Raw genomic sequence first — 72089 nt, 5'->3', positions numbered from 1 at the left:
CTATTTATTGAATCTAGCCAATAGAGAAGATTAATTGGAAAGATTAAAAATCACTTTGGACCTGAATTATCTACCATGGCACCAATTCAACAATTATTTGCCTACATTTCTTACTTAGGCATTTGGACATAGCCCAGGATCTGAAAGGGCTGGATTTTTGTTCTGTACGGTGCCCAACTCATTGTCACCACACACTGGGGTTTATAAATAGGAATTTTGATATGATGACACAATGTAATGTAAAGTGCACTTGGCTTGCACCAACCAAGTGACATCTGTTGCCTATTATCAGGAGTGGAAGTCTGAGCGCTTCTCCCCACCGTATCTTGGCATTGGAGTTGCCAAAAACAAAAAACAAAAAGCAAAACAAAAAAAAACCCCACATAAACACCGTCAAGCCCTGGAGGGAACATGCTTCTGTAATAGAGGAGCAACATAACAAGATGGGCTTCAGTAGTGGGAGTTGGCCTCCCATGGTCGGTAGGGACCTCCAGGATAACTGGCCTGCGCTCACCCCTCTTGTGTTGCAGACCCTGTGGCTCTCTTGCAGAAGACAGATAGAGCGGTGGGGTTGACCAGGTGTCTTACAACACATACTTCAGGAGAGTGAGAGTGTACTGTACTGAAACAGATAAAGATATTCCCATACAAGGTGACAAGTCCAGCACCAGTAGTGAGGACTCTTTGTTGGTAAGAAAGTGTTTCCAGCCCAGCTCCCATTCTTACAGCCAAGAGGGGGTTGAAGGCAGTGTGCCTGAGACTGCCGTTCCTAATAGTTTAAACACGAAGTCTGTTGAACCAGAGCTCAGCCCCAACAGACCTGTGACAAACAGTATCCTTGATTCTCTCCTCAGGGGAGTAGGACAAAAAACTACTGAACCATCCAGACTATCTTGAGGATTAGGTAAGGTCATAAAAGCACCTAACAAAAGGCTTTATTGAGATGAGTGAATGTTGAATACATGAACTGGTCATGAAGCCTAATTGCTCATGCATCCTCTTACACAGAAAGTGAATACAGCTGTGTAAAAGGGAAGTGGGGGTGAGAGATGGGTCTGCTGTGAGAGTTAACGTGATTTGAGGCTGCATTCAGAGGACTGTGATGGTACACAACTGTTCCATTCTGCTCTGTGCAGACCATTCCTCTGGGCTTGTGTGTGGTCTGGGTGGAGGAAACTGAGGCTATTTGGGTCTGGGAGAGAGAATAGCTGGGACATATGACCACCTGCACACCCTCAGAATACCTGAAGGCCTGCTGTGTAGCTCAAGACTGGGGGTCAGACTCCTTGGGGGCAGAATTTGGGAGACATGGATCAAACCACTGGCACAGCTTCTTCATAGGCAAAAATGGCCATAGAAGGAAAGGATCCCAACATGTGCCCTGACACGTGGGTATGTGAGCAGAGCCTGGTGGCCACGGGTCTTAAATGTTATGGGGGAGATTTAAGCCACAGATAGGTGGTGGGGACAGAGGATCTCTGAGGCACCCCAGGACCCTGATATCCACCAACACCATGGTTGGTCCCCAAAAGCAGAAGCAACTGCGTGTTTACTGGCAAGGACACAAATGCATATGTCATGCATGGGTCATGACCTCAGGGTCCTGGGATTGAGTCCAGCATCGGGCTCTCTGCTCAGCAGGGAGCCTGCTTCCTCCCGCCTGCCCCCTGCCTACCTCTCTGCCTACTTGTGATCTTTCTCTGTCAAATTAAAAAAAAAAAATCTTAAAAAAATTAATTTAAAAAAAAGTTGGACAGGGCAGTTTGGACAGAGACAGAAATGACTCTTCTCTTTGGAAGATGATGTAAAGATACAGGGAGGAGGCCAGGTGCAGATGGAGGAGAGCAGCAATGTAGCTACAAGCAAAGGAACACCTGAGGCTTTTAGAAACTGCAGTAGAGACCGGGACTAGTTCTTGCCAAGCACTGTCAGAGGGAACGTGGCCCTGCCGACAACTTGACTTTACTGCTGGCCTCCAGGATTGAAAGGCAATAAATTTCTATTGGTGTAAACCATTTAGTTTGCGGTACATTTTTATGGAAGCCCTGGGAAGCTAATATGACACAGTCATAAATAAGCATTATTGTGCTGGGTGTTGTGGCAAAGAGAAAAAAACATGTTTATGAGGTATATGTAGAAAAAAAAAGAATAAACCAACTCTCGGCAGTGTGAAACTGGTAGAGCTTTCTGAGGAAGGTATGAAGATTTGAAATAAGGTGCACAATTGACCATAATGAAGTGACAAAATACACAGATAAATAAGCTTATGCATGATAAAGAAATAAAACCAAACCACCACAATAAACACATTGAGCATTTTTTTTCCCTGAGGACATTTGAAAGTTCTTTAGCCTTAAATTAGCTTATAGCTACAATTCTGAATTTCTCTTTGGAGGGCAGATCTGGCTTTAAGATAAGAAAAAGGAGGTCATGGTTGTTGTTGTCAAAATGTTCCCATAGGTGATGTAATTGGTTGGAGATGGAGCCTTGCCTGTTTCTGGGTTTGGGGGCAGAGGCAGGATGTGGGTTGGGCTCCAGCCTCACCTACTTTGTTCTCAAGTTCACGTGCCCTTTGGGCAGCACCAAAATAGCTCTGCAGAAGTTCAAGCTCCTTTCACACCTCCCACAGTCAGGGAGGGTGTTGCAGTGCTAGGCTGGTACACAGCATGAGGATAGGGCAAGGAATATTTTGGAAGAGGAAGAAACAACTATCCTCTCCTCTCAGTTGATCCCAAGGCTTATTATATCTTATGCAATTATAATTCTTGAATCCTAGAAGAGGAGGAAGCGCTGGGTGTCTAGGAGAACTCTTCTACTTTGCAAAGAGAAATGGAGGCCTGTTAGGAGTAAGAATGGGGTTCTGATGGAATTGTGGGCAGGGATTCAGGACCTAGTGAATTCTCCAATCATCTTTCCTCCAGTTGGTATCGGTTGGTATGGACAGAGAAACACTCAAGAAATAGTAACCATGTGGGGTACAGAGTGTCACAAGATAGTGAGACTCACGATAAATCTTTCCCACAAATTTGAAGAATTTCAAATGGAGAATGTGGCTCTTGCTTCAAGAGAACAGCCAGTATCCTCTTAAAGTCTGAATACAAAGCCTTAGGATATTCTCACCCTCTGGCCACCTCTTAAAAGAAAGGAACATCAGAGGAAGGAAAGAAAAGGCGGGGTTGGGGGCAGAGAGAGAGGAGAACTTGGCTAACCCAAAGGTGCCAGAGCTTGCTGCAAAATATTCTCCCATATGCATAGTAGAGAGACAAGCAAAAGATGAGTGAGTGATGCCTTTAAACATACAGTGATTCTGCCTATGGGGAAATGTATTCCAATCAACATTTTCAACATTTTAGGCTCTCATCACCAATAACTATAGCCTTCCCCCATTTTAGGTAGAAACACAGAGTAGGAGTGAACTGAAAGGTGGGTAGATTAACAGTGAATGACAAAGAAGATCACACACACACACACACACACACAGGACTATTATTCAGCCACAAAAAGAGTGAGATCTTGCTATTTGCAACAACATGAATGGATCTTGATGGCATTATGCTGAGTGAAATGTTTGATAGAAAAAGGCAAATATCATTAGCTCTCTTATATGTGGAATATAAAAACAAAAACAAAACAAAACAAAAAACAAAAAAGCCAAGTTCTTAGGTACAGAAAACAGATTAGTGGTTACCAGAGGTGGGGTCGGGATTAGAGGTGCCAGGGGATTGAAAAGAAATGGGGAAAGAGGGCCAAAGGCACAAACTTCCAGTTTTAAAGTAGTTAAGCCCTGGGGATATAAGGTACAGCATGGAAAGTACAGTTAATAATACTGTTTTACATATTTGAAAGTTGCTAAGAGAGGAGTGCCTGGGTAGCTCAGTCAGTTAAGTGTCCAACTCTTGATTTCAGCTCAGATCATGACCTCAGGGTCATGAGATTGAGACCCATGTTGGGCTCCCCAGTCAGAGGGGAGTCTGGTTGAGATTCTCCCCCTCTGCCCCTTCCCCTGCTCACATTATCTTTCTCCAAAATAAATAAATACATCAATCAATCACTCTTAAAAATAAGAATATTTTGCTAAGATAATAATTTGTTAATTATTTATTTGCTAACTTATTTGCTATTTATTTGCTAATAAATTGCTATTTGCTAAGAATATTTTGCTAAGAGAATAAATCTTAAAAGTTCTAATCACAAGAAAAAAAATTTATGACCATTTACTGTGATAGATATTTATTAGTCTTATGGTGATGATTGTTTAACAATACATACAAATACTGAATCATTACATTGTCCACCTGAAACTAATATAATGTATATGTCAACTATACCTCAATTTAAAAAAAAAAGGTTAAATAGAAAGAACAAATCACTGCCTTTATAGAAATCTGGAAGACTTGCTACTTATCTGACAAACTAGTAAGTATAATACCAATTATGATCACAGACTTTAAGAAAAAGAAAATGTATTAGTCTCTAACACTGTATAAAAAAATTACTCCGGGGGACGCCTGGGTGGCTCAGTTGGTTAAGCAGCTGCCTTCGGCTCAGGTCATGATCCCGGTGTCCTGGGATAGAGTCCCACATTGGGCCCCTTGCTCCGCAGGGAGCCTGCTTCTCCCTCTGACTCTGCCTGCCACTCTGCCTGTGCTCGCTCTTGCTCTCTCTCTCTCTCTCTGACAAATAAATAAATAAAATCTTTAAAAAAAAAAAATTACTCCGGACTAGTGACTTAAAACAATCATATCATAAACATGTATTATCTTGAAAAAAAGCAAGAAAATAAAGGAGGGCTGAGAGATGGGTGTGGGGGGAAAGGGCCAAGACTTCTCTGCTACGAGGACAAAAGGAGCTCCTAGCACAGAGCCCCTAAAACCCTCGTGATTTCCTAAGTGATAGGAATATCCTTGGTTATTCTTAACAAGCCCTTTCAATCACACTTGAGTTTATGCAAATGAGGTGAGTTAGGATGACTCTCTACATAGGCTCAGAATAGAGCTGCTCACAAGAGAGAACACATGATCAGAGGACTGAAACTTGCAGCCTTCCCCGCTGACCTCCAGGCAGGGAAAGAGGGTTGCAGATTAAAGCTCTGTACATACTCCTGAATGACACGATTTGGGGAACTTCCAGGTTGATAAACATGCCAGGAGGGTCCTGTTCTCCACTTCCACAGGGACAGGAGCTCCTGCCCTTGAGATTCTCCCAGATCTTGCCCTATGGAACTCTTCACCTGGCTGCTTAACTGTGTTCTTGATCACATCCTTTAAAGGAAACCAGTAAACCTAAGTGTTTCTCCAGGTCCTGTGAGCCTCTACAGTAAATTAACTGAACCCAAGGATGAGGTCATGGAAACCTCTAATTCAAAGCCAAGTGACAGCCTGGACTTGCGCTTGGCTTCTGAAGTGGGGGTGATCTTGTGGGTCCAAGCCCTAAACCTGTGGGATCTGACACCATCTCCAAGTACACAGGGTCAGAGCTGAGTCCAGTTTATGGGACACCCAGTCAGTGTCCACTGAAAATTGGAGAATAGCTTGGTGGTGTTAGAGAAAGTGATTTGCCCATGTCTAGAGCTGATTGCACAACTGGGTCCAGTGCTTAATTATTTTGATTTCCGTGGTGATCAGTTCAACCCAGTACAGTTCAATTCACTAGTTACTGAGCACTTACTCTGGGTAAGGCATTGTTCTAAAATCAGAAAATGAGTGCACAGTCTCTGCCACCAACTAATTTAGGATTTGGTGTCAAATACTATAGGAGAAAACAAAGCTGCAGGAAGGAGGTAAAGCCCTCAGCCCTGGCTGCATCTCAGAATCACCTGGGAAGCTTCAGTTCTGTACTGACTCTACCATCACACATAGAGGTTTATTTGTTTTGGGGTGAGGTCCAGGCATTGGTGTTTTATAATCTCCCCATGTGGTCTTAATGGGCAGTCAGGATTGAGAATCACTGTGTATGGGGAGTGGAGGAAAGCAGGGAGTTAAGGGCCACGGTGAGAGCAAGGAAAATTCAAGACTTTATTCAATAAGCTTGGAAGAATGCTTGGGTTCCCATAGGTGGAACTTGGGATGGGGAAGCCATCCCTAGTGATGAGGAACCACATGAGCAACACATAAAGGCAAGAAAACACGAGACATGATCAGACAATACCTGCTTGGTTTATGTGGTTCTCAGAGCACCTACTGGATAATGGCAGATAAACAGGATAGATGGAGTGAAGACTGCTTTGTCCAAGGTCACACAGAAAGCACTGGCAAAGCCAGAACTGAAATATAAATCTCTTGGCTCCTAGCTCACATCAAGGAGCAAGGTCAAGGAACGAGACTCCTGAAATCAGAACAGCAGTTCTGGGGACAGGATGAGGAAACCAAGCCACAGACTCTTTTCTGTCTGGTCAAATCCCAGTGACCCAGGGAAGGAATAGGCCGAGAACCAGAAAAAACTTTGCAGTTGTATTAGTTTGGAGGAAATGAAGCTCTCTGATTCTTAGAATAGTAGAATCAGGAATGATTTGCCTTCTTTGAACCAACATCTTATATATAATGAAGTTGAGCCCAGAAGTTCATTAACTTTCTCCAGGTCACATGGGTGGGAATTTTACATGGTTTCCAAGTGACTGCTTTTCCCATTTATTTGAATTCTCCCTTGCCTCATACTCCCATTCTAGGTTGTGTATTGATATTCCTCCATACATCCTGCACATAGCCTTGTATTTTATATCTTGTTTTATACTTGCATGCTTATGATTCTGTTTACCTTGGTTAGACTGTGAGCTCCTTGAAGGTAGGGTCATATCTTATTCAAGTGAAATCAAAATTATATGGGTTTCTGAGACACACATTACAACTATTCTTTTATTTTACAGTCACTTAATAAATGATTACCATGAGCCAGTTACTCAAAACAGAGGGGTAAAAAGATTTAGTTCCTGTCCTCAAGAAGCTCATGGTCTATTTAAAAACCTCACATGAAGAGTGGTCACTGAGCCTGTGTCCTCGCTCATCTTGCTCTGTTGACCTTACTGATTAATCCTCACCTAGTCGGTCCACCTATAATCCAGGTATCTAATCTCTTCTTTAGCCTCAGGGATAAATTAAATTCTACTGTGTTGATAGAATTCGTCTGGATTTAGCCCCCTGGAAATGTGATTTGTAAAGTAGAACAGAAATAATAAACCATGGCATGGAAAGGCAATTTTTGAGAAAGGCAGATGGATTTTAAACAGTAGGCATAGGGCCAGGAGCTAGGCTGTAGGTGAGCAAGAATGTCAGTCCTAACATGGTCACTAAGCACATAGTTTCTTCATTTCAGGGTCCAAGTCAGTAGGCTACACAATATCAGAGTTATTCCGTGCTTCGGGTATGGGACTATTCAGCCTAGTGATGAAAGAACACCAGTACAGCAAGTTTTAGGTTAAACTGATGAGTGCAATCTTAAATTCAGTCTTCAAATCATGGTCCCCTTCTGAAGCTGGAGAAGCTTGGGCAGTGTGCCTCTGTCCTTGGTGCTGAAACAAAACCCGTAAACTGGGGGCCTTAGTTATCCCTGAGACTTGCTGGTGGATGGGGGGAGGTAGAAAAGTGAGGAGAAAGTGACACATGGCTCTCCACACCTCTTTTATTGGGAATGGGATAGTGTGGTCAATACTAAAATGCCACAGATATGTGCCTACCTGGCATAGGTCTTGGGAGAAGCTTGGAAAGTCAGCCTTTAGCTCCTCCAGGTTCCTTTTTGCCTCTGACAAAGTATATCTTTGTATATCATATCTCAGTATACTGAGACTACAAAACTCAAGCCTGACTCTAAAACCATGTTCTGTTTTCTCTTCCTTGCTCCTTGCCATTATGCTTTGACTGTGATTTACATTTGGAGGAATCAAGTTGACATGTTAATGGATCTTTCCTATCACACAATAAATCCTATTAGGGTTAATTCATCTTATCTCAATACCTAGTATATTACTGGCTCTGGCGGATGACCAGTAAATTCCTTTGGAAATAAAAATGAATGGTTAACACTTGATTATCTGTGGAAAAGTTCTAGAGAGAACTAGTGACTAGGGAGGATTCCATTTTTCTCCACACTATCTCCTCAGTAAGAAAATAATTTACAATCTTAAATACAATTAAAACTTTACCAAACCAGGGAGCCTGGGTGGCTCAGTGGGTTAAAGCCTCTGCCTTCGGCTCAGGTCATGATCCCAGGGTCCTGGGATCGAGCCCCACATCGGGCTCTCTGCTCGGCGGGGAGCCTACTTCCTCCTCTCTCTCTCTGCCTGCCTTTCTGCTGACTTGTAATCTCTGTCAAATAAATAAATAAAAATCTTAAAAAAAAAAAAAACCACTGAGCCACCCAGGCACCCCTATTTTTTAAAAATTTAAAATTATTTAAAATTAAAGACACAAAAAGATGGAAGACCATTCCATGCTCTTGGATCAGAAGAATAAACAGTGTTAAAATGTCTATACTTCCTAGAACAATCTATACTTTTAATGCTAAAATAATGCAAAAATAATGAATACTGTTATGCTGAAAATAAAAAATAAATTAAAAACAAACAAACAAACAAACAAAAAAACTTTACCAACCCTCAACCCCATCACTGCTTTATTGCCTAATTGAGGGCGTGGGTGGGATGGGAAACCAAAGCCCAAGAGAATTAGCCAATGGGTCCAAGATAATATTAGTATTTCACATTTGTGTTTTTCTTTAAACTCTTCTAAAGTGTCATGACATCCAACTCCAGCTGATCTTCACAATATGCGTACAAGGTAGACAGCCTAAGCACCATAATTCCCATAAATATGTAAGACAGAGGCTCAGGGAGATTAAATGTCTTGGTCGGCAGAACAATGTTTAACTTCAGCCAATCTTGAAAAGAGGTATGATGTCTCTTGACCTCCGATCAGAGTTCTTTCCATTGCTTGATAGAAGAATAAGACAAAATTAAGACCAAAATGTCAGAACCTTAGCTGTTTCACTTGGCAGCTCTTATAGGGTCAGTGGAGATTTGGGGACCTTTAGGCGATGTCTCCTGATAGGAATCATTCCCTTTCAGTTGCAGAGATACTCTTCCTCTCATGAGCGCTAACAGAAAATGCAGAATTATCTTGTGTGCATTTATTCTATCTGGTAGGCTTAATTTATTCTAGATAAGTCCTGCCTCCTATCTTAAAGCCAGGACATTTTACAATTTTGAAGTATTAGTTATCTGTCATGGTCATTCTTAAATTCAAGTCAATTGCTGGCTTTCAATACTGGGCAAAAAATAAACAGATCTAATCTGTATTGAGTTCCTAACACTCATTTATTTGTTCAACATTTAATGATATTTTTCCCTGTTAGGTGCACTTGATTTCTTGTAGGGCAGCTATAAGGGTACCCAGAAATGATTAAGTCCTAAAGGGACTTACAGAACTGTTGGGAGATGTGCTATAAAGCTGTGAAATGTTGAATAATAACATGAACAATTTAAGACAGGAGTAGAAGAGCTACCACAAGGCAGCACCTGATTGATTGCCAAATAAGTGGTGCAGACAAGAATGCTATGGTTTTGAGATATTATACATTGATTTCAGGAGATTGAATTGGACTGGGTGTAGCTCAAGGGGTAAACTGCTAGAGAGAAGGCACTAACAAAAAATTTCCACCCAAATGCAATATGGGAGATTCCCTTGACAGGAAGGCTTTGGAGAAAAGAGGGAAGAGAGAGGAAAAGATGCTAGTCTACTCTGAATCCCAGGAAGCAAGAGGAAGAATTTTATGATTATGAGACATAAGTATACTTGCAGTCTTCCAGCATTAAGTGGGAAAAATTAAGAGATAGATATTTATTTAATAAAAAAATCTTTATCAAGTCTATTTTGTTCTTTTCTCCAGGGCCAAGATATAGTGGCGACCCTGATGGCCATGCTCCCTACTCTCTTGGAGATTACAGAATGGAAGCAGGGATCCATAAAGTGCTGTGGGATCACGAAGGAGAGACTGCCCAGCTGCCCTGAATGCCGGCTTCTTAGAGGAAATGACATTTTAGTTGAGACCTAAAGTTCAGGCAGTAAATAGCTAATTAAGGGAGCTTAGGAGCATAGAAAGGATTGTTCCAAGCAGAGAAAACAGCATGCATGATGACCCAAAAGCAAAAGAGCATATGGTCTATTTCACTAAAAAAGAAGCATCGTTTGCGGGAGCCCAGGGTTTGAGGCAAGAAGTCTTAAGAGCGGAGGCTAGAGAAATAGGCAGGAGCTGGACCATGAAGGATCTTGGGCTTTGGAGATAAAAGCCAGGTGTGGGGAAGAGAGGAGAAAAATACCTTCTCAAAGCGTTCTATCTGGAGAATGGCATGAGATTTGCACTCATGAAAGGTCTCTCTGGATGTGATGAAGTGTAGATTGTAAGAGGCAGGAAGCCCAATCAGGAGGCTGTGAGACAGTCATTCAGGCAAGAGATGATGGTGTTGACCTAGAGCGTAGCCATGAGAATGAAGAGAAATGGGTGGGTCTGACAGATATTTACGAGTCAGACTCTGCAAGATGGATGATGAGCTGAATGTGGAGGGTGGTGGAGGGTGCCTAGATTTCTGGCTTTTACTGTATTTTGCAATTGCATTCTGCATGTCACTGATTCCTATGTGGTTTATTTGGCAGGCTGACTTAAAGTGAGTGCACACCCTTCCACCTCTCCTCTCATCTCTGTATGCCGTATCTCATTTGTCTCATGAGATCCTACTTAAATCCCAGGAAAACTCAAATACTGGGTGTGTAATGTGGCAAAGGCAGGGGAAGAATAACTATAGGATTAAAGATGGTCATTTTATTCAACTTGGTTTTTTTGGTTTGTTTCCAGAGGACACTTTTTTTTTTTCCTCCCCCTGCCTTTGGTCTGATCCACAGTATGAATTCCCTTTTCTAGATGGGTTTGCTGCTCACAATGACAAACCAGTGCCAGTTGGAGGAAATAAACAAGTAATTCTCTGTTTTGTGGATGGCAGGGAGGACCTGATCTTCATTCAATAGCTAATAAAACACTGACTCTTCCTTTTCTAAGTGCATGCAGGATCATTTTCCTAACAGATTGGAGGAGGGAACCATGCAACACGAGAGCTGGCTCTGGTTGGGGGAATCCCTTCCTTGCTACTTAGCTGAAAAACCTGTCAGAGGCAAAACAAATATCAGAGCAGAACTGTCAGTCCCCAAGCTAACAGTGTTGCATACGTGAGAGGGAAGCCAGAGGAGGCTGGAGAGAGGTGTCTGACAGATGGCTCAACTTCCAGGGAACAGAGAGGGCACCTGGACCCCAGCACAGGAGCCAGGGAAATTATGTAGGTAATTAGGCAGTGCTCAGCCCAGGCTCAGGTGGATAAGAGTAGGAGGGAGTTTTGGCAGACATCTTTTTAGACAGCGCCTTCCACTGATTATTTTAGAAAAAGCCTGGTTGGTTCCTCCAACCCTTTCCTTTCTGCATTAGAAACCAGAGGATATAGCTTTAGTCTGCAGTGAAAATTGCAGTATTCCTGGACACTTCAATTTTGTGTGTTTCTGAGACGGATTAAAGATCCGTTCCAAGAGAACTTTCCCCATTCACTGAGGTGAGGTGTGACAGGAGCATGACAAAGACCCTTGTTTCTATCAGCTGTTCAGCATATGCCCAAGAAGCTTGATCCTGCTTGGCAAGAGCTACTTGCCGGCTGTGGGGGCAGAAATCAGGAGGACTCCTCATTCGTGAGCTGCTTTTCATCTTGGTGGCACTGTCTGAAGCTCAGCATCATTAGCCAGGCTGAAAATGGCTTTCAAGGATTCCTTGGCTCAAGCAGGAGATGCACAGAGACTGCTGTAGGTGAGCCGAGGACAGCCTTTGGAGGCGTTGTGTCTTACAGAAAGACTCAGACCATCCTCTTGCGGCTACAGCATTCTCAGAATGGGCAAGGGGTGGGGCAGAGGCTCTAGGTATCTTCCGTGTCATTTAGTATGTCACAAAAGTGATGGAACTAGAGTGTGTCACAGCCTAGACTCTGGAGTTCTGCCCGGAAGTAAAGCTTCAGGAAGAATAACAAAGATCATTCTCTCTTCCACTTTTGAGGCCTGTTGTGGGCTGGGAACTTGATAATGTTTAGAACATTATTACCTTTTTTCTCCCGTCAGAGACTGAGCCCAGGTTTGCGTGAGGGGAAACGCGTTATGTGGGCAGAGGGAGTCTGGAGGCTCTCCTTACAAAGATTTCCAAACCCTCACACCAATATTCTCAAACTTGGGTTTCTATCCTGCTCATCAGGAACATTTGCTTTTAAAAGGTAAGATTTTCAGGTCGGCTTCAGAGTCTCCGAATCTAAATCTCCAGGTCCAGAAGAGACCACCTGTACCCTTAACAAGCCCTCTGGGGGAATGAAATCCACAAAGAACCATTGTATTTAAACAGGTGTTCCTGAGAATTCTTCATTTCTGAGGCATACCAGAGGCCTGCGTGAGTATGAGTCAGCTCTGAGGCACAGTGGAGGTGCACTGGGAGCCTCAGGTCTGAAAAAAAGGGTACTGCCAGGCTCAGCCAGTTCTGGGCTGGAGGTGCAGAGGAACTGTCAGGCCATCTCAGCCAGCCTGGAGTGTGGGCTCTGTTTCGGAAATGTCAGAGCTGCTCAGGAAGCCTCTCTGGAGAGCCGCTCGCTCCCAAAGAATAAGATAATAATTGCATTGAATCTTCCAGAGAAGCTGAGGCTTGCAGAACACATTGGAAATTTTAATCACTTTCTCCGAATGGCTTTGATTAACATTCTCTCTAGCCCTGCCTAGGTGCCCCCTAAGCTTCCCTCATTCTAGCTGACAGGTAATTAGTGCTCTGGCTAGGGACAGAGACACAGGCTGCCCAGATCGATGAAGATAACACATGTGAAGACACTGCAAAGACTGCACACAAAAGAACTGCTCCCATTCCCCAAGCGGTTTACACTCCTGGTACCCAGGAGCACCCAGAGGCCTGAGCACACCGCATCCCTCTCACCCGTGTTCCTGCTGTCTTCCCCCTGCCCAGAATGTCCTTCCATGCCTTCTCTGCCTATGAACTTCCACTCTCTTCTCAAGGCTGAGTGCAAATGAAACTGCTCTAGTCTCTCTATTTCCCCTGGCAGAATTAAGCACCCTGTACCCACCTCTACTGAGGCCACTTGAAAAAGCTGCATCGTCTCTGGCAGGTGGTAGCTGCTTGATAATTGTTCTGTTTATCGCATTTTTAAAATTTGTGTGTCTGTCTCCCCTTCAGGATAAGGAAGGAGCTTGTTCTTGTTATTTTTAATAATTATGCAAAGCCTGGACTTGTAGGTGTTTAGTGAATGTTTATGAACAAAAACAGTTTAAGTATTGGGCAGAGACTGGAAGATATGAGGTGGAAAGATATGACTTGCCATGCCATCCAGAGCATTCCTAGAATGCTGGATTTATCTCGGATGTAATCTAGGAATCTAGGAAGGGGCTGTTTCCATTTTGATACATAAGCCACTAAGAAAATCCTGGCTAACATACCTAGGTCTGATGTTGTCTGGTCTTAGTTGTGAGTGGTAGTGCTTTATGTTGTAGTAGTTTATAGTTCAGACAACTCGCCTTTTCGTGCCTCAGTTTTTCCATCTGCAATGTGGGACAGAGAAAATCATGACTATGAGTAACCTGCCACCCCTCCTTCTCTGATACATCTTTAGAAGAAGACAGCTGTCACTGGGGGCGGGTGTGTATAGCTCTTAGGAAAACAGAGCCATTTGTTACATGTAGCAAGAAGCATGAAGGGCAGGCTTTGAGATGCAGGAAATGAGAGCTAAAGAGAATCAGAATCGCTTTTTTCCTCCTCATCTTTCTCTGACACCACACTCTGCATTAACTTACCCTCCTTGCAAACAGGAGAGAACAGGATCCATTGCACTGCTAGCATATTACATACAGACAGCCTTCTACTTAAAGTGGGATCCTCAGACCAACACATCTGCACCACCTGAACTTTCTTAAAAATGCAGATTCTCTTAAATTCCACATATGAGTGAAATCATATGCTGGAGAGGAGGTGGGTGGAGGGATGGGTTAACTGGGTGATGGGCATTAAGGAGGGCACTTGCTGGAATGAGCACTGGGTATTATATGCAACTGATGAATTATTAAATTCTTCCCCTGAAACCAATAATACACTATATATTAATTAAATGGAATTTAAACAAAAACTAAGAAGTCAAAAAAAAAAAAATAACCCTCTCCCCCCATTGTAGAGTCTTGGGCCCCACCTAGATCTACTGACTCAGAATTGGAATTTTAATAAGATCCATAAGTGACTCATATGCATTTCAATTTGAGAAGCACAGGCATAGAATGGTCTTAAAAAAAACATTTGTGAACATGAAATGAGAAACAGGGAAGAATAGATGCGGAAGACATTTAAAAAGATATTTTGTCTGTCAAGCTATGGTGAAACGGAATGAATTTTCTCATGAAATTAACTAGAAAAGCACTGTGATGAGGTGATGGGAGAAAAGGAGAAAAGCTTTTCTTTAGCTCCAGGATTACTGCGGGAGGTGACAGAGAAGAGGAAAACATCAGTGTGGGAGCCCAGACCAATGCAGTGCACGTGGCCTCGACAATGAGAAGAGCCTTAATAGACCCTGGAGGAGAGCTGACAGCTCTGCTGGCCCTGCCCTGTCAGATCTCGTGTGGTGTCTGTCCCCAGACCTGCCCACTCACCCACCCCAGCAAGAAAGCCGTGAGCCAGGAGTGAGGGCGGTGGGGGAGTGGGATCAGGGCATTCTGGTTCTGTTTTACAATGAATTCTCCTGCTTTCATTTGGCTGGAGTGTCAGATTGAATCCTCTCCCTCAGCTCCACGGCTAGGGAATCCCTCTGGGATACAAAATGCGTGCGTGCGTGCGTGCGTGCGTGCCTATGCACGCGCAGGGAGACGCGCGCTCTGGTGTGCCTGCACGCGGATGCGTATCTTCGGTTGAGGTACCATTTGCATCTAACACAAGGCCCAGACCTCAAGTATGATGAGTTCTGACAACTGTTTACAGACACCTACCTATTTACTAAACCAGATATATTACTCCAGAGAGTTTCCACATGTCCTTTCCAGTCAATCCCCCTCTCCCCACCCACCAGAGGCAGTTTCTGATCATCATACCCACAGATGCCTTGTGCCTGTTCTTGAACTTCATGAATGAAATCATAGAGTATAATCAGGAAGTATGTATTCTTTTGTGCTTCACTCCTTTCACTCGCATGGTCTGGAGAGCTGCCCATGCTGCTGCGTATGCCAGTAGTACATTCCTTTTTACTGTTAAATAGTAGTCCACTAGATGAAGCTAATTCAGTTGGCTTATCCATTCCCCTGTTACATTATGGCTGCTTATAATTTGGCTCTTATAAGTAAGACTGCTCTGAACATTCTTGTAGAAAACATTTGTGGGCATTTTTTGTATTTTTGTTTCTTGGGGACAAATATCTAGGAGTATAACATTTGGGTAACAGGTAGGTTTATGTTTAAATTTATAAGGACAGGTGGTGCCTGGGTGGCTCAGGGGGTTAAGCCTCTGCCTTCGGCTCAGGTCATGATCCCAGGGTCCTGGGATAGAGCTCCGCATTGGGCTTTCTGCTTATGGGGGAGCCTGCTTCCTGCTCTCTCTCTCTCTCTCTCTGCCTGACTCTTTGCCTACTTGTGATCTCTGTCAGATAAATAAATACAATCCTTAAAAAAATTTTATAAGGACAGCCAGTTATCCAAAGGGATTGTAACATTTTAGCTTCTCTTCGTAAGCAATGCATGACAATTCTAGCTGTTTCATGTCTTCACCTCTTGAGTTGATGTTAGTTAGCAGTCTTTATGATTTTTAGCCATTCTAGTAGACGTGAAATGGTATCTCACTGGGTTTAATTTATATTTCTCTGATGACTCACGATGTTGAGCACATTTTTATGTGCTTATTGGACACTTATATATCTTCTTCTGTGAAGGGTCTGTTCAAATCTGTTGCTTGTTTAAAAAATTATTATCTTCTACTCTTGATTTGTAAGAATTTTTTACATATTTTGGATATAAGTCCTTTTTACATGCATGGATTTCAAGTATTTTTTCCCAGTCTCTAGACTGCTTATTCATTTTCTTAGTAGTGATTTTTGATGAGCAGAAATTTTAATATTTATTATATCACAAACTAATGAGGTACTACACCTTGGCTAATATAAATAAAAATACTTATGAAGTACATTGATTTTTTTAACATTTATGAAATATTTTTTTCTTATGCTCCTCATGCTTTTTGGGTCCACAGTAATCTATGCCTTTCTCAAGGTATTTTCCTGCGCTTTCTTCTTAAAGTTTTATGGTTCTATATTTTGTATTTAGGTCTATGACCCATCCCAAATTATGTTTGTGTAAAGTGTGAAACAGAGGTTCAGGTTTGTTTTAGTCCATGTAGACATCATTGATTCAGTACTGCTTGCTGAAAAGAATTTTCTTCCTCACAGAATCAACTTTGGGCTTTGGTCAAAAGTCAATTGACTCATTTGTGTCAAACCATTTTTGGACTCTACATTCTGTTCCTTTGGGTCTATTTGTCTATCCTTATTTCAGCCACCATACAACTTGCTTACTACATTTTTACTGTAGTTCTTGAAATCAAGTAGTCTAAGTCTTCCAGTTTTTCACTTCTATTTAAAGATTGTTTTAACCATTCTAGGTCCTTCATATTTCCATAAAACTCTTAGAATCAGCCAACACATTTCTTTTAAAAAGTCTGGGGAAAAAATTGGAAAAAAAAGTCTGTGACATTTTGATTGTCATTTCATTGCGTGTATCGATTAATTTGGAATGAAAGTCTATGTTAACATTGAGTCCTGCAATCATGGATATGGCATATATCTCCACTCATTTATTTCTCAGCTTCTCTTGACTATGTCCTGTAATTTTCAGTGAATGCATCTTGCACTTTTCCTAGATAGTTTACTCTTTTTGATACTGTTGTGAATGATATCTATATCAGCTGATATATGAATAGCTATTGTATCAATTGGTTTTTATATATTGAACTTAATTTATATTTCAATATTGAACCAACTTTGTGTTTCTGGGGTAAACTCACTTAGGGAGTATGATCTTTTCATCAATTTCTAGATATTATGTGCTAACATTTTGTTAATAATATTTGCATCTAAAAAATAAAGTGAAAAAAGTAATATTTGGATCTAAGTTGATGAAGGTCTAATGGTCTGAAGTTTTTTATTTTAATAATATCTTTATTTTTTAAAATTTTTTAAAAGACTTTATTCATTTGACAGAGAGAGATTACAAATAGGCAGAGGGGCAAGCAGAGCGAGAGAGAGAGAGAGGAGGAAGCAAGCTCCCTGCCCAGCAGAGAGCCCAATGCAGGACTCGATCCCAGGACCCTGAGATCATGACCTGAGCTGAAGGCAGAGGCTTAACCCACTGAGCCACCCAGGCAGCCCAATAATATCTTTATTTTTGATATCAAGATTGTGCTAGCCTCTTAAGGTGAGTTAGAAAGTGTACCTATTTAGCATCTATATTTTTTGAGTTTTTGTAAATATTAGTTTTATTTCTCCCTTAAGTATTTGATTGAATTTATTGTTGAACTGTCCGGGACTGGAATTTCCTTTATGGGAAGACTTGAATTTCATTTCATTATCATAGAGGTGTATGGCTTTAAATTTTCTGTTTTGTATCAGTTTTGGTAATTTGTGTCATTCAAGAAATGTAGTCACTTAATCTAAATTGGCAAATATATTGGCATGGAGTTTTCCATTATGTTGCTATATATTTCTTTTAATGTGTGTAATATCTTTAGTGTTGTCCTCTCCTTCATTCCCAATATTGGAAATTTATATTTTCTCTTTTTGCTTCTTAATCAATATGTGGGTTACTATTGCTGCACAATAACTTGTCCCTGCATTAACAGTTTAAAAACACCAACTCAATTTACTGATGATTTTATGGGTCAGAAATCTGAGAAGAGCTTAACTGAATAGTTCTTGTTTGGAGTCTTCAAGGCAGTTGAGTTGAGTCATCAACTGGGCTTCAGTCACTAAGATTCCACTGGGCTGGATGTCCAAGATGGCTTCCTCACAGGCAGGCAGAGGGACTATTTATGAAGTGCCTCCATGTGGTCCCTCCAGCATAGCAACCTTCCTTCAGAGCAATGACCCCAAGAAAATCAGGTGGAAGTTGCTTGACATTTTTTTGATGTACCTTGGAAGTAAAGCCGTGCTACTTCTATCAACTTCTACTGGTTACAAGCAAAGTCACCAAGGCCAACTCAGATAAAGGGAAAATGAGATGCTTAGGAAATAAAATTATGACCATTACCGCTATTTCTGCTTCTGTACCTTCACTTGCTAACCCATGAGGAGATGGAAAAATACCAGCAGACTTTCTATGGACACTCTGTAACCACACATCCCCTGCCCAGAATTGAACCTGACAGAATGGCCACTCCCAGACCCCCCACCCGGCTCTGGGTCAAGAGATAACAGCCATCAGGCGCCAGAGAAACCCCCACCCAGAATTGGACATGACAGATGACTGCTCCTGGACCCCCACCCAGCTCTGGGTGCAAGAGATAATAACCATCTGGTGCCCCGCAGCTTGACAGGGAGACCCCGGCCAATCCTGAAGTGACACATACCCTAGCGGCGCCAACTAAGCAGTTTGAAGAATGACAGCCCTTTGACCTAACCAATAATCTGTTCCCAGCCTTTTCCCGCTCTGTAGCGCTCCAGTCATAGTATAGACTAGCTTTTTGATTTTCCCGTGGTACGTGGTGATTTGTTACAAGATACTATAATGTATGCTAAGTCCCTGCCTCCCCAAAAATAGTGTATAAAAGGTGTTGTGATCCCAAGCTCGGGACCTCTTAGCGTCACTGGCAATGAGTGCGCGGAGGTCTGGGTTTGAACTAGTAATAAACGACCTTTGCTGTTTGGCTTTGACTCTGGACTCTGGTGGTATTCTTTGGGGGGGTCTCGGAATTTGGGCATTAAAAAAAGAATACAGATTACAGCTCTTGATGGGAGGGTATAAGATTTCAGCCACATTTTATAACCTTCACAATCAGTGTATGTGGATTTTTATCAATTTTGTTAATCTCTTCAAATAATATTTGATTCTGTTAATTTTATTTGCTGTTTGTCCATTTAAATAATAATTTTTGTTCTTATTTTTATTATTTATTTTCTTCTACTTATTTTGGATTTCATTTGTTCTTCTTTCTCCAGCTTATTAAGAGGGAAGTAAGTTTCGATCACTGATTTTTAGGACTTTCTTCTTTTTCTAATAAAGGATTTAAAACAATGAATTTCTCTATATGCACAGCTTTGCTCACATCCCACAGCTTTTGATATGTTGTGAAATTATTGTCATTCAGTTAGAAATATTTTCTTATTTCCCTCATGAATGCTTCATTGGCCCGTGGTTATTATTGCTTAATTTCTAAATATTTGGAAATTTTCTAGATTATCCATGATTAAACTAAATTTAGCCATGGATAAAGAACATATCATGTATAATTTTGATCCTTTGAAATTTATTTTCAATAAAAATGGTCTATATTAATAAACATTCCATGGGGATTTCAAAATGATGTATATTATGTGGCTTTTGAATATGGGATAGCATTCTGTAAATGTCAGTTAGGTCCAGTTGTTAGTGATCAAACCTCTTTTATCTTTACTTTTTTGTCTAATTGATTCTATCAATTACTGTGTGATGAGCTTTAAAATATCCAACTAGGATTGTGGATTTATCTATTTCTTCCTTTACTTCTCTCAACTTTTGTTTCATTTATTTTGAGGTTTTGATATTGGGAGCTACTTATATGTTTTTCAAGGAATTGGAAGATGTCAGCAGGATGATGGAGGAGTGCTTGTAATAAGATATGTTTGCCTATGATCCTAAATAGACTTTGTCACTATTTCAATAAGGAAAGGAAAGATGCTATGTGCAAAAGTTGACCGCACTTTAGTGAAGTGACTGGTTGGTTTTTGTATTGATTTGTTTGTTTTAATTAGGCATTTATCTTCCAAAAAAATAAACTCTAAAGGCCTCAGCAAGGAACTAAGATAATATCCAGAACCTGTAGCATAAACATGCTTCTAGGAAGCTGATGGACAGCAACCAATTCTTTCTCATCCTATTAGACAGTATAGCCTTGGGGTTTCATTTAAATATAATCAAACAGACAGGTGGGAGGGACATTAATCAAAACTCCTGAGGCTCCTCCTTACACCACACAGAAAGATAGACTCAAAATGGATGAAAGACATCAATGTGAGACAGGAATCCATCAAAATCCTTGAGAACACAGATAGCAACCTCTTCGACCTCAGCCGCAGTAACTTCTTCCTAGACACATTGCCAAAGGCAAGGGAAACAAAGGCGAAAATGAACTGTTGGGACTTTATCAAAATAAAAAGCTTTTGCACAGTAAAGAAAACAGTCAACAAAACCAAAGACAAATGACAGAATGGGAGAAGATATTTGCAAATGTCCTATCAGATAAAGGGCTAGCATCCAAAATCTATTAAGAACTTATCAAACTTAACACCCAAAGAACAAAGAATCCAATTGAGAAATGGGCAGAAGACATGAACAGACATTTCTGCAAAGAAGACATCCAAATGGCCAGAAGACACATGAAAAAGTGCTCAACATCACTCAGAATCAGGGAAATACAAATCAAAACCAGTGAGATACCACCTCACACCAGTCAGAATGGCTAAAATTAACAAGCCAGGAAGCAGCAGATGTTGGTGAGGATGTGGAGAAAGAAATCCTCCTGCACTGTTGGTGGGAATGTTTTCCAGAGTGGTACAGCCACTCTGGAAAACAGTATGGAGGATCCTCAGAAAGTTGAAAATAGAGCTACCCTATGACCCAGCAGTTGCGCTAGTGGATATTCATCTCAAAAGATACAAATGTAGTGATCCGAAGGGGCACATGCACCCAAATGTTTATAGCAGCAATGTCCATAATAGCCAAACTATGGAAAGAACCTAGATGTTCATCGACGGATGAATAGATAAAGAAGATGTGGTATATATATAATGCAGCCATCAAAAATAGAAATCTTGCCATTTGCAATGACCTGGATGGAACTAGAAGGTATTATGCTAAGTGAAATGAGTCAATCAGAGAAAGGCAATTATCATCTGATCTCACTCATATGTGGAATTTGAAAAACAAGGCAGAGGATCATAGAGGAATAGAGAAAAAATGAAACAAGATGAAACCAGATGGGGAGACAAACCGTGAGACTCTTAATCTCAGGAAACAAACTGAGGGTTGTTAGAGTGGAGAGGGATGAGAGGGATGAGGTGGCTGGGTGATGGATACTGGGGAGGGTATGTGCTATGGTGAATGCTGTAAATTGTGTAAGACTGGTGATTCACAGACCTGTATCCCCAAAACAAATAATATATGTTAATAATAAATAATAATAATAATAATAATAATAATAATAAAAACCTAAAAAAACCCTGCGGAGGCTCCAGGTATTCTTCCAAAAAAGCCATATGAGGGATAGCTGATGAACACTTATGGGGATTTCCTGGGAGTGCAGAAACCTGTGCTTGCCCCTGAGAGAGACTGAAAAAGAAACAGGAATTCAGATACTGCCCTTAAAGAGTTTATACTCAGGCTGAGTCATCTAAAACCACAAGGAGAAAAATTTTAAAGGAGGATAATGGAAAAGAGTTTTCAACTTGTTCATGGCACTTTAAAGTCAATATGTATATATAAAGTAGACACACACACACACACTGGAATATTACTCAGTCATAAAAAAGAATGAAATCTTGCTATTTGCAATAACATGGATGGATCTAGAAGGTATCATGCTAAGTGAAATAATTAAGTCAGAGAAAGACAAACACCATACGATTTCATTTATATGTGGAATTTAAGAAACGAAACAAACAGAAAAAGAGCCAGACAAAAAGACAGCCTCTTAAAGACAGAGAACAAATGGATGATTGCCAAAGGGGACGTGGGTGGGGTTTGGGTAAAACAGATAAAGCACTTATCTTGATGAGGACTGAGAAATATATAGCATTCCTGAATATATTGCATACCTGAAACTGATATGATACTCTGTTGATTATATTTGAAATAAATAAATAAAAATAAATAAAATTTACTATAGACTTCTGTATATATTGATGTCCTATACCGCTCTTAACTACGCTGAGTAATAGGTAGTACAGGTATTGTTACTCCAGATGTGCAAAAAGGCTTAAGGTGAGCCCATGAGCCCACCTTGGCTCCATTAGGAGCATTACAAATCTATGCTCTATTGTCTAGTTGTCTCTACCCTAAAGCTAGAGAGAAAGCCAGTTCTGGGACCCAGGCAGTGTAGGAATGAGGCCTGAGCACACTCCTATTTTGGCTGGAGCATACAGGTTAAGAGCACAGGCTGGAAGCCAGACTGTCTGGGTTTCCATCCTACCTCTGCACCAACCAGCTGTGGGATCTTGGCAAGTTACTTAACATTTCTGTTTCCATTACCTCTCAAATCATAGATTAACCAATTCCAAATAGACTGAAATCAAATCTAGGGAATCATCTGTGATGATAATCTCTATATCTCAAAGGTTTTTTCCAAGGGGTGAGCTTGGATTTGTAAAGTGCTTAGAAGAGAATTTTCAAAATACATTTCCCAATATCCTTGTTATATTAAAATAGGAAGGAAAAGACATTCAGTCTTTCAAATGATTGTTTATTGTGTGAGTCAGATAACCATGTCAGGTATTGGTTTTACCATTTGAAGCTCAACCATCACTTGGTTTCAAAATTGTAGAAGCACCTAGGATGTTCTACAACATTTATAGTCACCTTGTTAGTTCCTGCAACAATGTATTTAGTGCTTACTATGTCTCAAATACAGACCAAGCCCATGACATATAGGATATTCTTTAACATTTACAACATATCTTCAAAAACTCCAACTTTGATGGAATCGAAGAGTGAATTAGCCATCACTATCCTTGCTTCTGGGTCCCCTCAAAACAGGGACTGCTCCCTCCACTCCCTAAATCTAGCTTCTTGGCCAGACTAACTGGGTCAGCCTGCCAATTGGTGCCTCTGGAAATACTGGATACTCTGATCTTTCATCTGTCTGGATTGAAAAAGCAGTTTCAAGCCATGTAGGTGCAATAAGGTACAGGAAATAGAAACAGAGGATTTGCAATCAAAGAACAGACCTGAAATCCTGAGTCGACCCTTTACTATCTATGTGACCTTGAGAAAATTCTTTACCATTTAGTCATCCTTCCTTTCATTCATTTAACAAGTATATATGAGCAGCTGTGTAATCCTAAGCTCTGTTGTAGGCACTGGGGACAAAGCAAAGAATAAAACAAACAAATGACATCTGCCCACATGGGCCTCACACTCCGGTGGCTTTGTGACTCCATTTATTATTATTATTTTTTCCATTTTAATAAGGAAAGACAGTAAAACATTTATAGCATTATTATGAGATGAACTAGGATAATGTAGGGAATGTGCTTAGCATAGTGCCCTGGAACATATTTAAAAAATAGAAGTGTCAAGGAAAATGTGAAAACCTTCCCGAATTTGATATTTTTCAGACATCTCTTGATTGACACAACAGTATAGGAGGGGTGCCTGTCAGAATAGTAGTGATTTCTAGAATATCTGGTATGAAGGTTGCTCTTCCCTGGTCTCTTTTCCAAAGACAACTCCCTGACCAAAAGATGAAAATAGTCCTAAGAGCACTTTCTCCCCCAGGTAAGACATTTTATTATAGCAATATAAAAATATTTATGATAGTGTATGGAATAAATTGGAAGAAATTTCCTTTATATCTTTAATCAAGGAAACCGTGTAATTGGCTGTTTAATTGTCTGCCCTTCATTGTTCATCTCAATTCTTCAGATAGATATTCTAGGCAAGACTGAAGGTCAGCATTTCTTCTTTAAGCTTATTCTAAATGTAAATATTATTTCTCTGAATCTGATCCTGCACATAATAGTAATAGAGGAATTAAGTGAATAAAGAAGTTGAGATGGAACGAAATTCTCATCAGTTCAGAACAGAAACTATATTTTAAATAGATAGAAACAATATATATTTGTAAATGTGTGCTCTGCCTTCTCTCCTGTTAGAGTGGGTAGACATTACCTCCAACCTGTAGAAGAGCAGCCCCTAAATCTGGTTCCATCCCTGGTACAGGAACCAGTGCCTTAGTCTGTCTCTCCCTACTACACTATAAATTTAGAGGCAGGGACTTTGTTTTATATTTTTGTATTTTTTTTTTTTTTATGTCATTAGGCCTGGCACACAGTTGGTTTTCATTACGTGTTTGCTGAATTGAATTGAAAAGGTATTGACTTCCTCTGAAATCATAACAGATTATTGACAGGCTAAAATCAAGTTTCTTTAATTCTGTCATCTTGTGGTTTTATAAAGACTTCTAAAAACATCAAAATACTGATAGCAAAGTCATTTTAAAACACTTTGAATGGAATTCAGCTAAAGTCATTTGAAGACTTGGGTATAAATCTTTTTAATAGACAAATTGCCATCTCAAAACAACAAATTTATCATAGTTTCCAGGAAGAAAAATTACTACTAAAATCAGAAGTAGGAATTGCCTAACATACCCTTTTATTACCCACCATCTCTTTTTGGATTTCTTATTGAAATAGTTTGGCATAATGTTAGAGAATCTGGTTATAACAAGACAAACATTGTCTTCGATTTGAGGACATGAACTTTGTTGTTTTTAATAGAGTGTCTATGTATAAAGTAATTGTAAAAGCCTGCTGAAAATTTTGGTTAATGATTTCAGGAATATGAGTGAACAGGATTAATAAAACAGGAAGAGTAAAAGTTTAGTCTGGGGATGGCTGGGTGACCCATTCAGTTAAGCAACTCTCTTGATTTGGGCTCAGGTCATGATCTCAAGGTCATGTGATAGAGCACTGTGTCAAGTTTTGCACTGGGCATGGAACCTACTTAAGATTCTCTCTCTCTCCTTCTGCCCTTCCCTCTACCTCTCTTTCAAAAAAAAAAAAAATAAGTCTGGAAAACTTAGGAGCAAGGGTATGGGATAAAAAATTGAGAGATAACAGTATTTATTGAGCACCTACTAGAGCTAGCCACCACCTAGGTCCTGTGGACACAGAGATGAACCCTGCTGTTGTGAAGCTAACATTTAAGCTAGCGGAGCAGTCATTCAAGGAGGTTCTAATAATGTTGAACCTCAAAAAGAAGCGTCTCTATCCCTTACCTTCCTGGATGGTCACAGACCCTTTCTACCTACAAGCGCCACAGATTTGGAGAGATTAGGAGGGGAAAAACAGAGTCAGTCCCAAAACTGGGGCTGTTATATAACCTTCCCTGTGGCATGGAGTGCCTACTTGTCCTCACATTTATACAAGCAAGAGAAAGGACTCAAGTAACCATTCCATAGATGGAAACCTATGTCCCAACGTGACTGTGTCTACTTATACCCAGAACTGGCTGACAGGTCCCCTGCTAAAATTGTAAAATAAATAATCACAGTAATACCAGATAAAAGAAAACAAATACTTCCTGTGTCACTAGACATCTCCATAACCCATCTATCTCAAAAGGATTAGAGGGAAAATTTAAGAAGATAATGTGTCTTGCATGATGTTGGGTATGAAGTCAGTATTAGACACACACACTTCCTCCCTCAGCCCCTATGAGAAGTTTTCTGCCTCTGCCTCTGAGAAAGAATACAAATCAGGCTCCTAATTCAGCACAAGCTGTCAGCCCTGCCTCCTGCACATCTGGTTCATACAGCATGTGAATCCCTCTTTAATCAACAACTCAGAATAATGGCGTTTCCGACCCTCATCAGAGAATTCAACCAGGAATTGATGGCAATGCAGCTCCTGCCAAACGCTTGCGGGGGACAGCAGATATTTGAGGGAAACTGCAATGGATACATTATGTCCATGCACTCTTCTAAGCTTTTTCTTTGAATTAAGAAAACATCAGAACACTTCTCTGGATGACATTATTGTAGTTCTTTATAAAATCCTGAACTAAAATGTGCTGCTCCTTTTTTAAACCACTTTTTAGATAATTTACATTAAAAATATCTGCCTAGCATGGGAGCTGGCCCACAGTAGGTCCTTCACAAGCATTCGAATATTCAAAGGATGAATCTGTTTGAACAGGAACTATATGGTATCCGCCCCAACCCTTCACTATAGCCCAAAGTGAAAATAACATCCGTTAGGATTTCCTCTTTATTCCTTTTCTCTCCAGGGAACTGCTCTCCATCCTTCACATCTTGGCTGGATATCACCTCCTTTCTGCTGCCTGCCCCCCTTCCCAGGCAGGGCTCTCAGTTCTTCCTGCCCTGCTCCGCCTCTGTGATAGCCCCTGTCTCAGGCTTCTGCTATTGTTTGCACTGTTTTCTCCTCACTGGACTGTGAACCACTTCAGGACACAACTGTGCCTTTTTCATCTCTTTCCCCACAGTGTATGGCACAGGGCCTGGTCCACAGCAGGTTAATAAATGTTGGAATATCAAAAGAATAAATAAAGCGGTTCAGTGTCCCTTATACAAACGCCAACTGAACATTTTTTCCCTTGAATTCAGTGCCAGGAAAACTTGATGTTTTCAATGCATTTTTATTGAGTTCCTACTTTATTCAAAACACTTTGGTGATGTAACGGAGATCTCTGTTGTCCCTACTGTGAAGGAGTCCTACGTCAGGTGAGGGGGGTTAGACACATCTACAGGCATATTTAAGACAATCTGGGTACAGTGTTCTAATAACAGTATAGGGAAAATGCTTCAGGGGGGTCTGGGGGTGGAAGAGATTAATTCCAAAATGAAGATAAAGGAAGCTTGTTTAACGTTGACTTTGAATGGCCAGAATTTTAAAGATTTTTTTTTTTTATTCGACAGAGAGAGATCACAAGTAGGCAGAGAGGCAGGCAGAGAGAGAGGAAGGAGGAAGCAGGCTCCCTGCCAAGCAGAGAGCCCGATGCGGGACTCGATCCCGGAACCCTGAGATCATGACCTGAGCTGAAGGCAGAGGCTTAACCCACTGAGCCACCCAGGCGCCCCTGAATGGCCAGAATTTTAAACAGATATGGGGATGGGAAACAGCCTTCACCTGTTTGTGACTCTGAGGTCTCTGAAAGCATGAACTGTATTTTCATCTTTGTATCTACAAACGCCTAGTACGGACCTGGCATATGGTAAACTTTAAAAAAATGCTTTATGGAACACAGAGCTTATGAGTCTAGGGGTAGATGAAAGACTGGAAAGGATGGTTGAAACCAAACTGGGAAGGACACAGTTCTGTTTGAGTAGCCATAGAACGTTTTCCAGTTGGGGAGGGATGCGATCAGATCAGAGTATCTGTGAAGGATGAATTAGAAGGGAAGGAGATGGGAGACCAGGAGAGCAGCTAGAGGATATTTAAAAGGCACAGGTGAGAATCAATGAGCATGTGAATTAAGCAGTGGAAGCGGAAGGGGCAAGGACGGAGGGGGATCTCCTGGTTTTTCCATTTTTGTAAAATGTGTCTATTTTAATGTTTTTGTTGTTGTTGTTCTTATTTTTTTTTGTTTGTTTGTTTTTGTTTTTTTTTTAACAGTAGAATAAATAGCTCTCTTTACGATGGCTGACATGCACATAAAACTGCTTGGTAGTATTCAGAAGCATGACAGTCATGGCAGTGTCCCTGATTGGTATCCAATCTTCAACAATCATAAGAAGTTACTGCTTTGACATCAGTTTCACACAAGTAAGACTGCATTTAGGCATTCATCAATTTCAGGATGGCTGGTGACCTGGCATGCTTTCCCCAAGTAAACTTGCCTCCTGTCACGACACCCAACGTACTCACATTCACCTCGATGGCTGGACCTTTAGTAGTAACACCAAAGCTGCACATAGTGCGAATGAGGGATTCTCCCTGACATGAAATACGGGCAGGGAAATGATGGCTTGCAGTTTAGGAGGTCTTGCGGGCCTTTTTGAAGTGTAAGTCCATTGGCCTAATGAATCATTTGTATTTAGGTGGTGTTTTTAATTGTAATTAGGTGGTTTTTAAATTTTTTAAATTTAAATTTTTAATTAAGTTTTAATTTAATTAAATTTTAATTTAATTAGGTGGTTTTAATTTAATTTCAATTCCAATAAGGCTCAATTAGTAACCATCATCTTCCACGCTTTCTTCTTTCTCTTTCCTGTTCAAATAACTTGGAACACCTGTGTTTCTCCCTGGGCATGAGCTCTTGGCAGACGTACTCCCATTTCCCACTATCTCTTTTCATGTTTGTTGATCATATTGGAAAACACTTAGCACAGACTGCCCCTATCTCCCCAGCAGATACACAGGTACTGCTCCTTGTGGAGTCTTTTCATCATTCTTTTGTTTGGGGTTTCTCTCTTCATGTATCTTGATAATCTTTTTCATTTGTGTTTTCTCAGCATGGTGGTGATGATGGGAGAGCTTAGCTTTTTGATCATCTTTTTCCCCTTCCTTGAACATTCGTGAGCTTCTCTGACCTTCTTTCTTTACCTTTTTTTCATGGTAATCCAAATAATATCCCTAATATTTATGGTGTAACTCAATATATTCATTTTGTGGCATGGGGATGGGCCCTAGGTTCAGCTGTTGGGCCGTGAAGGAGCTCTCAATTTTCGGGTGTCAGAGACCCAGGAGCTGACACCACATAACCTGCAGCAGGAAAGAGCAGGATCTTCTGGTTTCAAATTGACATTTCTGTTTATTTTATTAAAAAAAAAAAAGTCACTGAAGCACTAAGAAGGACTAGAGTAAAATAAGCATTCCATCACTGGTATCACTAGGAAAACATACATAATCCTAAGCCGCAATATATAAATAAGACAAAAACTATGTGGGATGTTGGGAATTGATTTAACAGAGCAGAGAAAGCTTAAAACAAATAGACTTAAGTGTCTTTGGATGGCTATATTAGTCAGAAGCCACCCTATTGACCCTGAAGAACCCAGGAGAGATGAACATCCCAGAGGTACTAAGTGCAAGGAAGGTATATGTGTGTGATAATTGAGTAGGGGAATATGTTGAACGTCTGTAAAAGGATCAGTTAGAGCTCTAGGATCCAACCCTGCCCAGCCAGGTGACTACCCCTCTCTCACCCTGGTGGGAGAGAAGAGATTGATGCTTGAGAGCAATTGAACCAGAAGGCCTCTGAGTTCAGAGACATCAAGCTTGGCGAGAGGGCTTGGGGGAGGTGGCCAACTGAAAAGATAAGAAATACATGAAAGGTTGCACACTGAATACTGAGGCCCTTCGTCACCTTTCCCTACCCCAGAATACCAGCTGCCACACCCTCATGAGAGGAGAGTGGATTGACCTTCACTGGAGAATCTCAATGGCCCCTGCCAGAGGAGTTAGGGACACACACACACACACACACACACACACACACACACACGAATATCTCCCCAAGAAAAAAAATCCAGTCCATAGCTTGAACTCCAGTAGTCATCAAACTCGCCCAATCACAGAAGACTTCCAATCAGTCTTCCAATCATTTTAGTCTTAAAAATGAACTGAAGGGGAGTGAGTGAGTGACTTAGTCTGTTAAGCATCTGACTCTTGACTTCAGCTCAGGTCATGATCTCAAGGTCATGAGATTGAGCCCCACATTGGGCTCTGTGCCCAGAGGGGAGTCTGATTGAGATTCTTCCTCTTCTTCTGCCCCTCCCCCTGCACTCTCTCTCTCAAATAAATAAATAAATCTTAAAAAAAAAAAAAAGAACAGAAGAAAATTGATCTAGATTTTTTAGAAAGACCTACAACATAAAAAGCAGAAAGAAAAGAAAACAAAACCAGGAGAAGGAAACTAATTTTAAAGAAAGCAATAATTAGCATCCTCAGAGAAACAAGGATGCTATAAAAAAGGCACAATAAGAGAATAAGAAAAAGCTCTTGCAAATTAGCAATATAACTAAAATTAAAAATTCAAAAGAAGAATTGGAGGATTAAGTTGGAGAACTCCCACTGAAAGTAGAACACAAAGATATGAATAATAATATGGAAAAGATAAAGAAATTGGAAGATTTTGCCTCTGATCGCAAACCAATATAGGTTGTAGAAATATGGAACCAAGAAAATGGATAAAACAAAGAAATAATTTTATGAGATTTTGGAAAATCACAGTGCCAAGGAATCTAGATTAAAAGTCTAAAAAGTGTTCCTCCCTAAACAAACCTTTTAAAAGGCTGCACATTGGGTCCCTGGGTGGCTCAGTAGGTTAAGCCTCTGCCTTCAGCTCAGGTCATGATCCCAAGTTCATGGGATCGAGTCCTGCATTGGGATCTCTGCTCGGTGGGGAGCCTGCTTCCCACTCCCTCTCTGCCTGCCTCTCTGTCTACTTATGGTCTCTCTCTCTCTGTGTCAAATAAATAAATAAGTTCTTTAAAATAAAATTTAAAAAAAGGTTGCACCAAGACACATCCTCATGAAATTTCAGTACACTAACGATAAAGAATTAATGGAAAAATGTTCCAGACAAAAAAACAGGCTTCATACAAATGTTTAGTCATTAGCAGCTAGCTACCCTGGAAGCTAGAAGAGAGGGGAGAACTACATTCAGTGCTATGAAGAAAAATTATTTTCACTCTAGGAATATACAGCTAAACTGTCATGATGTGTGATGACAGAATAAAGATATTTTAGAATTAGAAAAATCTCAACAAACCTAACTCTGCTGTAGCATGTCTAAAGAAGCTGCTAGACAATATGCTCCATCAAACAAAGAGGAAGCATGAGGTCCAAGAAAGGAAAGAAGTGAAGGGAATCCCAGGTTACTGGTCAAGGGGGGTCTCTCAGAATAAGAGGTGTGTAGCTGACCTGGACAGTAAACATAGAACAGGAAGACTTAAGACTCCAGGAGACAATACTCTTAGGAGGGTGCAGGGAAGAGAAGTGGAGTGATAAGAATGATAGCAAACTGCATCAAAGAAGTTTTTGGAGGAAATGGGGACATTAAGCCAGTCATCGATACATAAAATGCTGAGAAATTGGGGGCACCTGGGTGGCTCAGTGTGTTAAGCCACTGCCTTCAGCTCAGGTCATGATCTCAGGGTCCTGGGATCGAGTCCCGCATCGGGCTCTCTGCTCAGCAGGGAGCCTGCTTCCCTTCCTCTCTCTCTGCCTGCCTCTCTGCTTGCTTGTGATCTCTGTCTGTCAAATAAATAAATAAAATCTTTTAAAAAAAATGCTGAGAAAATGGAAAAAAAAAAAAGAAAGAAAGCAGCTATTAACAATGTGAAAAACTAAAGTTGAACAAGGAAATGGAAAAAAAAAGGCAACTATTAACCACTTGAGAAAACAAAGTTGAACAAGGAAGAGCCATTATAATAGTACATTACTTGATGCAGCAATAAACACTTTTATGTGGTTCTAATAAGGTAGATATTGAATACTGATTGAAATTGTGATATAACTACAGATAAAAAGATAAAAGAGGAGAAGTCACATAGAGTGGTTGGAGGAGTTTGAAAGAGCTAAGTAATTATTCATTAATAGAGGACATCAATACATAATAACTGATATTGGAGAATCAAGAAAAAGCAATACAAACTTACTTAAATTCATAAAGGTAAATATAAAAAGAAAAGGCTAAAGAATTGACAAGTTACTCTTCATAGGCTACTATATATGGTGGTTGTGCATTTCAGAGCTCACAGAGTGTTTAAATGGTATCCCCAAAGTTGAGTTTTGCACAACCTGCACAGCCTTATGGAGCAGTTCGGCCTCCTGGGCGCAGGACCAGCACTGGGGCAGGCTGATGTGATAAAGGGACTGCTCTATCCAGTTACAAACATGTTAGCCCTATTTGCCTTTTAAAATTTTGTGTTTGATTTTTAAAAATCTAAAATAAAAAAGAACTGTACACTACACAGATTAACTTTTAATTAATGTAAATTAAATCTTAATGCAAAAGTTTAAATACATTTAAAATTGTCTTCATAATAAAAAATAAAATGAAATGAAATAAAATTTTAAAAAGAGGCAAGTACGGATTTAAGACATACATCTTTAAAAGCTTCTGGGATTTGGCAGCCTCTGAAGGATAGTTAGATGAAGAAGAGACGGTAAAGATTGTGGAGAATAATTAGTTAAATACGGAGGAGAGAAAAGAAAGGCACTTAGTATCCTAGACGTCAACGAAAGAGTTACCAGAGGCGGTAATGGCCAACAGCGCCACATGCTGGTGAGGGGGAATCATGAGATCTCTGGCATCAGAAGTCCGGCCCTGAGTCTAACGCAGCTCAGCCACCCTTCCCAGAGGCTCTTCCCTCGCCTAAAAAAAAGGTGATGATACAAACCCCACAGTACCCTTTTGCTGTTGCTTTTATGAAATACAAAACACGGGTCTGTCAAGGAAACCCCAACCTGACATCCCCAAGGGAACGCCTCCTGTTTCACCAGCTGTTGGGCTTCATGGAATTCAAAAGCAGCATTAAAAATAAATAAATAAATAAATAAATAAATAAATAAATAAATAAATAAGACAATTTTACAGAGCATACCCTATGCCAGGTACTGTTTTCCACACTTTACTTACATTAACTTTTGTAAAGATGAGGAAAATGAGTCACAAAGAGGTTAAATATCTAGTGTGATACTATAGATGAGCCAAATATTAGAGACAGGCCCCCATGAACACTAGCCTCTAGCATAGCCTCATGATCCTCAGCAAGGAGTTGAGAAGCAGAGGTTCCTCCCCTGCTCAAAAACCTGCAATGACTCCCACTGGCTTCTGGATAGAGTATCCAAGTTTCTTGGTATTCAAGTTTCTTCATAACTCCTTCCTACCTTTCTAATGTCATTACACCGTCTAGTCACAAACCCTATGTGCCTGCTACACTGAACTGCTACACTGTTCTGAACTGTCCTGAATTCTCACACCTTTGGGCTTTGGCCATTCCTTCATCCCAAAGTATGGAGTAGTAGAGTGAGGGCAAATAGATGAGATGTGGAATTCAACGGATCTGTATCTGTTTGGTCTATTTCCAGTGGCGGCAGAGGTTGCTAGTTGTCTTCTGGGTTTCCACTCTCCCTGTATCTAGAAATAACAAAACCTGATTTTTGGATGGACACATTATTATCTAAAAGACTGTTTGATCATATGACTAATTTTTAGCCAATGATAGGTAGGTGAAAATGTGTGGAGTTTCTGTAGGTTTCCTCATTGGAATAGTTGCTGTTTCTTCCTGCTCCTTAGGGCATAGGTGTGATGTCAGGAGCTCCAGCAGCCATGCTGCACTATAGAGAGGAGAGCTACGTAGCAGGGATGATAGAGCAGAGAGCCTAAAAAATCTTGGTCTGTGGTCTGGCAATGGTCATGCCAGCCCCGAATTACCTGCCTTTGGACTTCTATCTCATTTAAGCTTCTGTTTTTCAGATGTTGGTTATTAGTAGTTAATCCTACCTTTAAGTAATATACTAGCTTGCAACACTTACCTTTCTAGGTCTAAACCTCAGCAGTGAAATGGAGAGAATTATACCACTGGTAATGGTGCAAAATAAATGACATAACATGAAAAAAATGTTATATTTGCTGGCAGGCTGGGAGAGAGATTTTTGGGAAGGGGAGAATTTCGGGATTAAGCAAGTCATGCCACAGCTGTTTTTACCAACTTCCCTGAGCCAAGCCCCCTGAGACACCCAGTCACTGGGTGTCTTAATGCTTGAGTAAGGAGTCAGGAGACGAGGTGACCTTTGGGAGCCATCCAAAATTTAAATAAAGCAGAAGTCTCTCTACATTCACTCTTGTCCATGTCTATGGACAATCCTGATGGAGCGTGGCTCCCTTTCTTTAGAAATCACATGAAGACCATGCCATTTCTCTCTAGTAACACTCAGCCATTACAGATCCGCATACATAGCCTCTTAGTCTCTTTCTTTTCCTCTCTCTCTCTCTCTCTCTTTCTGTGTGTGTGTGTCCCAATCTCTGCCTCTCTTTTTCTCTCTGTGGGACTAAGAGAGAGATATAAGAGGCAACAAAGGAATGAAGCAGAGTGAGGCTCTTAAGGATGGTGGGCTCAAGAACTTCTAAACAGGCTGAACCTGAACTGGTTAAATAGACCACTCTTGGGGTTTAACCACAGTAGATCACTTGCTCTTTTTTTTTTTTTTTTTTTCAGGACGGTGGGGAAGGGGCAGAGAGAGAACCCCAGGCAGGCTCCACACCCAGAGTGGAGCCTGATGTGGGGTTTGATCCCATAGCCCTAAGACCATGACCTGAGCTGAAATCAAGAGTCAGATACCTAGGAACCCCCACTTGCTCTTTTTATTTCTTAATTTTTTAAAAATTTTTTAATTCTTTAAGATTTTATTTATTTGACAGAGAGAGAGAGAGTACAAGCAGGTGGAGGAGCAGGCAGAGGGAGAGGGAGAAGCAGGCTCCCCACTGAGCAAGGGGTCCAATGTGGGGCTTGATCCCAGAACACTGGGATCAAAACCTCAGCCAGAGGCAGTTGCTTAACCTACTGAGCCATCCAGGTAACCCCAACCCCCAACACTTGCTCTCTTTAAAGGTTCCAAGCACTTTCAAAATTCAATGTCTCATGCCAATTTCTTCCTTTGACTGGGGCACTTCACTGCCCTCTTTCCCTGGTTTGCTTGACAAACTTCTGCTCTTTCCTTAAAGATTCAGCTTAAATGTCACCATCTCCGAGAAGCATTTTCTGGCCCAGTTAGACAATTAAACCATATGGAGGCAAGATTGGCATCTTGTCATGAAAGCGAGTAACCTTCCTAGATGTGTGTCTGAAGAGAAGGTTGCTCTAAGTTAGTTAGAAGATGAGCCAAGGGAACATCTGTGGAGATGGTCACAACACCCCCATGCTAACAAGAAGCAATCTGGGGTCCAAATGAGCCGCCAACTGAATGATCAAGGACTCCGTGCCATTGAGCATGGCCAATGGTAAATTTAGCAAAGAGGGAAAAAAATAGAGTAGGTCTAACTTCAGCCCCTTAACCCATTCTCAGTAGGACCTTCAGAGAGCTTTTAACTTTGCTCAGAAGAACTCTTCTTGAGGCATCCTTCAAGATAAACTGATTACAGTGGTCCTTCTTATCCGAGGGGCATAGACCTCAAGACCCCCAGTGGGCGCCTGGAACAGCAGTTGCACAGAACCCTATGTAACACGATGCTTTCTCTTATACATATGTACCTCTGATAGAGTTTAGTTGATGAATTAGGCACAGTAAGAGGTTAAAAACCATAACTAATAATAGAATAGAACAACTCTCACAATATACTGTAATAGCAGTTACATCAGTGGGACTCTGTCTCTTGCTCTCAAAATATTTTACTGACCCCTACAATCCTTCTTCTCATGATAAAGCTCAATGACAAAATGCCTGCATGACGAGAGGGAGTAGGGAAATGACATAGGTGTAGTGATGTCAGGAGAATCATATGCTTCCTGATTGCAGCTGACCGCAAAAAACTGAAACTGTGGAAAGTGGATCCACAGCTAAGGGGGGCCTCCCACAAAACCCATGTGCCTCAGGAATGGAAGAATTCACCTGCTGCCTATGGTTGTTAAGTAGTCGCAGTTAAATGCTAGAGGACTGCTGCCAAAACCAATGACTTTTGCTGTAGCACAGGTGACCTTCTTTTTGGCTATAATTAGATGTTAGAGATAATCATCTAGGAAGGGGTATGCCTAATTCATGATATTAATGCCACTTAAAATGTTTTAATTGTGGTAAAATCTGCATAGCATAAAATGCGCCTCCCTCACCATTTCTAAGTGTTCCCTGCAGTAGTATTAAGTACATTCACGCAGCTGTGCAAACCTCACCACTATCAGTTTCCAGAACTCTTTTTTTATCTTGCGAAACTGAAATCTGTACCCATTAAACAATAACTTCCCAGTCCCTGCTCCCCCAGGCCCAGGCAGCCACCATTCTACTCTCTGTCTCTGTGAATTTGATCACTTGGTACCTGAGACAAGTGGGGTGCCACAGTGCTTATCCTTTCGAGACTGGCTTATTTCACTTGGCATTATATCCTCAAGGTTCATCCATCTTGTAGCATGTATCAGACTTCCCTTCCTTTTTACGGCTGAATAAGATGCCCTCGTCCAAAACAGATCACATTTTGTTTATCCGTTCATCCTTTGATGGACACTTGGGTGGCTTCCATGTTTTAGCCTATTGTGAATAAGGCCGTTATGAACACGGTGTACCAGTAACTCTTTCAATTTCTCTGGATAGACACCCGGAAGTAGAATTTCTAGATCATATGATGATTCTAACTTCAGTTTTTTGAGGAACCATCATACTGTTTTCTCTAATGTCTGCATCACTTCACATTCCCACCAACATGGCACAGGGCTCCAGTTTCTTCAAAATGTCCCCAACACTGGTTATTCATTCTCCTTCCTGCCCTCTTGCTGTCCAGCCCTTCCTCCTTCTTCCCTTTCTTTCATTTGGATAGCAGTCATCCTAATGAGTATGAGGTGATATCATTTTGCCTTGAATTTCCCTAGGAACTAGTGATCTTAAGTATCTTTTTTTTTTTTTTTTTTTTTTGCCATTTTACCGTAAGAAACCACTGTCTTACATTCTCCTTTTTGTAATAGGGATGTGTGAGTAATCACACCACTGTTATCAAATCATTGGTATGCAATTTTTTTAAAAGTCCAAAACACATCTCTGTTTATCTCATTCCACTTGGATGATGCTATTAGATCCGTCAAAATCACATCTAACTCCTCCAACTCTTACAGCAGCGAAAGGCTTGTTTTGTGCAAGCATCAATAATCAGGGTCAACGTCAAGATCATGCAACTTTTCTCATAACAAGTTCTTGTCCAGGGAAGCCCACTTAGATGCTCTTCTGTGGGTTTGAGTTTCTTTAGGCAATGGAAGTCTAAGATAAATTCATTTGAAAAATTCCTGATGGCCTTTTCTGATTTCTGCTTTACATGCCCCCCCCCATACACACCCCTGCCTGTCAAGCAAGGCACCAGGAGGGAAAGTCCTATATTTGCTAGAACAGACTGTGAATAAAATCATTTTAAGGTAACGGTAATCCTTTCAGAACAGATGAGAGGAGAAACTTCTCCTCTGAGACATCCAAGATTTAAAAGATTCTTTGCTAGCAACAGCTCAAATTGAGCTAGGAAAAACCTGGTGCATTTATGCCGGTCCCCTGACCTCCCTAGCATAATCATAAGCCCGGATGGGCTCCAGGGAAGTTATGCAAAGGTAAGTGAGGGGTAACATGTATAATTTTTACTCAGACCACAGCAAAAAAAAAAAAAAAAAAGTTAATGACAACATAGAATATACACTAGAGATAGAGATATAAATTCCCCTGAAGTGTATCCCATGACCTACCATTTAATACCACCATTTTTCAAGGAAGGTCAGTTTGGCAAAGACATTTTTTTTTTTTTAAATTTAAATTTGACGACAGAGATCACAAGTAGGCAGAGAGGCAGGCAGAGAGAGAGGGGGAAGCAGGCTCCCCACTGAGCAGAGAGCCCAATTCAGGGCCCTGAGATCATGACCTGAGCCACCCAGGCGCCCCTAGCAAGGATTTTTTTAAAATTTAGAATAATATATCTATCTCCGAAAGAACTGTCCATGGGCATCCATTCATTCTCTAACATCTTGAAACAAGGTCTCACTGGAGGCAATGCCACTGTTGGTGTTTAGGTCTCTAGAGATGCCATTCGGGCCTGGGGAAAAAATACAGATTATCATCAAGAGAAGACTGTTTGAAGAGGCAGGGCTGTGTGGACAGGAAGACGGAGCGTCTTCATCTTCTCAGGGAAATAAATCAAGGCCAGAGAAAGGAATTCTGTTCACCATGCCACGGAGCAAAGGTTGACTGAGATAAGGATGGCCCATCTATTAGGACTGCTGTCAAAATTCCCCTCCACACACACTTTTCTTGGCAGTCACAAAAATAAATGGCCCACACCCATAGAAAAGAGTGTTCTAAATGAAAAGCTCCTATAGGCATGTTAGTTTGTGGGGAACAAAAGGTTAACCTTTTTAAAGATTTGTTTGTTTATTTTATGGGGGTGGGGGGTGGCGAAGAGGAGCAGAGAGAGAGAGAGAGAGAGAGAATCTCAATTAGACTTCCTGCTGAGCACAGAGCATGACATGGGCCTCGGCCCCATGACCCTGAGATCATGACTTGAGCCTTAATCAAGAGTTGGATGCTCCATTGACTGAGTCATCTAGGTGCCCCCAAAGGGTTGACCTTTTAAAGTATGCTTTAGACTATATTCTGGACCCACTGAGGGATCCATACCTAAAAATACAGCATCTTCCCTCTTAAGTATCTCTTGGGTGATTCCGATTGCTTTACTCGACTTGGGCATTTAAACTTGGGCTCCAGAACAGAGCTTTAAAGCCCCCAGAAAACCTAATATACCACAGTGCTTCCCATAGGAACTCATTTGGCCATGTTGCAAGTAAGGACCTTTGGTTAATGAGCAAGACAGACCAGACAGACTGACACACACACGCCACCTCCACTACCCCTAGCTTTCTCATAGAGCAGCACAGCACAGGGAAGGGGGTAGCCACAGGGCTAATACTTAGGAGTCAACACTGGGGTTGGCATCCTGACCACACTGCCTCCTCGCTGTGTCTCTGGGCATGTTACTGAAACTCACTAAAACTCAATTCTGTCATCTGTAAAATGGGAGTAGAAATGATCTACATCAACTAGTGTGCTCATGAGGAATAAATGTGATTATTCATATAAAGTCCTGAGACCCAGGGCTAGTGGTACATGCTAAATGTGAGTGACTGTTATCTGTTATTATCGTTATGAATTTTATTACTATTTGATTTACCCCTTCCTTTCAGTAAACAATCATGGCGCACCTCTGCCTGGCCCCAGTCCTTTGGTCTGAGGAAGGGAGTGTCCAACCAGTTCCTGGAAATGAGGTATCTTCAGGGTGTCCAGATCAGGTCACCTGTCCCGAGGTAAGACTTACTGGGGACTCAGCCAAGGACAAATTCTTCAGGAGCTCCCTGGTGTGAGAAGGTAAATCCATAGGGAAGTGTCTTTGCCTGAAACCGTGAGGTAGCCCCTGAGTCAGGTTTTGCAGTGATGGCCTCAGGCCAGAGGAGATTTACAACGAAGTCACAAACTTCCCTCTGCAGCTCCTCACTGACATGGGACCCTTCCAAGGTTCTGGGAAATGCCTGCTAATTTTATATTAATTTTTTTTTGTTTTACTGAAGGAGGTCCCCCAGATTATTTAATCTTTAGACCCTACTGAACTGAATCCACTTTTACATGGGACTAGTTAAGGAAAGAGAACACATTTTTGAGGGGTCCTATAAATAGATTCAACACAACTCTTATAAAAGCCATTTCTAAGAAGTTGGGGTATTGTCATTTTGGCCTAGGCTCTCCTAGGTTCTCCACTTTGGAGGGGTGCTATAAACCTATAATGATCAGATTTTCTTTCTCAAATGACCCACACTTGGTGGGAAGGGGCTTCTCAAGTTTTCTCTCCAGATAATTTTAACACACTGACAAATTGGCTGACCAGCACTAGACTGGATTGTGGGGATCCTACCTCTTAGGATATGGTCTATTTTCCCTTGAGAACCTGAATGGATGCTGTATACTCAGATCTGGCCCCTGCCCCCCACCTGCCCTCAGGATTGTCACCTGCTGACATCACAAACCAAGTCTCCCCTTCATCTCCCACCACAGCATTTCCCTCCAGAGAAGGAACTTCCTGCCCAAGATTACCCCTCCAGATGCATGCAAGGTTCTAGTGAATGAAGGCCCAGTCTCCAGGCTCACTGCCTCCCAGTTCAACTTCTCTTTCTCTCTCCCCTGTCCTGCTTTCCTCACTTCTTAACAAATACTGTTCCTGACTGCCTTCCCCCATAAACCTCCTGAATGCAAATCTCTGCCTCAGAGTCTGTTTCCTGGGGAACCTGACCCGTGACAGACCTCAACCGCTCTTGCCTCCCCCGCGCCCTTCCCAACATCCCTTATGTGGCATCTTAGAAGAGAAGCATGCACAGCTCTCAGAGATACGATCAAGTTGGGACAGATATGCCATAGATCTATGAAGTCAGTCATATGAATCCCTAGGTAAAACAGATTAAATGATAGAAATAAAAAGGATTACATGGAGATGGCTTTAAAGTAAAGCAAAAAGCTTAGAGATTAAAGAAACACATGTTAGACTGGATGAGATAGACTAGGTTCAAAATAAAAGATAAAAGACTAGAAGCTGAGATTTTTGAAAAGTAAAAAGAAATAAGAGATTAAGATTTCAAACGAGAAGCTTAAAACTCAGGATATGAAAAGCTCGAAACACACACAGATGAGACTTGCTGATTAGGAATAAAATTCAAGAGCTAAAAGGTAAAAGAAAGGGAAAGAGAATTTAGGATGATTTAAAAATAAAAGCAGCTCCCCAAAAGGTTAAGCATAGACACGCCATATGATCCAGCAATTCCACCTCCAGGCACAGACCCAAAATGACAGAAAGCAGGGTCGTGAATGGATACTCGTACACACACGTGCACAACAGCAGTATTCACGATAGCCCCCAAGTGGAAACAACACAAGTGTGGATAAACAAAATGTGGTATGTGCGTATAATGGGATACTCATCAGCCTTAAAAAGAAAGGAGATTCAGACACGTGCTACAACATGGATGAACCTTAAAGACTTTACGTGAGTGAAATAAGCCAGTCACCATAGGACCTACTGTATGACTCCGGTTATAGGAGGTACTCGGGGTAGTTAAATACACAGAGACAGAAAGCTGAATGGTTGATCCAGAGGCTGGATGGAGAGGCCATGGGGCAATGTCTAACGGTAGAGTTTCAGTTTGGAATGATTAAAAAAAAAGTTTTCGAGATGGACAGCAGTGAGGGTCGTACAATAATGTGAATATTGTACTTAATACCACTGAACTGTACACTTAAAAATTATTAAAACCTAAGGCTTCTGTGTATTTTGCCACCATAAAAAATGTCTTCCCCTCAATTATTAAGCGTCTGTCTTTGGCCCAGTTTATGATCTCAGGGTCCTAGGATCAAGCCTCACATCGGGCTCCCTGCTCAGTGGGGAGCCTGCTTCTCCCTCTCCCTCTACCTGCTCTCCCTCTCTCTCTCTGTCAAATAAAATCTTGGGGGGAAAAAAGAGACTTTGGGCGCCTCAGTAGCTCAGTTGGTTAAGCTCAGGTCATGATCCTGGATCGAGTCCTGCATCGGGCTCCCTGCGAGCAGGGAGTTTCCTTCTCCCTCTGACCTTCCCCCTTTCATGCTCTCTCTCTCATTCTCAAATAAATAAATAAAATCTTAAAAAAAGAAGTTAGATTTATTTAAAAAAAAACTCTCTCTCCCCAAAATAAAAAGAAAAAGTCTATAAATCAGAGAAACATGTAGTTAGCCAAAAGGGAGCAAGAGGGCGATCCTGGCCAAGTGGGCAAGCACTGGATCAGAGCAGAGCTCAGCGAGAGAAGCAGGAGGAGCACCCTGCACGGAGGAGCTGGGTGTCGAGTAGTGTCCTTGCTCTCACCCCACATCAAACTCATGTTCCGGAGGGGAGTCTGGGTCTTCCATCAACAGGGAACATGCAACCCCCTGGAAACTTCTCATAATCCACGTTGAGAAGAGGAAGTGTGCCCGAGAGTGGGGAGAAACTCCTCAGAACAGAAATGGGTAGGGGAGCATCAAAGCCAAGAAGGATACTTGGGACTCACCCACTCATTCTGACCAGCACTTTGCAGGGCAGGGGCTATTTTAAGCTGTGTCTGAAGGAAGTCTTTCTCCTGGGTTGGAAGGGAAGTCTTGGCAGCTATCCCTGAGGTTTCCTGACAGCTGTCCCCTATTTCCTTACATTCTTTCAACCCTGTAGTTCCAGAATGGAGACCCCATCTCACTGGGAGACTAAAGCTGTGAAAATACTCCCAAGGAGGAAGCTGCTTTTCCAGGCATGGAGGAAGAGGAAAGGCAAATGCGACGTGGACTGTACCTGCCTCTGCTCCCATGTGAACAGCTACCGAGACTTCCCATCCAGCTGTAGCCAATGCTGGTGTTTCTCCTCATCCTTCAAAACTCCAGATGTTCCAGGAAGGCACCCTAAAATAATTCCATTGATGATGTCCCCTGAAGATTCAGTCATGTGTTTGTTCATTTGGCTATTCTTTTGTTCTACAATATCTGTTGCAGAAATGTTTCTTGAGTGCCTCATATGTGACACCATGCTAGGGTTGTGGTAGGAATCTTTGTGGGATTGATTCTAGCACAAATACTGCCATTTTAGAGGTAAGGGGATAAGCCCAGAATTGTTTTATCCAATATGATAGCCCCCAGCCACATGTGGCTGTTTCAATTTAAATTAATTTAGACTAAAAAGTCAGCTTCTGAGTTGTATGAGTCACATTTCAATTTGTCAATAGCTCATGACTATTGACTACCATATTGGACAGTGCGGATCTGGAACATTTCCAATGATTCTGTTGGACCACGATGGTCTAGGGAGTTGGGAGAATTGTCCCGGCTCACATAACTATTCAACAGTTCAAATCCAACTGTGAACAGACATAATTTCCCACCTACATTTTTGCCAAAATAAAAACGAGACAGAATTATTCTAGTTCTAAACACCAAAATATTTGGAAGAAAACAGAACAAAAACAGAGGTGGCTCCGTAAATACATTTTTTACAGGTATCCATGTAACTAACTTCAGTTAGAGTAACATAACCAGGGTTACAACTAGATGTTTCCATTCATTCAAGTCCTTAAAAACATCGAAAGCATGGGTTCAGTACAGGGTTGCTGAGGACCATGCTCCTGTTTTGGTTAGGGAAGCCCTGTTCTGATCAGGATAGAAGCAGACCATGCAGACCCATTCCTGACTGAGCCAGGCAGATCCATAGGCCACCGGGTCATTAAGGAGAGCTTCTGTGGAGGGTAGTGGTTGGCAGCAGAGGTCTGAGTCCTGCCTCCAGCATCTGGACAAGTTTCTTAATTTCTCTGAGAATCCGAATCCTTATCTCTGAAACAAGTGTGATACTAACCTGGCAAGGCCATTTTGAAGATTGAATGGGATGATTTATGTGAAAGTGCCTAAAACACTTTAAAGCATTAATCAGATATCTTGTTATAATGCCACTCCTATCACCTTGGGGCTGGACACACCCACCTCCCTTCTTATCGCTGCATAATTAAACCCTATCACACAATTTCTCAGACTTGTGGATGATGTTTCCCTCTGGGCAGAGAGTCTGATACATGGCCCTGACAACAGAAGTAGAAACGCCCCATCTTATATTATTATTAGTGTTGTTATTTCTGAGTATCAACAGCAACAGTATTAGCAAACAAAAGAACCCCATCAGCTGAAACTACTTCCAAAGGCCAGATGACTTTAGCTTACCACTGCTCTTTGACTAAACTTCTGACCCAGCTGGGGAAAGATTGGATTATCTTTTTCTTTATTATGGCTACTGATTTTTTCCTACAGTTGGGAGCCAAGCTGAGAGCTGGTTATGCTAACTGGTCTGTCTTCCTGAAGGAAGATTCTTTGAGTCTGACATGGGGCCATGCCATCAGACATGAACAGAAACAAGTACCCTAGGAATAAGTGCCTGTAACTCCATGCAATGCAATATTATGATGGGCATGAAAGGATGTGTTTGAGAACAAAATGGGAGTGTGGCCCCACATTTTTCATGCAGAGAACAGCTTTTATTGTCTTTCCCCTTTGGAGTCTGTGCTATTTCAAGAATATTCACTATCCTAACAATCACCGTTCCTATGTATTGAACACTTACAGTGTGCACTTCAAGTACATAATCTCATTTAATTTTATAGAATAATCCAAAGAGACAGGAACCATCATAATTCTCATTTTTACAGATTAATAAACCGAGTCTTTGAAATCATGGTCTTCTTTCAAAAGTGCATTGATAAGGCACTTGTACATTTGCTCAGTTAGAAATGAGAAGGGCGATCTGTACCCCAATATTCATAGCAACAATGGCCGTAGTCACCAAACTGTGGAATGAACCAAAATGCCCTTCATCAGACAAATGGATACGGAAGATGTGGTCCATATATACAATGGGGTATTATGCCTCCATCAGAAAGGATGAATACCCAACTTTTGTATCAACATGGACAGGAGTGGAAGAGATAATGCTTCGTGAAATCTGTCAAGCAGAGAGAGAGTCCATTATCATATGGTTTCACTTACTTGTGGAACATAAGGAATAACATGGAGGACGTGGGGAGATGGAGAGGAGAAGTGAGTTGGGGGAAATCAGAGGGGGAGATGAACCATTAGAGACAGTGATTCTGAGAAATAAACAGGGTTTTGGAGGGGAAGAGGTGTGGGTTGGGTGAGCCTGGTGGTGGGTATTAAGGAGGGCCCATATTGCATGGAGCACCAGGTGTGGTACATAAACAATGAATCTTGGAACACTGAAAAATAAAAAAATAGAACAAATTTTTAAAAAAATGAACAAAACTGAAGATGTGCTACTGTCTAACAAAACTGATCATCTCAAAATATCCAGTGTTACCAGTCCATACAATTCTAGTCAAGGCCGAAACACCTGAAGTTGAGATTAGATTACAGATCATTATGGCATACATTTTCAAGCAAGCTTTTGGAAACAATGAAAAGCTCCTGCAAGATCATCCAGAGGTCTGTGTTCGATGGGTCAGGGCCCACTGGAACTCTAAAAGGATGACTGATCTGCCCAAAATCCATCATCAGAATCCCCTTGTATCATTATGAAAGGCTGCAGAACCCTTAAAGATATTTTTTCCCAGGTTGAGAGCAAATCTGTTAAATCTTCAGATTGAATTATATATTAGACAATGCTTGTTCTCCCTTCTCTAAGGTTAATTAGAGCTCACTGAAGGCAAGTGTTAGCATTGGCAAGAATAATTACAGGGATCTGTCTTGGTACGTTGTCCTCTGCTCTGTTTACCCTGAGTAATTCCATGCCACCTCCAGGCTTTGAATTCCATGTATGGACTGATGGCTCCCAAAGAAATCTCTCTTTCCAGGCCTGACATCTTCCCCAAGCTGTAGATGGCTTGGACCCTACTTAGCAAGTATCTTAAGTTAACGATCCAAACAGAGCTCTTGATCTTGTCCTGGCTCTGTTCCTTGTCTTCTTCTCTACTTCAACAAATGGTGGCACCCTCCAACAAGAAACTCAAGTCAAGGGGCACCTGGGTGGCTCAGTGGGTTAAAGCCTCTGTTAAAGCCAGGTCCTGGGATCGAGCCCTGCATTGGGCGCTCTACTCAGCGGAGAGCCTGCTTCCCTTCCTCTCTCTCTGCTTGCTTCTCTGCCTACTTCTGATCTCTGTCTGTCAAATAAATAAATTCTTAAAAAAAAACAAAAAACACCTCAAGTCAACACCTTATCATGCCTGAGTCTACCCCTTCTCTGTCACATCCAATCCCATCTCCTCTACTTCCAAAATCCATCCCCAAAATCTGTTCTCTCTCCCAGCTTCCCTCCTCGTGCTCCAAACCAGGCCAGCATCATCTCCCTGGACAGCCCCGAGAGCCTCCTCTTGTCCATGCTTCTTCTCCAGAGCATGTCAAATCAATGGGCGACAGATGGCCACTTGGTTTTTGCCTTCAAATTAAAAATGGGAGGAAGTGAACAGAAAGGACAGAAGGAAGGGTCTAAAGTAGTCTTAAATATAAAAATAATTTCTTGTCAAAATAGTGAATTCTTGTGTGTGTCGGGGGGGTGGTATTGACTGGGAAGAAGTATGAGGGAAGTTTCTGGGCTGCTAGAAGTGTTCTATATCTTGATCTGGGTGGTGTTGTGTGGGTGCACACATACGTGCATATGTTATACCTCAGTTTTTAAAAGTTAAAAAAAAAAAGAAAGAAAGAAAAAGGAAAAAACTTCTTGCCAAGATTCTAAAGACAGTTTGGCAGCACATAAAGGGATGTTGTGGAATCTAGTTTCCTGGCTTTCTTTCAGAATGGGATGGAGTCCTAGCTGTCCGGGGGTGTTCGGTGTCTACAATTAAAAAGATGTAATCAGAAATCACATTTGTTCCTCTTAATTCTACCCTTGGCCCTGCGCTAGGTGCACCGTGATGAATATTTAATGTGTCACTTAGCATTTCGTCACAGAAGAGTATTTAAGGACGTGATGAATAATTAATAGTCTGAGTGGAGAGTTGTTTGGGAGTGTCGAGCCTAGCTAGCCATCCTCACTGTGAAACCAAGTTACCATGAGGGTCAAAAAATGTCTGCTTGGGGCACAGGGGTGGCTCAGTGGGTTAAACCTCTGCCTTCAGCTCGGGTTATGGTCTCAGGGTCCTGGGATCAAGCCTCGCATTGGGCTCTCTGCTTAGCGGAGAGCCTGCTTCCCCCTCTGCCTGCATCTCTGCCTACTTGTGATCTCTCCATCTCTCTGTCAAATAAATAAATAAAATCATTAAAAAAAAATGTCTGCTTGTCAGGCCTTTCCTGGATATACCCAAATGCTACTGTATCCCTTGTCCTCAGACACAAGTCAGCCCCAAACAAACTAGGCTCTGGTGAGAAAAGAATGTCTCAGAAATGTGAATTTATAGGGATGCCTGGGTAGGTCAGTCAGTTAAGCATCGTCTGCCTTCTGCTCTGGTCATGATCCTAGGGTCCTGGGATTGAGTCCCACATCTGCATGCCTGCTCCGCGGGCGCCTGCTTCTCCCTCTGCTTGCTTCTCACTCTGCCTGCTGCTCCGCCGGTTGTACTCTCTCCCTGGCAAATAAATAAATAAAATCTTTAAAAAATAAAAAGAAATGTACATTTATAGAAGAACCCAGTGACATAGTCCATGCCACCCCGAAGAGGCCACGTTGACTAATGGTTTTCCCTCACTGTGCCTATTGGCCAACAATGGAACAAACTGACCAACCATCTGTATGCAGCTGAGTAGACGTGACCGTGGTCGAGGTCTATCATCATCAGAGGTGGTGCTGTGCTTTCTGGTTTGGGTGGGGTGGGTGTGCAGGAGATGGGGCGTGAAGACACCAGTGAGAGCAGGCATTCCCCAGTTCGAGGCCCTTGCTGAAGGCCCTGCTTCCCAGGCATGTGACTTCGGGCAAGTTTCTGAATCTCTCTGTGCCTAAAATAGCCACAGGCAACAGAACCAATCTCATGGGACTATCGTAATGATTTTGGAGGTTAATACATATAACTAAAACAGTCCTGGCACATGACATGATTTTTACAGACATGGAAACTATAAGATCCATAAAAAGTTAAATAATCTTCGTGTAGGATAGGTCAACAGTCTCTCAAATCCATCTGACCCCAAGCCTGTGTTCTTAACCACTATACTCTGCTCCCTCCATGAAGGCATTGATTCCTGATAGAGGCATGCGGGGCAGCTGGACGCAGGGGCAGGCTGACGCTCTGTCTGTGGGGAAGGGAGGGAGGCCTCCTGACACTCATCATTGTCCATCATGCAATTCAGGTTTGAAGGCATACGAATGTCATCCGGAGACCTGAATCCTGATCCTGGCCCTGTCACCTCCCAGCTGTGTAACCTCTAGCCGATCGCTCAGCTCCTGGCCTGTCTTCGTCCCTGTGCAGTGGGAAGTTGTCTCCACTTGACCATGCTCTGACCTTGACATTCCAGGGTCCAGACTGCCCACCGCAGGTGCTCTGGTCCAGGAGGCGGCTATGCTGGGAGTGCAAGAGGGTGAGGGCTACTGCTATGCGGGTATGTTTTAAGGCACCCCAATGACAAATGTGTCTGAGAAAATTTCTCCTGTCCTTGCCAACATTGATTTTTCCAAGTGTGAGATCGATGCGTTGCTGAGACAGAGAAGGGAAGAGTACACAATGTTCTTCTCTGAGACCACAGAGGGCAGGCCCTTGTGGAGCAGTCTGCCTCAGTAGCCTGCCTTTGTAACTCTCCCTGGGGACCATAGGCATGGTGCTGACACTGCTCTCTGGAGGGCCTGCAGAGTTAGTGGGGGGCAGTGTGGACAGAAGAATTAGCACCGCTCTCTCTGGCTTGGAGTTCAGGGAGGCATGCCACCTGATTTCCAGTTACAACTTCACTAATTCCTGCCTCTGGAACTCCGAGTCAGTCCCTCTCAGGGCCTCAGCTTCCTAATGTATCAAAGAAGACAATTATTATCTGTGGCTAGCCTGGAATGGTAGAAGGTACATGGGAGCTCCTTGCACATTGTCAGTTTCAGGAGGTGGGAGGTGGGTGTGGTCTTCCTTTCCATGGGAAGGTCTCAGAGCTCCACAGAGACTAGTTACAAATCCCTCCAGCCTTTGGGATGGAGACTAAAAGCATCAGTTTCTCAGGTGGCAGGAGTATCTAACAGCGTAGCCTTGACTTTCTACTTAACATCCAAACCAGGGTCTGGATGAGGAGCATATAAAGCTATACTAAAGACTGAATCCAGCAGAGGAGACAGTGAGATGAAGGCCAGCACTGTACTTGGTGTTGGCTGGGCGAAGATAAACTGATGGTCCAGAGGAAAGGCAGATTGGCTGGACAAGGGCAGTGTATGGTGGAGGGCATGCGGGTGCTTATGGGTGCATAGAACAGGGATGTCTGACCCAGGCGAGGTGGTGATGTACTGAGAACAAGAGGTTCTTCCTGGAGAAGATGATGTCAAAGCTGACACCTGAAGAGTCAATAGGGGTAAGAGGGAAAATAGATGTCTTAAGAAAAGGAATTCGAAGCTGTTGCCATTGCATGTATCTAGGACACAAACGAATGGCTGCCTCAGGGGCACCTGGGTGGCTCAATTGCTTAAGCCTCCTACTCTTGACCTTGGCTCAGGTCACGACCATGGGGTCATGAGATTGAACCTTGCATGGGGCTCCAGGCTGGGTGTGGAGCCTGCTCAGAACTCGCTCCTTCTCTGTCCTTTCCTCTGCACTGCCCGCCCTGCTGCCCTCCTCTCTCCCCCTCTAAAAAAAAAAAAAAAAAAGCCTGCATCAGGGAAGACAAGTAGTTGGGAATGGCTGGAGTGTAGAATCATGTGGAATCCTATGATGGCGGGGCGTGGGGGAAGTAGAGAGAAGGGAGAGGCACCAAGAGAAGCAAGGGAGCAGAACAGAACTTTGTTCTGACTTCTAGTATAAGAATACTGTAAACTCCATGGCAGTCAGAGAGCACAGTTGACTTGTCCAAGATCATATTGGGGAAAAAAAATGACCCAGAAGCATGTCTGGGATAAAGGAGGTGCGAATCTGGCTGAAACACTTCTCTCCAGACCATCTGTCAGAAATTTCACAATGAGACATTGCAGAAGGTGATTACCACAAGAGGAGTTGCTTAGCAGGTGAATGATATACTAAATAGGAGGTATTTGCATAGCAGTCAACCATATTCCAGATGTGCCACGTTTCCTGTATCAGAAGAAACTAATTATACCCCAGAGACAGGAAGTTGTGTGTGTGTGTGTGTGTGTGTGTGTGTGTGTGTGTACACGTATGCCTTGGCTACAAGAGCACAAAATCAGCCTAATCTGACATTTCATGCTCTTGCCATGCCTTGGCAGCTAACCTTTATTCAGCCAAGTAAGATTCTTCACTCTTCACTCATACCTTCCTTGGGTTTGAGCAGGAATTATTTAGAAATGGGACAAGTGCCAGATTAAAAAAACAAAATGAAACAAAACCTTCGCCTCCCCAGCAGTACTGCCCTTCAGGAGGAACTGTCCTCTTGAAACGTGAGAAAGGAAAACCCAGAGCAGCTTAGCAATTCCCCCGCAAGAAAGCAGGGAGGCAAGGGGAAGCTGGCTCCCTGCATCCTGACCCAAGACGTGCTGCCCTGTGCCTGTCTGGGGGTGATGCTTGTCTTACGCCGCTATTCCGAGGTGATGCGAAGACAGAAAGTTCTGTCACATGTGGGACCACCCTGGACCTTTTCTGCGCAGCCATGGGTAACCCCATCTATTAAATCCCTACAGAACTGCTGGGGTACAAAGACTTCTGTCGCCTTCCATCCCAACCCCTTTTCTGATCTTTGTTTTCAGGATCCGCTGACCTAAAAGGTCAAGTGCGGAGGCTCAGGGACGTGAGGGAGCTATTTTAGGAATTACGCTACTTTATGCGGTCTAACAAGAGTCTGCCCAAATGTACTACCACGAAATCTGCTCAGATGAGGGCCCTCAGCTAGAGTCAAGACTCAGGGGGTGTCTGATGAGAGACTGCAGCGCAACACAGAGGCGCAAACTACCCCTCATGTTGAATAACCTTCTATGCCCTTCAGGCACGTTATCCAGGGGGCGCAGGAGGGAGAGTCCCTGGCCAGAGAGGCCTGTGCAGGTGCAATGTCTGTAATCATAGAGTCATCTCCAAGATCCTGGGCCAGACCCCAGGGAAACCGAATTGGGAAGCGCTGCAACCAGTCATTCTGGAGGTTTCTCCCGCTCACGCTTGGGGTGGGGGTTGGTGGAAGGCGGTGGGCAATCGGTTGCTGACTTAAGCTATCCTGTGGTGGCACTCTGCCCTCTAGTGGTGAATTTGTGGAAATGATCACGTCTCCTTGGCAGCCTCATTCCCAGAGCATCCTTAACTTGAGCCCCAAACCTGAGCTGGGTTCTCTTGAAAGCCTCCAGAAAAGGGCCCTGTTCCCGCTCGCTTCCTGCAGACAGGCAAGACAGAAGGAGCATACAGGGGGATAGTGAGGAAAAAGTGGAAAAAAAGAAGTCGTCTCCCTAACACTTGTAGTGCCACAGAGAGACAGTGAATGTTCCTAGCCAATGGTGTTCATACGGCTTTTTTTTTTTTCTACCTCTCCTTCTTTCCCTTGGCCCTTGAGTTTTTCCTGTCTTCTTGCTAAGACAGTGTCAGAGAAAGCTATTGGTGGATTGGAAGGACACAATCGCTAGTCACATTTGCGAGAGGAATGCTCCAGGCTGATCAGGTAGATTTCACGCTTTGTTGACCCTCTTTATAGTGAATAAAAACCATAACAGCAAATTCTTCCACAGTGCTGACTTGCTCTGTGCCAGGCAGTTTTTTTTTTAGGCTACTGTCCTGTGTTTACACACTTAATACCCACGGCACCCTATAAGGTAGGTGGGGCTTTACTCCCATGTTACAGATGAGGACACAGGCTCAGAGAATTTAAATAAACTGTCGGGTAGAAACAGCAGAGCTGGGGTTCAAACCTAGACCATCTCTTAATTCCTCTGCTATCTGGCTTCCGTTACTTATCATAACTCAAAATAGGAGGTCAGTGGAGGCAGAGAGCCTGGATACGCACAAGGAATCAGTGCAAGCAGCTGGAACCATCTGAGGGAACAGCAGGATTCCTGGATCTCACCAAGTCAAGGCTGGGTAGTCTTTCTGAAACAGAAGTTGCAATGAAGGGTTATCTGAGCTGGACCTCCCTAAGGGTCTGTCTCCCAATGAGACTGGAATCAATGGCTTCCACAAGAATAAATGGTTGACAAATTCTAACTTGGTAACTCTTAAGCTCCTGTGGCTCCGGGGTGGCTCAGTTGGTTGAGCATCTGACTCTTGATTTTGGCTCAGGTCATGATCTCCTGGGTCATGGGATCAGGCCCTGCTCAGCGGAGAGTCTGCTTGAGATTCTCTTTCTCCCTCTGCTGCTCCTCCTGATCTCACTCTCAAGATGTGTAAACAAAATCTTAAAAAAATAAATAAAAAATAAATGCTTACGATATGCCTGTTAGTCTTCTAAGGGCTTTACAGGGATGATCTCATGTAGCATTTGCTAGAGCTTGTGCAGTATCATTATCATTACCCTTCACATTTCACAGGTAAGGAAACCGAGGTCCTGAAGGTTAAAACCTTACTGAAAGTTAAATAACTTCCCTACGGTTGGTCACCAAGTTGAAGTGAAGTGAAGTTGAAGTTTTTAACCCATGTAATAGGTCTCCAGTATCTGGTCCCCTAACCACCATGACTGCCATCTTTCTGGGTCAGAAGGAAGAGAGAAGTTAAGATAATAGGCTGCTCATTCTGGACAAATTCTTCCCAGACTGGTGAGGAATGGTGATGTGATTGATTCAAAGCACATTTTCTGGGGAGAAAGACAACAATGGCAGATAACTTTATATGCAGGCCAGCTGTTGACCTGAGTGCTTTTAAACCTAAGAGCTCTTTCATGTGGTTAGCACTACTATCATTGCCATTTTTCAGAGGAAACTGAGGCATTGAGAGGTTAAGTAACTTGCCCAAGGTCACCCAGCCAGTAGGTGGTAGAACCAGAATTTGAATCCAGGTGGTCTGGCTCTCAGCTCTAGGCTCCTAACCATTGTGCTGTGCTGCCTGGAGGCCCAAATATCCTGCAGATATCTAGACCTCTTACTCAAGAGAAGTTAAGCCATTTCTGCTTTTCTCGCCATATGAAAACTTAGGTTTTCCTAAGTATACATAGAAGATGAGAGAGAAAACCCAATGATACAGATTAAGGAGTTTGACTATTGGCTAATTATTCCATTGCACAAAAAGTTCACCTCTGGGAGGGAAAGGACAGGTTATTTTTGCCTGGTCAGCCTCCTGACCGATCTCTGTCCCTTTCTGTCTGAACATGACCCACGACTCCTAATGCTGGGCCGATCTCATGGTCGGAACACAGTGTCTCATAGGATCAGATTCTCAAGAGCAAAACCAAATATGAAAGTCAACTATGTACATGTGCTCTTATTCCCCCCAAATAATTTAGGGTGGCTTAGTTATCATTCTAGACCCATCTGGTAAAGAGTTATCTGTCTGTCTTCACCTTCTCCAAACTTGTCCCTTCTTCTACCCTTTCCCAGAAGCCTCTTTGCTCTCTCATTGCTTCCAGACCAGACCCTACTGGTGAAGATAGAAGAGTATTTGGCCCCCTTCCCATTTGTTAAATTTTCATTTTCTTTCTTTTATTTATCAGTTTTCCCTAAACTTGATCTCTTTCATCCAGTGCTAACAAACTGAACTCCTGGGCATAACTTTGAGAATATAGCTTATCTAATTAGCAGCTCCTTGTGATGGAAATTCTGAAAAGACAAGAGGAAGAAAAGACCTATTGATGCAGATGTAAAATAAAGTGGAATTCTAAAGAGTAAAGCCATTTAGGGGAAATTTTTTATTTTATTTTTATATTTTACATTTTATTTTATTTATTTTATTTTATTATATGGAGAGAGAGACAGCATGAACAGAGGGAGGGGCAGAGGGAGAAAGAGAATCTGAAGTGAATGGTCTGCACCCAGCGTGGAGCCCAATGCAGGGCTGGATCTCACCACACTGAGATGTTGGCCTGAGCCAAAATCAAGATTTGGATGGTCAACCCACTGAGCCACCCAGACACCCAAGGAAAACATTTTTAAATAGAAGCTGAGGACCAAAACCCTTAAAATAATACTGAACCCACTATTTTGTCTAGTTATGGGCACTTGCATTAACAGTTTAAATCTGCAACCATTCTGTTCCTTTTCCTGGTAGAAAACTAACTAGTAACTAAACAAATAAAAGGGATCTTCCTTTGTGCATATTCCAAAGGAGATGTTTTTTGTGACAGCCTACTGAAGAAATGAGTGTTATATGCCCTATAAAATGTAATCTAAAATCTGCTTTTGCATGCTGTTCAGTAATCGGGAACTCCTGGATAATATTCAAATGGGTATCTCCAATTTCTGAAGATACAAATAGGTTCCAACATTTTATAAGGAAAATTTTCAAACATATAGAAAAGTTGAAATAATTTCTACAGTGAACATCCATGTATCTACCACCTAGATTCTTTTTAAATTTTTTTATTCATTTCTTTGTTACAGAGACAGCACAAGCAGGGGGAGCAGCAGAGGGAGAGGGAGAAGCCGGCTCCCCGCTGAGCAGAGAGCCCAATGCTGGCCTAGATCCCAGGATCCCGGGATCAGGACCTGAGTCCAAGGCAGACCCCCAACCTACTGAGCCACCCAGGCGCCGCTACTATCTAGATTCTATCAGTTACAATATTTACTTTATCACACGTCTATTCATCTATTTATTTAGCAATCTTTCTTATTAGTTATTCATTTCATGGTAAATTACAGACAACTATAGATAGATCTGACAGAAATATAATACAGATTACCTTCTTTAAGAAAAGTGTCAAAAATTTCCCTATAGCCAACCGAAGACACTTGTAGATACATTATCTTATTAATTATGTGTTTGAATAATTACTGTTATTCAGTACACAAGATGTTCCTACTTTTTCTGTGAAATGGAAGCAAGCCTATCTGCCAAGAGATAGGAAATCGTTAGGATGTTTGGGGGCTAAGGAGAGAAGTAAATATTTTGAATAGCCACCAAAAATATTAGTCAGAGTTGACTTCTGGTGGTTAAGAAGAATTGCCAAGCAGCGCAGTGAAGAACTGACACCATATTTTTGAAGTGGCACCCATCTGCATGTTTGTGTTGTTCTTCCATCAGTCCAAATGGGAGTAGAAGGGCCAGATGGCCGGACTGATCTATGTTGGGCAGATGTCAAAGAAGACTATGAGACAAGAGGCTTGAGGATGCTACAGGGAGAGGGTTCAGAGTGACACAGCAGGTGTCTCAGCTGGAAACATGTGAAAGTAAGAATGGCAGGGCACTATTAAACCAAGTGGAGACAAAGATCAGAGAGCAGACGTCGTGATCAGCTCACAGGTGAGATGATGGTAAGAGGGAGAGCACTAGGCATTCATTAGGCTTTAGCTATCATTCATCCTTTCAGAGATGGAGCGTGATGAAGAATAAGATCTGGTCAGGAATGCAGTGGCCAAAGGGAAAAGAAGGGCAAGAAATTAGGATGTTTTGATGTTGAAGTTTTCATAAAATGATAAAAGTTAAAATTATGTTGATGAGTCACGTGCCAGAGCTGTGTATGTGGGATAGACCTATTTGTGACTGGGAGAGTAGGAGGAGGGTCTCCTGGAGGAATTCTAGGAAGATTTTCCTCCCTGATGAGGGATGTGGCCAGAACTTCCCTCTCCATTTCTCCTTTTGTGTGTAACTGCTCACGGGAGTTGTTTCGTTTTGTTTTGTTTTAATGTGTGCAGCAGTCTTGCAATTGGGGAGAAAGATCCAAAGACTTGCTGAGAAGGCACCTCAGAACCCTTGATAGGGCTGAGGTGCTGAAGAAACCCCATAACCACCTACCTCTACCCTAAAGGGATAATGCCCATAATCATCCAGAACCTTTCCCCCTCATGCTTATGGAACAGTGAGGGAAGTTTGGTACGATGACACAGATTGTGTGTGTGTGTGTGTGTGTGGCGGGGAGGGTGATCTTTTCCAGGCTTTTCTACCCCTGCCGCCAACCTGGAATACCTGGTCTAAGAAGAGAGCAGAGTTGACACCTTTTAACCCGTGATTATCTCAGACCACACTGGTAAACTTGATGGGGTTGGAATTAGATATTTAATCATAATGAATTCCATGAATCATTGTTCAAAAGTTTCATGTTTTTCTCTTTGTTTAAATTGACCTGAAAGCCTGAGGGACTTCATTAAAAGTCAAGACTGTTAAACATCAAGGGAATGTAGATTTGTTTTGACTTAATCTGCTTTTAATGAGAAAATGTGGCCCAATGATTATGTATATGTAATTAAGATTTAGGAATCAACTCCTCTCCAACACACTTCTGGAGTTATTAAATGTAATCTTTTATGGGCAGGTTCTTAAAATCACAGAACTCTGGGTCCCCAAGGGACTGTGAATGGTGGAGCAGTTCCAGCTAAGGACCTTCCTTCTTTGAAGATACAGTGTGTTACTCGCATTTCGAATGGACACCCTCAGGAAGTATAAAACATAGACACATGACAGAAAGCCTGGTGACTGCTCTCTCTGATATTGATGCTGGATGACAATGAGGACACTATATCATGAGTCTCAGGGTTGGTCTCCAGCTGTCTAGCATGTGCTTCCCTCACTACAGCCAACAGCTTAGTTGATGGCTATCCTGGAGTGGGGCTAAACAGGTTTTTACTGAGATCCTAATGCTCTTGGTCAAAGTGGCCCAATATCAGATTGGAGCTGCTGCAAGTATAGCTGTTCCACGAAGTTTTCCCTGACCCACCCCATCTGTTTCATTTTCTAGAACAATCCACGATCCGTCTCTTCTCTAATGCATGTAGACAACAACTACATTTTTATCTTATTTATTTAGTTTCCCTGGCTTCAGGAAACATACCTAGAAAGAAGCTGCTATAGCCCATATCAAAGAGGTTACTGCCTGTCTTCTTTTTTAGGATTTTGATGGCTTCCTCTCTCACACTGAGGTCTTTCATTCATTTTGACTTTATTTTTGTATATGGTTTGAGAAAGTGGTCCAGTTTCATTCTTTTGCATGTTGTTGTCCAGTTTCCCAACACCATTTGTTGAAGAGACTGTCATTTTCCCATTGGATATTCTTTCCTGCTCTGTCAAAGATTAATTGGCCATATAGTAGTGGGTTTATTTCTGAGTTTTCTATTCTGCTCTATCATCTATGTGTCTGCTTTTGTTCCAGTACCATACTGTCTATTTTTTTTTTTTTAATTTCAGTACCATACTGTCTTGATCAGTATAGCTTTGTAATATAACTTCAAGTCTGGAATTGTGATGCCTTCAGCTTTGCTTTTCTTTTTCAAGGTTGCTTTGGGTATTCAGGGTCTTTTGGGGTTCCATACAAATTTTAGGAATGTTTGTTCTAACGCTGCGAAAAATGCTGTTGGTAGGATCATTTTTGCTGAATCCCAAAGGTTTTGAGTGGTTGTTGTTTCCATTTTCATTTGTTTTCATGTAATTTTTAATATCCTGGTTAACCTATTCATTGTTTGGTAGCACACTGTGTTACCTCCATGTATTTGTGGCGTTTCCAAATGTTTTCTTGTGGTTGAATTCAAGTTTCATTGTGCTATTGGTCAGAAAATATGCATGGTATGATCTCAGTCTTTTTGTATTTGTTGAACCCTGATGTAGTATGTGATCTATTTTGGACAATGTCTCATGTGCACTTAAAAAGAATGTGTATTTTGCTTCTTTAGGATGGAATGTTCTGAATGAACCTGTTAGTGCATCTGTTCTAGTGTGTTATTCGAAGCCATTGTTTCCTTGTTTTTCTGTTTAGATGATTTGTCCCTGCATGTAAGTAGGGTGTTAAAGTACTCTACTATCATTGTATTATTATCAACAGTTACTGTATGTTTGTTATTAATTGTTTTATGAATTGGGGTGCATAAATATGTATAACTGTTAGATATTCTTGTTAGATAGTCCTGTTTATTATGATATAGCCCCTTTCTTCATTTCTTTGCACTCTTCAGCTTAAAATATAGTTCATCTGATGTAAGTATTGCTACTCCAGCTTTCTTTTGACGTCCATTTATGTACCGATGTTTCTCTAGCCCCTCACTTTCATGAGTCTCTTATAGACAATATATAGATGGGTCTTGTTTTTTTTTAATCCAGTCCAAGACCCTATGTCTTTTGATTGGAGCATTTATTACATTTACATTCAAAGTAATGATTGGTAGATATGTATTTATTGTTACTTTATTACTTTTTTTTTAATCATTCATGGAGATTTTCTCTGATCCTTTGTCTTTGTCCCATTTGGTCTTCCCTTTTCACTCAGAGTCCTCTTTAACATTTCTTGCAGGGCTGGCTTAGTGGTCATGAACTCCCTTAGTTTTTGCTTGTAGGGAAACTCTTTATCTCCCCTTCTATTCTGAATGACAGCCTTATTGGATTGAGTATTCTTGGCTGCAGATTTTTCCCATTCAGCACTTTGAATACATCTTGCCACTCCCTTCTGGCCTGCCGAGTTTCTGTTGAGAGACCTGCAGCCAGCCTTATAGGTCTTCCCTTGTAAGTCAGGGGTTTCTTTTGTCTTGCTGCTTTTAAAATTTTTTCACTATGACTATATCTTCTAAATTTTACTATGATTTGTCTTGGTGTGGGTCTGCTTTTATTGATTTTGATAGGAATTCTCTGTGCTTCCTGATGTCTTCCATTCTTTTCTCAAGCGCAGTAAGTAACCTTATAATTGTTGTTTTAAATTCTCCGTCAGGCATGTTACTTACATCTGTTTCACTTAGATCTCTGGCCATGGCCTTATCTTTTTTTTTTTTTTTTTTCATTTAGGATACATTCCTCCATCTTTGCATTTTGGCTAAGTTTCTGTCTTCTTCTCTGTGTCAGCAAAGTCCATTACATTTCCTGCTCCTGAAAGTAATGGCCTCTTTGACAAAGAGGTCATGTAGTATTGAGGGTCTGGTGCTTCAGGGAATGTCTCCAGTGTGTGCTGCATGCACACACTCTATTCTGTTCTTCTGTCATCTGCAGACCCTCTCCTTGCCTGCTGTGGGCAGTGTTTGCTTCCTGGCCTGAATGTGGTGAGTTTTAACTAGGGGTGCTTTGATCTGCTTGTGAAATGAGACCTGACATCCCTTCAACCAGAACCAAGGCCCTGAAGAACTCTCTGGTCTGGAAATGTGGTAAACCATCTGGTCTGGAGATGTGGTGTGGGCAGGGTTTAGGCTGGTCTTCTTGGGAGGAGCCCACCACTCCAGGACCAAGGCAAGCTTGACTGAGGAGGGCAGTCCCACCAGAGTGCATGGGGGTAGAGCTTAGTGTAAGCAAGTTAGGCAGCTAGTGTCAGTACTGTGTTGCTTCCCTCATGTGGCTCTGTTTATGTTGAGGAGTGGGGGAAGGAAAAGGTGCCAGCCAGCTCCTTTGTTCCTGGAGAAGCTCTCTGAGAATGCTAACTCTCAGAGACCAGCTTCAAGAAGAGTAAATAATCTCCAGCTGTGTGCCCTGGGTGGTCTTCAGATCATGGGTTTCCATGGGTTTCCACACTGTCCACCCCTGGGTTGTTTGCCTGCCTTCTCTTCAAGAGAAGATAAGGCTCTAGGCTCTATGCCAGCCAAGTTTGCTGATGTTTACATCTTTAGGCTTAAACCTCATTGGTTTCAAGAACTAATAAAATGCAGCCCCTCTCATAGCCAAGCCAATGGATTTGGGGAAATATTCTCCTTGTGCAACCCACTATATGCTCCTCTCACTCTTGTCCTTCTCTGTGACCATGGCTCCCTCACCTGCACAGCACCCCACAGTCCATTTCTCCCCTAAAATACATCTCTACACTTCCTACTTTCTTTGATGTGGTCTCTTCTCTCCCTTTAGTTGTGGAATTTGTCCTGTCAGTCTTCAGGTCAATTTCTGGGGGGTATTTAGGATGATTTGATAGTTAGTTGTGTTTCTGGGATGAGATGAAGCTAAAATACTCCTACTCTTCAACATTTTCTTCAACATTACCCAATGTTCTTAGAGGGAAATATTTAGCTGTGAGTTTAAGAAACCTTCTAAAGTGCCTTTAAAAAGTTCAGGTTTATTTCTTCTAATACTGAAATGTTCAGAAATAAGCAATCCAGGGACAATACCATGGATCACAGACAACACAAGGACCCAGACTTGTTTGTATCTCTTCAACCCACTAAACTTAGCATAAGGTTATTCTCATTGCAACATGGCTTGGGGAAATGTGTAGGCCATTATAGTTTTTAAAATAATATTTCCTGGGAGAATTTAGATTTCTCTCTTGTTAATTACAATGATTATGATTAGCCAACTTATTTTTACAAAAAGAAAATACTTAAATAGCCCTCGGGTTCCCAAAAGATATTTAATCTTTTAAAATACTAGTTAATGTAAAACTCTATTCTTGCTTACTTTGGCCTCCTTTAGTGTGATTGAAACATAACATCATTATTAGGGTAGTCCTTGTCCAAATCCATGAAAAGTTCTGCTACATCAGTATTTTTTTCACAGAGACCTCAGAGAATGGAAAGTAACTATAGAAGAAAAAAGAAAGGAATGAAGGGAAGGGAGGAAGAAAGAAAACAACTTTTTATCAACTTTGTTATTGAAGTCTGAATGACATTCTAAGATCATATATACCCAGGGGTTACACAAACTAGCTAATAACATCTAGAATAGTCTCTGATTAAAAATGTCAATCTGAATGCTGCGTTTGGACAAAGGCAAGTAGATAAAGTTCTGTAATTTCCCTATGCTCCAAGATGCCAGTTGATATTTACCAATATCTTTTTGTTTAATCTCATTGCCTCTGACCTTCAATCTACAAAATTGACCCCTGTTTCAAAGAACAGCTGAAATTATGAAGATTATTCCATAGATCCAAGGGAAAGATATGGCAAAAAATTGAAAAGAATTCTCCAATAATGATGTTATAGTTAGATAGCGCCAATAACGATGTTATAGTTAGGTAGTTAGCTACAAAAATCTCACATCCTTAAGATAAAATCTGTTTTCCACACTGCCAAAACAAGTTGCAGTTCCAGTGAGCTGTCCCAGGTATTGAACTTCTCTACCTTTAATTCTCTTTGATTCAGTAAAGCAGAATCTTCTGTCTTTCTGCCTGTTTTAGTTATGAATACAGTATTGAGTTCTATTAAAAAACCAAAAAACAAAACTCTTAACACTCTTGAGATAAAACTCTAGTCATTACAAAAAGGTTTTTGTTTTTTTTTTAAAGATTTTATTTATTTGACAGAGAGAGAGATCGCAAGTAGGCAGAGCAGCGGCAGAGAGAGGGGATAGCAAGCCTCCTGCTGAGCAGAAAGCCTGATGTGGGGCTCAATCCCAGGACCCTGATATCATGACCTGGGCCAAAGGCAGAGGCTTAACCCATCAATCCACCCAAGTGACCCTACAAAAAGGTTTTTTAAAAAGAGATTACATTTATTTTAGAGTGTATATTTAGAAACAAAAACAAGTCTATTGTTATTCATAGATGATATCATTTTCTATGTAGGAATTCTAAAAGAAACTCTAGGCAAATTGTTAGAACTGAAAAATGAGTTCAGTAAAATTTCTGGATACAGTAAATATAAAATCAATTGTATCTGTATATTAGCAGCAAAGAAAATAATAATATATTATACTGGAAATTGCTTAAAGATATAACACCTCAGAACATATCTCTAAAAATATACGAGACCAGTATGAAGAAAACTATAAAATATTAGTAAGATAAATTAATAAAGATCTAAATAAACAAGAGGTCATGTTCATGGTTCATAAAACTCAATTAAAAATCTTCTTTGTGTGTGTGTGTGTGTGTGTGTGTGTGTGTATGCTCATACCATAACAATATGATCCTAAAATTTCTACAAAAATGAAATGGTCAAGAATATCTAGGACTCAGGACTCTATTTTTAAAGAGACAAGGTGGGAGGACTTGCTCTGTCGAATATATACCAATAAGGTATAAAAACTATTAGCACTGGATGTGGTGAATAAACAATGAATTTTGGAATACTGAAAAAATAAAATTAAACAAAACAAAACTACTACCAATAAGGTACTGGTGTTGGCTAATATACAGAGAAATAGGCTCATAGAAAAAGAGATAAAACACAGAAACATACATACACACAGTCACACATATTTTGATACTTGCATTAAGACAAAGAATGTGGAGGTAGAAAAATGGCAATGTCGAAGAACCCAGCTTTCCTGTTCCCCCACAAGGATCAACAACTGGACAACTAGTTATCCATTAAAAAAACCCAACATCTCTGGGAGACCTCCAGAGACCATTTAAGAAGATAAAGAAACATAGTGGAACAAAAAAATATTGGAAAGAGAAAGAAGACAGCTTCATTCTGTCTTCATCATCCCATCCGACCAGCCACCATTGTTCAGCACCAAGAACTAACTTCCCAGCTAGGAAGACTTCTCACCAGGAAAGCAATACTGAAGGAGGAACAAGCTTCTCTAGTCTCTCAGGGCACTTTGTATTCATCGCAGCCAGACTGGCAGAGCTGGGCTAAAGACAGTTGGTTAGGAAGAAGGGAGAAAAGCAGAGGTTATTATTGACAAATGCACAGTGAGAATAACTGCAGTTCAGAGAGACCTGTTCCTGGAGATAAACTCAGCCCATTTTGCCACCAACAAAGTCAATGGTCAACAAAACCACCAGAGATGTCCCCGAAGATTTTGCCAGCTTCCTGCCCCATAGGTATTCATATTCACTAAAACCAGTCACCTGAGTCCCTCCTTGCTCCCTCCCCTCTTCCTCAATGGACCCCAGGAACCTCACCAGGCATGTTTTGCATGGTGCACTGGGTGTGGTGCATAAACAATGAATTCTGGTACACTGAAAAGAAATTTAAAAAATTAAAAATTAAAAATAAACAAAATAAATAGATGAATAAATAAGTAAGTAATACTGGAATTCCAAAAGGCCTGAAAGAGGTGGCCGCTTTTTCAAATGTGCAAATATATGCAAGATTGTAGAAATTGTGAAAAATCAGGGAAACATGACTCCATCAATGGAATTACAGTAATCTCCAGGGCCCTAAAGAAATGAAGATGCAGAAAGGTGTGGAAAGCAGCTTGGCCCTGACACTGGCTGCCTAACTTAGTTACACCCAGTCACATGCCTCTGCGCTCTCATGCAACTGATTTTCTTGGTCAAGCTTGCCTGGGTCTTAACATGGTGGGGCCCTTCCCAAGAAGATCAGCACAGGTCCCTCCCTACATGATATCCCCGGAGCCTGGAGTTTTTAAAGTCAGCAGGATTAGCTGGGACAGAGCCTCAAGGGCACTGCACTTCTCCTGGAGAGAAGGCAGGCAAACAACTGGGGACAGGGTGGAAACAGCAATCTAAAAAGCACCTGGGACACAGGAGGAGATTATTCACTCTTCTCAGAGAGCTTCCTTGAGAACTACCATGCATGGCAGTGCCTCTCCAGTGACAAGCAAGCTGGCTGGCTCCCCTGCCCCTCAGCATAAACACAGAGCCACCTGTGATAAGCATCACAGTACCAGCACCAGCCTCTTGGCCTGCTTACACCAAATCAGACACCCAACTCAAGTGGTACTACCCTTCTTGCTCAAGCCTGCCTCAATCCCAGCATGATGGGCCCCTTCCACAGAAGACCAGCAGAAACCACTGCCCACACCACATCTTCTGACCAGAAAGTTCTGCAGGGTTTCAGTTCTAGTGGTAGTATCAGATCTCATTTCACAAATAGACCAAAGCACACCTAGGTAAAACTCACTACATTCTGGCCAGGGACCAAACATTGCCCACAGCAGGCAAGGAGAGCCTCTGTAGACAACTGGCCTGAGAGCAGCCAAAACTCAACAGCAGAGCATGTGCAGCAGACACCAGAGACTCTCCCTGAGGCACCAGGTGCAGGACAGTTTATAGTTTCTCTCTTTTTTTAAAGATTTTATTTATTTATTTGACAGACAGAGATCACAAATAGAGAGACCAGCAGAGAGGGAGGGAAGAAGCAGGCTCCCTGCTGAGCAGAAAGCCCGATGGGGGGGCTCTTCTTCATAAAGCCATTACTCTCAGGAACAAGAAACATTACAGGCATTCCTAACACACAGAAGGCGGCAGAGATTTAGACAAAATGCCAAAGAAGAGGAGTTACTCCCAAATGAAAGAACAAGATAAGGCCACGGCTAGAGATCTAGAGAAACAGATGTAAGTAACATTCCTGATGGGGAATTTAAAGCAACAATCATGAGAATACTCACTGGGCTTACAAAAAGAATGGAAGACACAAGGGAAGCCCTTACTGTGGAGATAAAAGTTAAAAAGGAATCACTCAAAAATGAAAAATGCGATAACTGAAATTGGTCACAGACATGATGCAATGAACACAAGTCTGGAAGAAGCAGAGGAATGAATAAGTGATATAGAGGAAAAGTTAATGAAAAATAATGAAGCTGAATAAAAGATAGAATGAATAATTATGGAACATGAGGATAGACTTAGGGAACTCATACACCATCAAATATGACACTGTATTATATGAGTCTCAGAAGAAGAAGAGCGAAAGGGGTAAGCAAGTTTATTCGAGGAAATAAGAGCTGAAAACTTCTCTAAACTGGGGAAGGAAACAGACATCTGGATCCAGAGGCAACCCATCATAATCAAGAAAAGCTGGCCCACACCAACACCTATTGTAATTAAATTTGCAAAATATAAAGGAAAAATCCTAAATGCAGAAAGACTAAAAGAGTCCTTAACTTACAGGGGAAGGCCTATTAGGCTAGCTGCAGATCTCTCAACAGAAACTTGGCAGGCCAGAAGAGAGTGGCAAGGTGTATTCAAAATGCTGAATAGGAAAAATCTGCAGCCAAGAATACTCAATCTAACAAGCCTATCATTCACATTAGAAGAGGCGATAAAAGCCTGACAATTCACAGACCTGTACTCCTGGGGCTAATAATACGTTATATGTTAATTTAAAAAAAAAAAAAAAGAAGAGATAAAGTGTTTCCCAACAAACAAAAACTAAAAAAGTTCATGACCACTAAGCCAGCCCTGCAGGAAATATTAAAGGAGACTGTTTGAGTGGAAAAGGAAGACCAAAAGTGACAAAGACAAGAAAGGATCAGAGAAAATCTCCAGAAACAACAACAAAACAATAAAATGACACTAAGGGCGCCTGGGTGGCTCAGTGGGTTAAGCCGCTGCCTTCAGCTCAGGTCATGATCTCAGGGTCCTGGGATTGAGTCCCACATCGGGCTCTCTGCTCAGCAGGGAGCCTGCTTCCCTTCCTCTCTCTCTGCCTGCCTCTCTGCCTACTTGTGATCTCTCACTGTCAAATAAATAAATAAAATCTTTAAGAATAAATAAATAAATAAATAAATAAATAAATAAAATGGCACTAAGTACATAGCTATCAATCATTACTTAGAACATAAATGGGATAAATGCTCCAATGAAAGGACATTGGGTGTCAGAACAGATTAAAAAATATACCGATGTACATGTTGCCTACAAGAGGCTCATATTTAAACCTAAAGATACCTCCAGATTGAAAGTGAGGAGATGGAGAAATATTTATCATGCAAATGGACATCAAAGGAAAGCCACCTTAACAATACTTTTATTGGGTAAACTGACTTTGAATTAAAGACTGTAATAAGAGATGAAGAAGGGCACTACATCATCATAAAGGGAACTAATCAACAAGAAGATATAATTGTAATTATGTGTGCTCCCAAATTAGGAGCACCTGAATATATTAAACAATAACAAATATAAAGGAAATATTGATAATAATACAATAATAGTAGGGAACTTGATACCCCATTCACATGTACAAATAGAACATCTAAGCAGAAAATCAACAAGGAGACAATGGCTTTGAATGACACACTGGGCTAGATGGATTTAACAGATATATTCAGAACATTCTATGCTAAAGCAGCAAAATACACATTTTTTTTTTCCAAGTGGACATGAGAAATAGATGTTCATAGCAGCACTGTCTACAATAGCCAAATTATAGAAAGAGCCCAAATGTCCATCAACTGATGAATGGATAAAGAAGATGTGGTATAGAGGGGCACCTGTGTGGCTCAGTCATTAAGCATCTGCATCCGGCTTGGGTGGTGATCCCAGGGTCCTGGGATTGAGCCACGCATCGGGCTCCCTGCTCAGTGGGAAACCTGCTTCTCCCTCTCCCACTCCCTCTTTTTATGCTCCCTCTCTTGCTGTCTCTCTCTCTCTCTCTCTCTCTCTCGCTCTCTGTCAAATAAATAAATAAATCTTTAAAAAAGAAGATGTGGTATAGGGGCACCTGGCTGGCTCAGTGGGTTAACCCTCTGCCTTCAGCTCAAGTCATGATCTCAGGGTCCTGGGATCGAGCCCCACATCGGGCTCTCTGCTTGGCAGGGAGTCTACTTCTCCCTCTCTTTCTGCCTGCTTCTCTGTCTACTTGTGATCTCTGTCTGTTAAATAAATAAATAAAATTTTTTAAGAAAGATGTGGTATAGATAGATATTCACAATGGAATATTACTCAGCCATAAATAGAATGAAATCTTGCCATGTGCAACAACGTGGATGGAGGTAGAGTGCATTATGTTAAGCAAAATAAGTCAGTCAAAGAAAGACAAATACCATATGATTTCACATATATGAGGAATCTGTCATAGGGGGAAAAAGAAAGAGGAAAACCAAGAAACAACTCTTATCCATAAAGAACAAACTGATGGTTACTGGAGGGGAGGTAGGTGGGGGTTGGGTCAAATAAGTGATGGGGATTAAGGAGTACACTTGTGATGAGCACTGAGTGTCATATGTGAGTGTTGAATCATTATTTTGTACACCTGACACTAATATTGCATGTATGGTAACTAAGTGGAATTTAAATAAAAACTTAAAATGTAAAAATAAAAAAATTATATAAAGTAGGGAAGTATAAGGAGTAAAAAATTACATATTAATATGTGTATATAATATGTGTAATATAAAACTAAAAATAAAGTAGAGAAGTATAAGGAGTTAAAAGATTGAGTATACATAAATGTATATACACACACACACACGCACGCACACACACACCACCACATCTTCTTTATCCATTCATCAGTCAGTGGACTTTTGGGCTCTTTCTATTATTTGGCTATTATAGATAATGCTGCTATGCTGCTATAAACATCAGGGAGCATGCTGTCTTTTTTTTTTTTTTTTTAGATTTTATTTACTTATTTATTTGTCGAGAGAGAGCAAGAGCGAGCAGTGGCAGGCAGGAACACAGAGAAAAGCAGGCTCCCTGCTGAGCAGAGAGCCCAGTGAGGGTCTGAGTCCCAGGAGTCTGGGATCATGACCTGAGTCCAAAGCAGCAGCTTAACCAACTGAGCCACCCAGGCGTCCCAAATGCTGTCCTTTGAAAAAGTATTTTTGTAACCTTTTTCTGTAAATTCTGAGAAGTGCAATTGCTGAATTGTATGGTAGTGCTATTTTTAACTTTTTGAGAAATCTCCATATTATTTTCCAGAGTGGCTACACCAGTTTGTATTCCCACCAACAGCATAAGAGGGTTCCCCTTTCTCCACATCCTTGCCAACATCTGTTGTTTCCTTTGCTGTTCATTTTAGTCCTTCTGACAGGTGTGAAGTGGTATCTCATTGTGGTTTTGACTTATATTTCCCTGATGATGAGTAATGTTGAATCTTCTCACGTGTTTGTTAACCATCTGGAGGTCTTTGGAAAAATGTCTATTTATGTCTTCTGCCCATTTCTTAACTGGATTATTTGTTTTTTAGTTGTTGAGTTTGATGATGCTAACATTTTACCAGATATTTTTCCTATTTACAAATATCTTTTCCTGATCCAAAGGCTGCCTTTTAATTTTATTTGTTGTTTCCTTTGCTGTGCAGAAGGTTTTTATCTTGATGAAGCCCCAAGAGTTCATTTTTGCTTTCATTTCCCTTGCCTCCAGAGACATACCTATCAGAAGTCACTACAGCTGGATGTCAAAGAGGTTGCTGCCTGTGTTCTCTAGAATTTTAAAGCTTTCCTGTCTCATATTGAGTTATTTCATCCATTTTGAATTTATTTTTGTCTGTAGTGTAAAAAAAGTCATCCAGTTTCATTCTTTTGCATGTTATTGTCCAGTTTTCCAACACCATTTGTTGAGGAGACTTGTCTTTTTTCCACTGGATATTCTTTCCTGCTTTGTTGAAGATTAGTTGATCATAAATTGTAGGTGCATTTTTAGGTTTTCTATTTTGTTCCATTCATCCATGTGTCTATTTTTGTGCCAGTACCATATTGTCCTGATCGTTATAGCTTTGTAATATAACTTGAAGTCCAGAATTGTGATATCTCCAGCTATGTTTTTTCTTTGCAAGACTGCTTTGGCCCTTTGGGGTCTTTATTATTCCATACAACATTTAGGATTGTTTGTTCTAGCTCTGTAAAAAAAAATACTGGTAGTATTTTGGTAGTAAGTGTATTAAATATGTAGAATGTTTTGGGTAGTATAGACATTTTAACAATATTTGTTCTTCCAATCCATGAGTACAGGATCTTTTCTTTTCCATTTCTTTCTGTCATCTTCATTTCTTTCCTAAGTGTTCTATAGTTTCTGTAGGCACAGAGATGGAAAAGCACCAAGCAGCCTGCACAGGGAAAATGAATTCCTATAATGTCTGGCCTTGAAAATGAGAGGGGACTGAATTCTGCATTTATATAACTAGTGGGTTTTGAAGCCTAAATCTTTGAAAGGCTGCTGGACTCAGCACTGGTTGAGCCAGGATGGCTACTGATAGCTATGTTCCCACCCTTAAAGAGACAACAGCCAGAGGAGAGGCAACATAGAATCAACAATTTGCACAATGCCTGGGGCAAATGGGACAGAGATATAAGGATTTCAGATCTTGCTGGGGGACTTCAGAAACAAAGTGGCTGGCGAGTGACATTTTCCTCCCCTGCACCCAGCACAAACACAGAGCCACCTGCCCAAGGTAGCACTGCATAGACACTTGCTACCTAACCTGCTAACAGTGTGTCTCGCCCATGAGTTCTCCTGAGGGCTCACCCACTCCAAGCCTGCTGGCCTCAGCTCCAAGCTCAGGGCAAATTTTTTAATGTAGTATATGCCTGAACCAGCCAATCTTCACCTCCAGGAGCTGCTGCACTCAGCACCTAGCCTCTGCATGCACAGGCACAATGCCCAGCTGCTGGGGTACCCCTGGCCACCACCAAGGCCATGCACTGCATGCCAACTTCTGCTGCTAATGTGCATGGGGGCCTCTGGCCACAGCTGCTCTTTGGAGGATCTGGGAGGACTTGCAGCTGTGTGAATTTTGCTAATATGAATGCCCTGTTCCCAAGCTCTCCTGCAGTCATGCCCCTTCAGAGCTGGCTGGCCTATGTCTCAGTAACACCATGGAAAGCACGAATAGCCCACAACAGGCATAGTCAGCTCAGAAGCCTAGACTGAAAGGAAAGTGACTCAGCCAAAACAGCAAGAAGCAAGCATCTCACATAGGACATTTCCCTGAAATGTCAGACTCTTGTAAATGGGACAGTGCACTGCAGGGCATGACAGGACCTCTTCCTCATAAAAATACTACTTTTAAGAGCAGAAGATACAGACAAAATGACAAGACAGAAGGATTTGTCCCAAATGAAAGAACAGCACAAAATTACAGCAGGAGATCTAAGCAAAATAGAAAGAAGTAGCATGCCTGATAGAGAAATTAAAGTAATGATTGTAAAGATACTCACCGGACTTCAGAAAAGGGTGATGGATATCAGTTAGACCTTTGAAGAAGAGATAAAAAATAACACATTAAAGGTGAAGAACTCAATAAATGAAATTAAAAATACAATACATGGAATAAGGCGTAGGTTACAGGAAGCAGAGGAGTGCATCAGTGGCCCGGAGGATAGAGCAACAGAAAGCAATCAAGCTGAAAAGATAAGAGACAAATACTACACAATGAGAATATATTTAGAGAATTCAGTGTCTCCATCAAGTGTAAAAACATTAGCATTATAGGGATCCCAGAAGAAGAGATTGAAAGCAGGTAGAAAATATATCTGAAAAAATAATAGCTGAAAACTTCCCAAATGTGGGGAGGGAAATAGAGATCAAGATTCAGAAAAAAAAAACAAAAAACAAAAAACAAGATTCAGGAGGCACAGAGATCCCCCAACAAATTCAGCACAAGAAAGTGCATACCAAGACACACAGTAAATAAATGGCCGAGGGGGTGGGGGGAGTGGTAAAGAAACAATTTTGAAGGTTGTAAGAGAAAAGAAGATTGCTACATACAAAGGGAACTCCAAAAGCCTTTCAGCTGATTTTTCAGCAGAAAATTCACAGGTCAGAATAGAGTGGCATTATATATTCAAAATGCTAAAAAGGAAAAATCTGCAGCCATGAATACTCTATTCAGCAAGGCTATGATTCAGAAAAGGAGGATAGATAAGGAGTTTTTCAGATAAACAAAAACTCCAGGAGTTCATAACCACTACACCAGCCCTAGAAGACATATTAAAGGGGAGTCTTTGAGTGAAAAGACCATTAATGAGAGTATAAAAAGTGAAAAACACACATGCAGTAAAAATAAGTATTTCTGTAAAAATTACTCAAGGGATTCTTAAAATAAAGGATGTGAAATCTGATGCCAAATATCTGAAGTGTGGAGGGAAGAGGAGTAAATAATGAGTTCAAAATTGAGTGACCATCAGCTTAATACAGACCACTATATGCAAAAGATCTTTTATATAAAATGAATAGAAATTGCAAATCAAAAATAAATAATAGATATGAAAAAATAGAGCAATGAATCCAAGCATATCACTAAAGGAAACCACAAAGACATGAAAAATAGAAAGGGAGGAAAGGATCAGGAAAAAAACTATAAAACAACCACAAAGCATATAACAAAATGGCAATAAATGTGTATCTACCAATAATTACATTGAATGTAAATGGACTAAATGCTCCAATCAAAAGACATAGGATGACAGAGTGGATAAAAAAACAAGACCCATTCATATGCTGCCTACAAGAGGCTAATTTCAGACCTAAAAAAGATACATGCATTTGGAAAGTAAGGGCAAGGAGTTAAGATGGTGGAGGTGTAGGGGACCCTAGTATGTCTCATCTCTCAAATACAACTAGATAATTATCTAATCATCCTGAACATCCAAGAAACCAATCAGAAGTCTGAGAGAACAAATACTGGAAGTCTGTAAGTAGAAAATTGACCACTTTTTGGAAGATATGAGGTGCGGAGACTTGGATCTGGTCTGATACAACTGTGGATATGGTGGCGGTGGGTAGGGAGCCTGCTTAAGGAGGCTACTGCAAAGTTTTATACTTGGTGGAGCACAAAATCAGAACTTCTAGAAGTCTGCTACAGTGGGGGACATACTTGCTTAAAGGTGCTCAGATTCCCAGGTGGGACACCATGATCTGAGGATCCCCTGGCTCACAAGAAGAATGGGTGTCACCTAAGTTCTGCACTGTTCCTGCATAGGAGCATGGAAGCCAGCTGAGAACAGAGAATCTAGGTGCTGGCTTTCTGCCCTTTGTTTCCATAAATTGCAAATTGCTGTGTGGTCCTGTGATTGCTTTCCTGAGACAGGTTCAGCAAAAGGCAGAAGTGTACCGAAATTCTCCCTGGGAGGAACAGCACAGGTCCCAAATGCAGGAGCTTGAGTTTTGGAAACAAAACAGGAGTTTTGAAACTCAGTCATGTGCCTGAGATAAAACAGCTCAGACAGAGTCAGGATGAACACAGAGTTCTGATGGAAACCAAGGAGACAAGATTGATTGCTCTTCTGTGAGGCTTAATGAAGAGTGGTGGTGCAAATTTTCAGCTCCCTTGCTAGAGAGCTCCCACTACTATATTCATCTGACTCATCATCAGTGCTGAAAGACTTCAGAGAGCAAAGCATCACCACCTAATGTAGTCTCAAGCCTCTTACACCAAGCCCTGCCTCCCTGCCCCATGGAAGAGCATCTCCACTAGGGCAAGTCTACTGTGAATCAGCAAAACAGGTCCCTCCCCCAAAAGACTAGCACAAACTCTGCTTGCAGCACCAAGTTTACTGATCAGAGATAGTTGTGAAGCTTTAGCTCTAGGGGAAATAGGATATAGCATCCTTTATACTTTTATTCTTTATTTATTATTATTATTATTTTTCAGTTAATTTTCTTATTTTTTCCATTCTTTTTTATTCCTTTCTAATTTTTATATATACTTTATATATATTTTATTTTTTATTTCATTCTATTACATATTATATATCTATTTATGTTTATTATATTTATTATATATAATAGATATATTTACATATCTATTATTACATATAATAGATGTATTTATATCTATATAGATATATTACATGTATATATAATAAGTATATATATATTTTTTCTTTCTTTCTTAGTTTGGGATCTAATTTCTTTTAACAAGTATACCAAATACACCCAAGATCTAGGTTTGTTGTTGTTGTCATTGTTGTTATTGTTGTTTTCTTTTTCTTCCTTTTCTTTTCTGAACAAAATGAAGAGATGGAGAACTTCATCCCCCAAAAAGTAAGAAATAAAAAATCTTAAAAACAACAAGACAAAAGAAGTCCTTAACTTATAAGATAAAATCCCTAAGGCTAGCAGGGTATTTTTCAACAGAATCTTGGCAAGCCAGAAAGGAGTGGCATGATATAATGCAAAGTGCTGAATGGGAAAATCTGCAGCCAAGAATATTCTATCCAGCAAGGCCATCATGCAGAATAAAAGGAGAGATAAAGAGTTTCCC

Source organism: Mustela nivalis, assembly GCF_964662115.1.
Source record: "Mustela nivalis genome assembly, chromosome: 10".
In the NCBI taxonomy this organism is placed as follows: domain Eukaryota; kingdom Metazoa; phylum Chordata; class Mammalia; order Carnivora; family Mustelidae; genus Mustela; species Mustela nivalis.
The sequence above is the reverse complement of the archived record's forward strand: the minus strand, read 5'-3'. Positions refer to the sequence as shown.